Genomic DNA, 72089 nt, shown 5'->3' with positions numbered 1-72089 from the left:
GTTGATATGTTGAATAAATTACGAGACTTCAGTCGTAAACTTACACTTTTCGTAAGTCAGTTTCGGGAAAGTTATATAGCTCACTTTCCAACGATAGAAACTGCTCGTGATGAAGCAATGTTAAACGATTATGTGCAAATATTAATTGAAATTCAAAATGAATTTAATTCTAGATTCCAAGATCTTGTCTTAATTGGAAAGAAGTTTAAAGTTATAATAAATTCCTTCAACACCAGTTGAAACAGTGTCATACGATTTACAGCTTGAACTTATTGATCTGCAATGTGACCTAAGGGCTAAAGACCGTTTGAATAATACTATTACCCTCGTTGAGTTTTACAAGACTAAAAACCTCAGCAATAATATCCAAGACTACACAAGCTGGCTGTGAAAATGATTGCTATGTTTGGCTCAACACTTATATTTGTGAGCAACTGTTTTCTGTTATCAACTTTAATAAAGGCAGACATCGAACATCTGTAACTGATGTTTCATTAGGATCAGTACTGTTCCTTTCAGCTGTCAACAGCATAAAACCCCGTTTTGATCTACTGATAAATAAAAATATAACAAAATGATATTGTACATTTAAGTAGCCATATAGTTTCCATTCTTTCTGTAAAATAAATATTTCTTTATTAATTAATAATCGTCCAAGATAGTTTTGTAAACACTGAATGGAAATTCATTTCATGAACACTCGTACTAGTAGGCCTACTTCCTTTAGTGTACATTTTGTACGAGATCACCCCTTCTTCCAGTCCACCCTTATACAGAGCGCAGCCAATATCTGCATTCCGCTCACGAGCTGTGAGCCGACTCGGAGAGCGCAAACCTTGTGCAGGCCTGTACTAGCGCTTTGGTCTGCCATCCAGGGGACTCTGGTTCTGTCCCCAGCCTAGTCATAGTGGAATTTTTTAACAAAGCAGATGTTTCAGGGGTTTTTTTGGCGTACTCACGTTTCCCTCTCCATCTTCCCCTAATTCCATCTATCTTCTGCAATAGTAAAAATAGGTTGATGTGAAATCTTGGGGGTAGTACGGTTCACCGATGCTGATCTAGGAAAGGCTTGGGGCTCCGGACCCCTGGAGCTTATCAGCCTATCCGTCTACGAAATGAGACCTGACTCTATCAGGAACTGAGGCAGAATGGTTAACCCGTCAGCATCGGGTTCACTAATACCACCCAGACCACCTGTCGGACATGGACAGTCGTCACATAGGGGCAGGAAAAAATTGCACACTCTTGATATTTACTTCCTAATAAGCAGTAACTCTAAACTGAACACTTTATAGCTTCAACACTATGACTAAAAAGAGCACACTTAGATGGGATAACAAGATAAAGAAAATATAGGATACAATACTTACTTACTGAAGCCTGTAACCGACGAGTTTTAAAAACTTAAAGAAATTTCTTTCTGCTTGCAGGAAGCATACGTCTGCATAACAATTCTTATTCCTTCCTTTCCGCAGGCTTCGACACAATATTCCTCCCTCGACAGAAAATCTCTATTTTAACTTCTGTTTCAGTCGGTTTTGTTTCAAAATATCTCTTACTAGAAACACGGAAGGAGACGCTGTTTAAAAGTGAGAGTTCAAGCTTTCTGCACTGTTTGTAGTTCTACAGTATGTGGCTTCCCTGGTGGCTGAATCCATATTGATGGAGGAAACGGAGAACTTTCATCATTTATTTACAGTAGTTATCTACTCGTACAATGTAGTCACTAAAAGTTAAAAATATCTGATGGGCATATAGATACGTGCTCTGTAAAATGCTAAGCCGAAAAACATTTTCAGCCAACTTTCAATTTCAATGTCAGTTTCAATGTAAGCCCTTCCTAAAAACGGCTGCTCTTATGTGTTTCACTGTGCTAAGTGAAATCTACTCTCTTCGATTTTTGTGGCTGGAGAAACTTTGCGAACGGTGTAATGTGCTACACTTCAGAAATCTAGACTAATAACAAGAGATTAAATACTTCACTTGATTATTTTTCACACAAAAGTTTAATTATACTTCACATTGTAACATAGCAGATACTAATCTTAGAAGGCAAGAAACAAGAAATAAGTGAAACAATTTTGATGGGTAAGTAAAAGTTCTATTCGCTAAAATCTTGTCGCAACCTGAACATAAAGAATTAAGATTTGTTTTGCATATCACAATAATATAATAACAATAATAATAATAATAATAATAATAATAATAATAATAATAATAATAATAATAATAATAGTGACAAAAATAATAACAATGGTGGTGGTAGTGGTACCTACTTTTGCAGTTTTTGGTTATGTAAATGGATAATGTAAGCGGATTTAGGTTTAAAATAATGGCACTTATACCCTTACTGCTTGTACAGTCCGGATCAGCTTACTTAATACCCTAAGGGTGAAACCTAACCAATTTCCCTATTACTACATTTACGCTAGTGGATTATAATGATTTTCTAGATGTTTCGAATTTCGAGTACTGACAAATACAACTGACAGTTATTTTCTGTTATGTTGGAAGCAATAATTTTGGTTTGCAGTAAAGGAATTTATGAAAATGAAGAAAAACTAAGTTTGTGAAATTTGAACTTAATTAATAATTAATTAGTAATAACTGTATTAATATTAATATCAATACATAATTCAGTCGGCCTCGGTAGCGTAAACGATATAGCGCTAGCCGTCTGTGCTCGACGTTGCGGCTTCGATCCTGGCCCAGATCGATGACATTTAGTGTGCTTAAATGCGACAGGATCATGTCAGTAGATTTACTGGCATGTAAAAACTCCTGCGGTACAAAATTCCGGCACACTGGTGACGCTGATGTAACCTCTGCAGTTGAGAGCGTCGTTAAATAAACCATTAATTTTTTACGTAAGTCGGTTGCATTCAACACTATATTCAGATAAGTGTAATTAAGTAAGGTATAACTTATAGACCTAGTTGACTAATGCACAGGTTTTAATAATGTCCAAAGGAGGAAATAGTATGGTAGCGACTTAACAGTATGTATTTTAAGTAGAGTATACATTTTGAAGTGATATTCTGTTTTAGGAATTCATACAATCTTTTCACGTGATCAAACACAGTACATTTTTAGGTTGTCTCGTGAATCGTAAACTGTTCAGTCAACGCAATGAATTTCATGTTGTCAGACAAATACATTTTAATATTAGATCATACTAATCTAGTAATTACCAACATAATGTGCGAGAGGTCCAGGAGGAAAATGTAGCCTACTCCTTCACAAATTAAGCCACTGGCGGGCGTGGCTCAGTCGGTTAAGGCGCTTGCCTCCCGGTCTGAAATTACGCTTGGGCGCGGGTTCGATCCGCGCTTGGGCTGATTACCTGGTTGGGTTTTTCCGAGATTTTCCCCAACCGTAAGGTGAATGCCAGGTATTCTATGGCGAATCCTCGGCCTTATATCGCCAAATACCATCTCGCTATCACCAATTCACCGACGCTAAATAACCTAGTAGTTGGTACAGCGTCGTTAAATAACCAAATAATAATAATAACCTTCGCAATTTATTGAACCATTTAGAAAACACCTCCCAACGTAAAGATGAAATGTGGCAAATAAGTAAATAAGCCATTGCTATTGTTAATAGTACATTATTATTATTATTATTATTATTATTATTATTATTATTATTATTATGATTATTATTATTATTATTATTATTATTATTATTATTATTATTATTATTTCAGTACATGGCATTATGACTTTATCCTCTTTGGTGATATCTGGTATTTGTTGGCAATACTGAAGAGACGTTCAAATTAGCCTTTCAGGAAATACTCTCACGTGATCTTCACTATAAATGTGTCGGATCTAATAAGTTTATACTGTATAATTAATGTAAATATGCTCATAATCATGATAGTGTTTTCGTTGCCATCGTTATAGTCCACCATATTGTGTTCATCATTAACGTTATTATTGTTATCATTAGAGACAGGATTTTCATGCACTATCAAATCGTAAAATATGCATGGATGCATGCATATCAAATGGCCAAATATGCACAATGAAGGAAAAAGACACTGAAAATATGCACTATCAAAATTGAAACTTACATCTTATTTTCGAATAGCACAAGTACTACTACTGTCCGCGCAACTTATCTAGGCAGCTGGGTCCCCTAGTGCTCTCTCGCTGCCCCGTAGCCAACTTCTAGCTACCTGACCGTCGATGCTGCAGTTGTACGTACAGTTACAAAAACATCGTTCGGTATTTATTTTCAGTGGATTCCATTGGATATGGTAGGTGAAGGTGTATGGATCCACAAAAATATAAATAAATCGCATTCTTCTTCGTATGTGTACATCCATTCATAGTGTTCTGTCCAAGGGCAGGTGTTTCACTGTAAACCCAGCATCCTCCAGTCTTTCCTATTTTCTGTCTTCCTGTTTGTCTCCTCATATGATCCATATATCTTAATGTCTTCTATCATCTGATATCTTCTTTGTCCCGAACTCTTCTCCAGTGCATCTTTCAGAAGGCAGTTTCTTCTGAATCAGTGACCCAGCCAATTCTTTTTCCTCTTTCTAATCAGTTTCAGCATCATTCTTTCTTCATCCACTCTTTCCAACACAGCTTCGTTTTTTACTCTGTCTGCTTCACACACCGTCCTTTTAAAAGCTTCCTTTGTCATTGCTATTCTCCTTTTGATTACCAGCCAGCAGCTCATGTTACTGCTTATAGTACACTTCCCAAGTATTTGAAGCTGTCCACTTGCTCTACTGCTTCATTTAAAATTCACAAGTTTACCTTCTTTATTTTTCTTCCTATGACCATGATGTTCGTCTTGGTGGCATTTAGTCGGCGGAGTTAGTATAGCGCTGACCTTCTATACCCGAGGTTGCGAGTTCGATCCCGGGCCAGGTCGATGGCATTTAAGTGTGCTTAAATGCGATAGGCTCATGTCAGTAGATTTACTGGCATGTAAAAGAATTCCTGCGGAACAAAATTCCGGCACACCAGCTGATATAACCTCGGCAGTTGCGAGCGTCGTTAAATAAAACATAACATTAACATTAACATTGTTGGCATTTATCTTCATTCCATACTGCTCACATCTGTCATTTAGCTCCAGTAGCATATCCTTTAGCATCGTCTCTGAAAATAGTTCTTCACTAAATTATCCAAGTAGATGTTGAACAGGGTAAGTGATAAAGGACATCCTTGTACTCTCTATTTCACTTCCTTCTGACATTTCTTCTCATAGCCTGACTTTGACTTGTTTCATACAAAGGTTACTGAACAGCCTCCTCTGTTTCCAATTCACGCCAATTTTCTTTAGGATCCCCCATCAGTTTATTTCAATCCACTCTGTGAAACGCCTTTTCTAGGTCCACAAATACTGTATACACTTCTTTATTCTTGCCTAGGTATCTTCAGCAGTAAGCAAGCAAATGTATTTTACCTGTCTCGTAGATTGTCCTCCCCTCTCCTGCCTCGCTACCGCTAGAAGCTACTTCTCTGCTCCCCAAGCCCTTCTCTTTTAGCTGCCTAGATAAGTTTCGCGGACAGTAACAGTCTTTCCAAATTTTCAGCATTTTCAATGTTTATCTGTCAAAATGTTTTTGTACATAGAAAATTACTTTTGTACGTCACAAAAAGTGACAGGTGCAAATTTAAATAATGAAATTTGAGACAAAGTGAGACCAAATTCTGTGCCTACAACATTTTCACCACAAATAAGTCTCTTTACTGAACACACAACTTCATAATCGGGATTTCCACTGATGACTTTGTCCAGTTTGTCTTTAGCTGACGTACCTACATCCCCATAGGCAGATCCTAAAGACTTTTGAATGTCTTCAAGAATTCCAAGGGAATCGACGAGTTGTTGGACCTGAGTCTCCAACTTTGTTATTGCAGTGTGCAATTTTTAAAAGTTTGTTTTAATGTAAATTAAATCAAATTGGATATTCTTATGCTTAAATGCAGCTTGAGCATCTTTAATGCAAACTGTATCCTCGATGGCAAAACTCTCAACAACCTAAAATCGGAAAATATGTAAATTAATTACCCGGTAACATTGAATAATATATACTTGCACATATAACAATATCATGTCTCTAAATATTGGTGTTTTTTTTACCGATTTAACTGCATCAAAATTGTTACAATAAAACATTGCAGCATTTAGCCAGGTACCCCATCTCGTTAGTGTAGGCTGTGGTGGCAAAGCTAGATCTGGTAGGTGTTCTTTATACTCAGCAACACGAGCAAGTGCATTAAAGAAGACCTTTAATAAAAGTTAATGTTTATGTAAATGTAATTAATTCTATTCAGAAATTTGAAAAGAGGAAAATGTATTCTATATTATCTATGCGTTTATTTACCTTCTTTGTGAACGATATCAATGCATTTACACTATCATATTTTGAGCGAACTGTTTCCGCAACACGATGCAATGCATGGGCAAGGCAGGTAACATGCTTCAAATTTGGTTAAAATATCTTTATTGCTTTCCCAGCCTCTACCATATAAGTGGCAGCATGGCTTAGCAGCAAGAGTACACTCCTCTTATTTAGGTTATCTGGCCACAAAGTTCCTATAATATGAACAGAGAATATACCAACATGATTTGATTTCTAAACTTGAAATAATTACGTGTGTTTGAATCAATAAATCATTATTTCATTAATAAAACTACTTACCTAATACATCTTCAAAGAAATTTGCAATTGTAGAGTGATTAGTTTCCCCCTCCCCCCAAAAAAAACTCGCACCGTACAAAATGAAGATGGCCATGTCCATCCTCACACAATTTTTCAACAACTAAATTTGCTACATATCGATCGACCCATCAAATCCGTCGTTTCATCTACAGAAGTTCATACGTCCGAGTTTCCCAGTTCCTCTCGAAGCAATAATTATACAGTTTCATTATATAGACTAGCGATAATACATATTTATTATTTAGACTATCTACTGAAATAGTTTTAGCTCCTTAAATTACTATTACATTATTATTTACTTGTTCTCTGATAACAATAGACATGTAAAATGAGATAATATATTGTTTAAATTTTCTATACCTTTGCATACGTGGACCTTGATTCCAAAAGGTACCATACCAAATCCACTTTCAGAGTTTTTTTTTTCAGGAAACAATATAAACTAGCTGCTACTACCATAACTATATTTTTTCTAACAGTGATGCAAACCGGTTCTATACTCATTCCGTAGCTCCAACACCAAATATTTTTGTTTAGTGACGATTACTTTGTCTGTTTTGAGTAAATTTCTAACGGATTTGGTACTTTTTGGCATAAAATAAGGATAACATAGTTAATACCGTATATTCTTGGTTTCTTTTTCTCAAAACATTTTATTTATATTCTCTGGTTCATGTTATTTTAACAAACTTAAGATAGGATTTTATTTCAAGAGAAACTTGTCCTTAACAATATCTTAAGATTGCAGGACATTTCTATAAAAAAAGCAAATCCTGCTCATTGTATTTCACTGCAAGGAGCAAAGCTTCAAAATATTTTTTTCTTTGTTTCCTGCACGTGGCTGATGCATGGAACCTCTTTTAATTAAGATAAAATTATACTGAAAGAGTGCCAATATACACATGTAGCAGTACTATAAAATTTCTAAACTATCGTTCGGTGTATGTACAAAATAAATGTTACGTGCAGGATGTAGAGATTGATATTGAACTGGCAAGGCTCTACTTCTGAGACACCGGAATAACTCTGGAAAATTGTCTAAGAAGCATGGGAATAGATACTGAACGACCCACCTAGTGACTGCGCTATTTTCATCCATTTCTCGACGATTTAGATTGACAATAGACACGAGTGGTTTCTCAATACGATATTAAATCTTGCCTGTTAAAATTATCATTTCAAGTGCATCATACATCGTACTTGAAATTATTAATTTCTTTACACATTAAAAACAAACATAGCCTACGACAATTTTTCCAGGTTTTAACCGACGAAACTTCGGATTGTATAGTTGAAAAGCAAACTATTAAAACATGAGTAATTTGTTTCTTCTTTCTCAGGATGCTCATTTCGGAAGGTATTGGACATGAAGAGTCCACTGCGAGAATGATGGATGTCATTTGGAATACATTTTTCAGGAGAAGCAATTGAAAGTTTGAAATGCTTAGCGCTCAAAGCTTAACTGTGACTTTCCGATCATTACTGGACAATGACTGTCAGTGTTAATGCCATATAACTTCTAAGTACATTCTATATATCTTAAGCTATGCATTGACAGTCTTGGTTCATTTTCGACAAGAAAGTGACATTCACCATTCTTGCAGTGGACTCTTCACATGTTATTTGCTTTTAATTTAATTTAAACGTATAGTAAGAATAGTGCAACGAGAGAGGAGATATAATAGCTGACGCAAACCACTTCTGAGTTTTTTATTTATTGGTTTAGATTTTCGAATTCTATTTTATATTTTTACTATTTTGTTAGTAACTTCAATCGTTTTAGTATAAGTAGTGTGTTATATCAATTAGCTATTTACCTACAGTTGTAAATATTTGGTGACTGTTGTACTGTTCACCAGGCGTTTTGAACAAATGGCCACATTGATCTTTTTATTTTTTTACGGAAGTGTACAAGAAAACGTCTGCTGTACACTTTGAACTTATGAAGTATGATTGTGTCAAAGATATTGTAAATATGTATAATTGAAATAACTTTTATTCACAATGTAGGCTAGAGGGATGAATTCATGTAACACCGTGTATAGCGTGTTACAGAGTCTTAGACTTACTTCTTGTAAGACTATGTACAAACAATTGAAACGGAGTTGTTTAATCCTGCCATTGTCCACGAGAAAGGCAAAAGGATTTGACCGAGTGTTTGAGAAATTGCAAGTCGGCCGGCCGGGCCCTAATATCCTTGAGCCCTGAGGGAGCGCTTTACAAAATTGGAGCCGCCTCCCGCCGGACCTCTGCACAAAGAGAACATTTCATTCTGCAATTGTATTGGAGTGCCTGCCGCGATCAAGTCAGCAACTCGAAGATTGCCGGTTGGAAGCCGGGGAGGGCCAGAATGGGAATCTGCATTGAAGCGAGGCAACAAGCACCGTAAGGAGACTACGATGAATGGGAGAGAAGGAAAAGGATAACGACAGGAAACAAAGGAAAGGAATGAGTGCAGGAAGCACAAAAAGTCCAGAATACACATTTATTTATTTATTTTTTCATTTGTTGATGAACATAACAGGCAAAGCCTAATTACAATGTTCACGACTAACAAATTAATTGATAAAAACATAAACAAGGAAAAGGAAACATAACCTTATTAAAAACTGAAACATAATAGAAAAAAGGGAAAGAAAAAAGATAAATGAAATTTAAAGGGAAACGTAAACGATAAAATAATAAAAAATGAGAGGAAAGAAGAAGTAAAAGAATAAATAAGAGGAAAGAATAGAATGAAGTAAAGAAGAAAATAAAAATGGGAAAGGAGGCCGCAATTAAAGGAATAATAAGAATGCAAGAAAAGACAGAAGGAAATAAAGAAATTACGGATGTACGTACACCTCAAAACAGGTTACATATAGTACGGCGTTGTTCGAAAAGTGGCATGGGTAAATAATAGCGCCCTTATCGGTGATTTAGCGCGTCAGCAGCTTTCGGCAATAAGATCTTGCAACTTAAACGTTACATTTCAGATGTAATTTATTGGCTTACCCTATAACAAGTGCTGGAATTGTCGACCACCCTCTCTAATCCATTTTTCACATATTTTGAACACAGTCCTATATTTAGGCTGTATTTCGTCTTTATCGAAACAGGGTCCGTTTCCTTCATTATATGAACGACTGTAGTGCTACAAGGCTTTAGTTTAGGGTGAGGTCTTGGATACACCTGTCTTTCGACCTAACTTCCGTAACGATTTTATGGGAAACTGTTATAGCCTGTAGTCTATGTATCGAGCTTTTCTTCAGTTAGAAGGCGATTTATGCACCTTCTTGTTTAAACTTAAAATGAGCCGATTCCTCTTGCTTTTTCCACTAAATTTTGGATTTTTGAACCAGATGGTTCTTGAGCATCGGGATATTTCTGTAGAAATCGAGCACGACACTTTTGTACGAGTTCTTTATAATGTGCGTATTAGAAACTAACCATAACCGTGCGCTTCGCTGCACTTACTACAAATAAATATAATTGACTTAAATCTATTAAAATGACTTGGTGAATAATAGCTTACTATAAATGATGTAACACATTTGCTATTGAATTATTTTCAAATCTGTGTTTAAAACTATGAATTTAACTGTTGTTGTCAAGCAATACATTCTGGAGTTCTTCAATCAATTTTACTTTTAAGCTTGATTAGACCTAAAAGACCATTAGTCAGCGTCTGAAACAAAACAGACTTGTAAGAATTGAGGGGTATTTCAGCTCGAAGAATATTGCCAGCTAAAAGATAAGTCTGCTGTATGCTTGAACTTCAAGGGCCGTATTCATGGACATTTTTAACGCGGGCTTCCCGTGGATGATCAGCGTTTTTCGTATTCATAAACCAGTGTTAGCGATAGGATATGATTTGAATTCTGTACTAGTAACCAGTGGATAGCCGGGGCTAGCTTAGTACGCTCGTAGCGCATGCTGCGAAATGTCTATGAATAGCACCCCAAATGTTGGCATAAAGTTGACTTCACGTATTTATTTTCCACCAAAAGGTGCCACTTGGAGTAAGGTGTTGTACTGTCTTATATTATTTATAAGTATGTTGATAAATGATGTACTCCTATAAGTAAGTTTTTAATTGGTTCTCGGGACTCTTGAATCTCAAGAGGAACAACTTTTGCAACAGCGCAACATAATCCGTTTGACTCATTACCTCATTTTGTTTATGAATTGAATTTATTGCATAGTTTATTCAATTTTACCTATCTGAACATAATTCAAACAAGCATAATCAATATTCTGATCATAATGGTATGCTAAGCTAACATACAATTACTGCATACTAAGTCAATACATTCTCGTTGTTTCTTAATTTTCTGAGACCTTTTAGCGCTGTTTCCCCTTTCTCGAGCCTGATGAGTTCGAACTCTGTTATCGGCAAGTATATCAAAGCGTTCGATGCTAGTTTCCCTTCGTTGAGCGTCTGAAATGATATGCATTGTTAGTTCGTAAACAAATCTACTTCTTCCTCACTCTTACAAAATCATCGAATTTTGTTTTGTCTTAAGTCAGAAGTGTTCCGGTATAACTGAGACTTTTGATTTGGCATCTTGAAGTACGGCACGTATTAGGCCTATATGAAAAGCAATAGGCCTGTCTACCGAACGTTAACGTATATCACCTTATTCAGAGAATACTACACGAAATTATTAATGTCCAATTTATACTTATCCACTAAAATGAACGAAGCACAAATCTAATTCAAAGCCCCACACGCACTACCGCTCCTCAAGGAGCTAGCGGAGCCTGGATGCTGTCTGCCATGATTCTCTGTCCAACCTACACTACAAAATAAGGTACAACTTCGATATCCTCCCACACCACACACGGGAGAAAAAAAGTGCTAAAATAATTGAAAATAATCTCAAAATTATAACACACCACTCTAGAGACACACTGTGGCCTCTGAGAAAGTTATATACTTAATAGGTAACAGTTCTCTATAGTGCATAACACTCCATACTGGATAATTAGCAAAGTAACATATTTAGCAAAACTTTTGGCTTGTAAGCCATCCCAAACCCAGACCTTCATCTCACTGTGTGCAAGTCCTTGCATTGTCGATCATTAATGGTTTACATTAACAATACGTATTTCAGGCATAACAACCTCATACAATACCAGATGAAATTTAAAAATAATTACATAATTAAAGTACATTTGGTACAGGGAGATAACAATAAGGATGTGTTTCAATCCTACCTTTTTGCTCATTTGTACTCAGTCCTCGAGTCTCTCGGGAGTTACCATAATGGCATTGTAGCCTATGTCCATTTATAGAAACTACACTTTCCAATGATGAAAGAATTATCCAAATCGGTTAAATAGGTTGTGAGATTACGTCATACAAACACATAAACACTTTCTCTTTATATAGTATACTAATATTTATAAACATTTATACTCGTATCTGCCTATCATAGAATACAATAAGTTATATCCGTATAGAAATTGTATTACACGAATATTTTCAGTTTGTTATGCAAGGCCACCTTAAATGAAGCAGTCATTTGTTTTCACTTCATTATATTTGTCTGATTGAAGCGGCACTGATATAAAACGCATTGTTATTTTAAAACTCATATCTCGTTAAATATTAACGCTATAGAAATTCTGTATAGACTAAAACTTGTCGGAGATATTTTGCATAGCACCTTGTGTAATATAACATTGGTCTAAAAAATTAATAATAAGCGAGATATTTCGATTTATTGACTTCGAACCCCCTTATAAACAATTTTTTAAAGAAAGTATTTTGAATGCTATGTAGCCTAAAATATAAATGGGAAGTAACTTATCTTGTATACAAATTTCCATAGAAATCGGTTCAGCCATTATCGCCTGAAAAGGTAACAAACAAACATACAGACTGACATACATACTGAACAGTAGTGGCAAAAGAAACCGGACCGACCCTTGTAGCTGATTTCAGAGCCTTGCTCATTCCAGAGCACGATAGACTGGTAACTAAGACTTTCATGGTTCGAATCCTTCCTGGGAAGAAAACTTTTTTTTGTTCCTTATTCAAATTTATTCCCAATACTTTTCGATTGCTGGTAAAATTTATGTTCTGTGGAATAATAAGTTAATTAAGTAGTAAAATATTGCTGCAATCGAAAATTATTGGGAATAGATTTGAATAAGGAACAAAAAAAAGTTTCCTTCCCTGGCAGATTTCGAACCACGAAAGTCTTACTTACCAATCTATCGTACTCTGGAGTTAACAAGGCTCTAAAAAAGGCTACAAGGGTCGGTCCGATTTTTTTTGCCACTACTATACATACAAACAAAAATGTCAAAAATGCGATTTTGGGTCTCAGGATAGTTAATTATACATGTTAACATCAATTATTTTTGCAAAATCGAAAATTACTAGAAAAGTTTGGTTACAATTTTATTATTAGTATGGATAAATATTCATTCCTCTAATGTGTGTTGCATTTTAACATACTGTACTTAATGAACTGCACTGAATGGAAGTCAACCTGTATGGTCTGTCCATTACTACGCACCAAAAAAGCTTCCCACGCTCGATCTAGGGGAAATATACACACTATTTTCTCGTCATTTGCGTAAAAGGTCGACGGCACTTACCTTAGCGAAATACGTTTCCTGACGAATGCTCTGTAGTAAAGAATTGAAGGGAAGAAGGAAGTACAGTGAATAACTTAATAATAAAAATAAAAAAATATGAACTAAATAAATAAAAAATGGAAAGAAACAAAGAAATAAATTAATGATGGAAAATAGGTAAGGAAAGGGTAAATGAAGTAATAGTAAAAGTAATAGGAAAGAAGTAAACGAATAAGTACTGTAAATAATATGTGATAACATCGTACAACCTGCAGAACAAGTATAAATAAAAGATAAAAATGGAAAGGAAGAAGTGGATAAACTGACAACAAAACTGAAGAGGAATTAGGAAGTGAATAAATAAATAAATAACAAAAATGAAAGGAAAAAGAGAAGTTAATAAAGTAACCAGAGGCGGGAAATTAGAAATAAAGTATTAATAAAAAAGAAAGGAAAAAATCATAAAATAAATGGAAGGGATGATGGAAGTTGATGAGTTAATAACAAGGATGGAATGAGAATAGAAAGTGAATGAATAAATAAATAATAAAAGCAGAACTGAAAAGAATAAAGAAGTAACAAAAACGTAATGAGAGATTGAAGTGGAAAAGTAGTGTAGGCCTAAAACAAGGAAATACGAAAATGAATAAATAAATATTACAAATGGAAAGCAGTAATTTATTGCATAAATAATAAAAATGGAAGGAAAGTAAGAAGAGATTAAGTAATTAATAAATAAATGTATCTGAATTAGGTAGTAAATAAATGAAAAATGGGACTAAAATTAGAAGTGAGTAAATAAACAGTGAAAATGGGTGGAAGTAGGACGTAAATAAGAATTAATAAACATGGAATGAAAGTAGCAATTTTATAATAAATAATATAAATGGAAAGAAAGTAGATAGCGAATAAATATCTAATTAATAAATGTTTTTGAATTAGGAAGTGAATAAATAAAAGTTGGAACTAAAATAGAAAACGAATAAATAAAAAAAAAATGGAAACTAAAATGGGAAGTGAACAAATAAACACTAAACATGAAACGAAAGTAGGAAGCGAATAAATAAATAATAAAAATGGGAGGAAAGAGAAAGTCAACGAGGTAATAAGAAAGAAAAAGGAAAGAAGGGGAGAAAAAATATAAAAAATGGAAGTACTACTACAATAAAGAATATATAAAAATGGAAGGAAAGAAATAAGAAGTAGTAGAAATCAAAGGAGAAACGAAATTTGATAAAAAGGATAGCGAATTAATTAATGAAAAGCAGAAAATACAATACTAAATGGAAGAAAAGAAGAGGGTAAAGATAATAATGAAAGATGGAATTTAAAAGCACATGAATAAGGAAATAATAAATAAAGATGGATTTCAGGAATAAAATAAATGAAGAATACATTAAAAATGGTAGGGCTGAGCAGAAGAATGAGAAAACACTGAAATAAAGAATAAATGAAATAAATAATCAAACTTTAGAGAAAAATTGATGTAAATAAACAAATTATTTAAATGAAACAAAAATGGAAGTAAATAATCAAATAATGAATATAAGAAAGAAGCAAATGAAACAATAATGAAGTATGTATAGATAGTAAATAAGGATAAGAAGAAGGAATAAAAAAGAACATAAGAACAGTAAGTGATAAAAATGAAGAAGAATAAGAAATAAAATAAAGAAATGATTAGTTTCATGTAATAAGTGAAGGAAAGGGTAATAGAGATGTAAAATGACTACAGAAAATAAATAAGAAAATATGTTGAGGTATGAGAGGGAAGAAAGGCCAAAGAAGGAATGAAAGCTATGACAAGATATGAAATTGTGAAAGAAGAATTAGGAAATAAAATTAATATAATATAAATATAAAAAGAGAGAAAGAGAACCAAAGGAGAAAAGAGAAGAACAAAGAATAGAAAAATCTTAAGAAAGAAATAATTAAGAGAAGAATAGTACTATAATTTTCAATGATACCGATCCGGTTTCCTTATTCAACATGTTGTGCATAGTGAAGCATTAATTAAAACACCCTGTAACTCCTGTTGAACGTCTGGCACTTTCTCAGCCTTGACCAGGAAATTGAACAAATGCCTGCTGCTTCCCATAACACAAGTACGACAGGCGTTTCTTTCCACCATTACGTCCTCCCGGTGCCATCTTGTGGTTGTTAGTTTTTATTGCGACCTTCCGTTGGTCATTTATAAGCACAGGGAATGCGCAGGAGAGTCTCTATTGTCTTCTTAAATTTCAGAGTATTATGTGAGCATAAAAAAGCGTAGGTAAAGATCCGTTGCTATAGTAACGGAAATTACGGAAAACATGTGAAAAGCAAACAGATCAGATTGCAGGTGACGTCGCTTGTCTTTTTACATTGTCATAAGAAAAACAATTTTATTCTACACTCGTTAGAAGCTACCAAGAAGTCTGTCTCCTTTCATCGACATACACCTTGTTCTACCCATAGCATTCATCTACGTACTGTATGTACTATTCTTACTTGCGTGTCTAAGGTTGTTTTTGACTTGGTAATTTATTTTTTTGCTCATCTGTGTGTTGATTCATTTACCAAATTCATTTTCTATTTAACTATAATTATTCATTTTCATTCATTGATTACTTCTTCTGTTATTTATACCTCCAATTACAACTTGCATAATCTCCTTACATATTGAAGTATTTATTTATGCCTATACAGAGTGATTCACGAGGATTTACCGTCCCTTACGGAGCTTATTTCCGAAGACATTCTGAGCAAAAAATATCATATAAACATTTGTCCTAATCTCAGTATTTTCAGAGTTACATTAATTTGAAGTTGTTTGTAAAATACCATTATTCTTGAGTTTTAAAGGTAAAAGAATATTACAGATAAAGAATGAACTATTCAGGAGTATCATTTCTTTAATTAGCTAGTATTCTGAAGCTAAAAATGTGTTGTGAATTCTATGGCTGCTTCGTACAGATTCTTTTTTTTTTTTTCGAGTTTTAATTACAAAATTACATTTTCTTACGCATTTATCACAACAATTGTTACAAATCACGCCACTCTTGTAAATTCTTTAAGACTGTACACTAGGATGCATAATTAAACTAAAGAATCAAGTTTCTAAAGTCGTATGATTTGTAACAATTTTTTGTGACAAGTGTATAAGAATTTAATTTTTAGTTAAAAATTGAAAAATAAAATCTGTACAAAACAACTAACATATTTTTTTTTGCTTTAGAACACTAGCCAATTAAAGAAATGACACTTCTGAATAGTTAATTCTTTATTTGTACTATTTTTTTTACCCGTAAAACTAAAGAAAAAGGTGTTTTTTTGCAACTTCAAATTAATGTAACTTTGAAAATATTGCGATTAGGACAAATGTTCCTGACATTTTTTTCTCAAAATGACTTCGAAAATAAGCTCCTTAAGTGACGGTAAATCCTCGTGAATCACTCCGTATATGCAATATATAAATATATAAGTTTATGTATAATTATGTCTATTTACTCGATCACTCACCTCTGATTGGGTTCTGGCTGATAAGTACATCAATTATCAGGCAGTACATTTCACTTGACGATATGTGTCAGAGGAAGAACAATTGTTTTTATGCATCTGAAGTCTGATTCGTGTAATATGTAGCTAATTGGCGATCTATACAATGGAGGGGGAAAAGAATTGGTCAACTTATCCCATTATCTCCTGGCGTAGTTGTCTCATTGGTGTCATTTGTGGGGTCCAGACCTGTCTTCGGAAAGTTGACTATAGAGGATTGCACGTTAAGAAAAAGCATTAGTTTTATGGGCCTTGCCTAATACATTGTACAAGCTATGTGATAAGTTGGCGTTTCTATGGCAACTGGTCATTTCATGGAATAGCCCCATATGCTCAATGCTTTTTTCTTAACATGAAATCATCTATATAATATGATGACTTTTGTAAACAACAACTCTATTACTTTGTTTTATATACAGAGTGGAAGTAATGTAAATGTGCATATTTTAACAGCTTATTGCTTGGATGCAATACAACAAAAAAATTCTAATACCATATTAGTGTCAAATGATTACTTTTCCCAGAAAAAAAAATAATTTTCTCCTAAATGTTAAAACTGTTTTACTCGATAAGTGCAATTTGTACAATTCTTATCATTAGAGAAATTGATATGGAATTATTTATCTCTTTACTTTTTAAGTAAAATGAACGGTTTTCTTGCAAGTAAAATAAATGGGTTAACACGTATCGTTATTTCCTGCTATTATGAAATCTAACTCTACTGCAGTGACTAAGAACAGAATATGCTAATCAGACTGAGTTTGTGTGTGTGTTCGTAAGTAAGCCGACGATGCTCTGATGTTGCGAAACTTTAAGCCTAATTTTCTAATTTAACAAGCATTTAATTACAAAACGCATAGTAGATATTTAATTTATTTTAATGTGTTCTATTTCCACCTCCAGTCTGCACAGTCATATCATTTCCACTCTATATATCACCTTATTGTCCCGCGCCGTGGAGCATCCCGCCTAGGACTTGCGTTACGGAATGCGCGCTGGTTCGAGTCCTCATGGGGGAAGAAATTTTCTCATGAAATTTCGGCCAATGTATGGGACCGGTGCCCACCCAGCATCGTGATGTACTTGGGGAGCTACGATGGGTAGCAAAATCCGGTTGCGAATACCAGCTATAACGGCTGGGGGGATCATCGTGCTAACCACATGATACCTCCATTCTGGTTGGATGATCGTCCACCTCTACTTCGGCATGTGGGCGTGAGGTCAGCAGCTGGCTGGTCGGTCTAGGCTCTTCACGGGCTATAGAGCCACGGATTTTATTATTATTATTATTATTATTATTATTATTATTGTTATAATAATAATAATAATAATAATAATAATATCACCTTGTTATTTACTCTGCATGGTATCTTTAAAGGTCTTGTCGTCTTTTCATTGGTTGTCCCTGACGTCTTCATAGTTTCGGTTGATAGTCCATTCCTTTTCTGGAGAAGTCTAGTCATCCATTCTATACACATGCTGTCTCCAATCCTCTCTGGAGACTTCTGTTTTATTATTGAGGGAATATATCTAGTTATTCTCTAAGTCTTCGTTCCGAATTTTATTCATTCTCGTACACCCTTATATATTGCGCAGAAATCTCATCTCAGCAACATGCATTTTACAAGAATTGTATCTTTTGTGTAATAACTCAATTTTTGCAACCATACAAAATGGCTGGGGCGGCCATAATTTTATCAAATTTTAGTCTAGTATCTTTTAGATTTATTCTATTTTTAGGACTGTATTAGATTTACCACATATTGCCTAGAATTACTGTAATTTTTTATATTGTTAAGCATATTTATGAAATATTATATCACACTCAATACACTTACAAGTGGGTTACAATCTATATGTTTTAATTATGTATTATCATGATAATATATGTTTTATTTTCTTACTCTGCTTAACCTCCTCTTACATTTGACTTACACACCATTGCGAGTAAGGGGAGAAGTTCATTTGATCTTACACCAAACATCTCACACGGGCTTCCCTGGTAAAGAGATTGGCATGACACAGGGCCGCCGCTAATATATCGCAGTGCAATCACAAGCCAACCAACAAACAACCATTTCCATGGGCGGAAGATAAATTTCTTTCATTTCCCATGCCGAGAATCGAACCTCGGAACGCTTGGTTGTAAAGCGCATGAGCTATTCATACAAAACATACACATATATACCGGTGAACTGTAAGTAACTTACTTATAGCTTTTAAGGATCCCGGAGGTTCATTGCCGCCCTCGCATAAGCCCGCCATTGGTCCCTATCCTGTACAAGATTAATCCAGTCTCTATCATCATATCCCACCTCACTCAAATCCATTTTAATATTATCTTCCCATCTACGTCTCGGCCTTCCCAAAGGTCTTTTCCCTCCGGCCTCCCAACTAACACTCTATATGCATTTCTGGATTCGTCCATACGTGCTACATTCCCTGCCCATCTCAAACGTCTGGATTTAATGTTTTTAATTATGTCGGGTGAAGAATACAATGCGTGCAGTGCAGTTCTGTGTTGTGTAACTTCTCCATTCTCCTCTAACTTCATCCCTCTTAGCCCCAAATATTTTACTAAGCACCTTATTCTCAAAATGTCATTAAAATAGGGGTTATTCTTTAAGATATTTCCCAGAAAATGTTAAGTACAATTTTGCTCCTTTTCGAAATAAAAATTGCTTTATATGAAACATTTCATAGCGTGTTTTAGGAAAGCTATTCCTAATATGCTCAAGTCTGTTTAAGAAAGCAGTGTATCATGATAATAAATTATTGAAAGAATTTTAGTTTTGTCCTTTAAATGTGCAGAAATTTGATCCAAACAGATTTAACATTATAAACTTCTTTTGCAGAACGAAAAGTTGCATTTTTTCGGTTAAAATTTCTACACATTTAAAGGGCAAAAATAGAATACTTTAAATAATTTATTATCATAATACACTGCTCTCTTAAATTGACTGAGCATATTGAGAATTAAATCAATGGCATTTCCCACACTTAAATGCCATTAACCGGGGCCAGGATCGAACCCGCAACGTCGGGCACAGAAGGCAGACATGTATATATGTATGTATGTATGTATGTATGTATGTATGTATGTATGTATGTATGTATGTATGTATGTCTGTATACAGAGTGGAAATGGATGTAACACTAAAGATTTAATGGGACAGTAAAATAAAATAAATAAAAAGCATATTATGCGTTTTGTAATTATGTGCATGCTTAATTAGAAAATTAGGCTGAAAGTCCGCATAGTTTGGCAACAGTGCATCGCCGGCTCACCTACGAACACACACACACACACACACACACACACACACACACACACACACACACACACACACACACACTGAATAGCAGCGTTCCGAACTTTATACTGGAGTAGGATTGCCAGAGTTCCTAATGGCAATAAATAATTAATATACGTTAATCATTTATTTAAATTTCAAGAAAATCATCATTTCTTGTCAGTTTATTTAATGATAAGAGTAAAAATCAGAATCGTACGGATAGGACTTATCGAGTGAAACAGTGTTAACATTGGGGAAAAATATTTTTCTGAGGAAAGAAGTCATTTGTGACTAATATATCAGTATTTTTTGTTATACTCTATCCAAGAGCTCCAGCGATGTCATCACGTTCTATTTCATGCTGTGCTTCAGCAACAGCCTTACCTCCCCTGCTACCCTCTTCTTACCTGCAATTCTTATGCTAGACTTGATAGGGGAGTACAAATTTAATACAGTGTATCACTTGACCTCATGCTAAAGAGTAAAGAGCATTGAAGTCAATACAATATCCTCAATTACTTCAATGTTTACTTTTTATTTTAAATAATAAAATAAAAGTTTGTTTCAGAAATAACATCAATATTCGGCAATACGCGTAGATATCGCACATCACTAACGTCACACATCACATATCACTAACATCACACATCACATAGCCTTGAAAAATTAAAAGTAAATAGTAAAATAAATATAACAATACGTAATTGTGACCTAATTGCTCATCCAACGCATTAAATATATCCACACAAGTTAAATAGGCCTATTTAGATATTATTAATGGCAAACATTTAAAATGGGATAATCAAACCTTTTCTTTGTAATACAGGATCTTTCGTAAGTAACGAGTCTATCGAAAAATTAACTATTTTGGATAATTTTTTGAAATGATGTTCATCCTCACGAGAAAGAACCCTTCCCGGTGCCGTACAGTCGGTTTGGAAACGAACATTCCCTCCTCTCGCCGCCAGAGCTATTAAATGAAAGGATGGTTAGTGTGTTAAACCTTTACTAAAATACACAAATGTAAAAACAGTTTCAATTGTTGACAAATTATGGTGTACAATTTTCAAAATGTCTTCCGTTCTGCTGAATGCATAAATGTAAGCGACGTATCAACTCTTCATGGACTCTGGTGAGCTGCGTTGCATTTTATCATTCCAGTCAGTCACATTTATATACATGGCCGTGTGGCGTTATCCTTGGCGTATAGAAGGTCATGCTCCAGGTCATTTTAAATTGGCATCACATGCACATTACACGTGGATAAGTATAGGTCTCGCAAGTACGGATTACCGACGGAAGGAATGCGAATCAAACACTGCGATCAGGAAGAGCGGACGAGAGGAAAGGTCACGAGATAACTTGAATGCTATTCAAGAGTACAGTCGGAAGAGAAATAACATCGATAGAATCAGTCTTGCGTTGTGATAGTTACATTACGACTTTAGTTTGTTCCATTGCATGTGAATACGTGTAGGCCTATTGTATCGCACGGTATTATTATTTCATTCGTAAACATGTTGCGCGTTTAATTAGCTTCGAATTTTTCTCTTGCTACGTTCTTTATTTCCACAGCGACGTCCTCATTTGTTCATCTTCCTCGAAGAGATAGTACTTCCATCGGCTCTCTCCTCTCCCCCCTCGGCGTGCCTACATACACACGTCAAAACAGACAGCAACGCCACCATTGGTTTTCGGTAATCGTTTCTTGCGTGAGCTATAGCTTCCTCTGACGGTGGGGGGAGGGGGTGTTTGTTTTCAAATCGACTGTGAGGCACCGGGAAGGGTTCTTTTTTGTGAAGATGAACATCATTTCAAAAAATTATGCAAAATAATTTATTTGTTGATAGACTCGTTACTTATGAAAGACTCTGTATATTGCGTAAAACAACCCACAAATTTTCCATTCTACGCTCTTACTTACCTATTTATGTCCTACGTATGGTGTACTTAGCTATGTTTCAATGTACAATACAGTAAGGTATATTAGATTGGAGAGAAATAATAAAATCTGTACTCTACGTTTCAACTTTGCTCCAAAAAGAATTATCAAAGTTTGTCCTTATAAACCTTTAGAATATCCAATAATTTTATTCTAGGATTCGATATATGAGATAGAATTATCCTTTTTTCTAAATAAATCCAAATATTACACAACTGCTGGATTAAAACACAGCAGAAATATTGAACCCAGACCATAAAACTTGTTAATTAAAGCTAATACCGAGCTAAGTACACTTGACATACACTTAAGGAACAGTTCATTTAATATTTTACTTTTCCTTTTCTTTACTAATTAAGTTTAACTTCGAAGTTTAATAGACGAATAGTTTTGTAGATTCTGTTATTTTGCATAGAGCACGAGCTGCTGCTCTTTCGGGCTGCAATGTCTAATGTACTGGTGACCTAATCTATTAAATAAGTAATTTTGAATTTGAATATTAACAATGGATCAGGGTTTAAAAATAAATTCGATTTGAAATGTCTATTTATTTATTTATTTATTTATTTATTTATTTATTTATTTATTTATTTATTTACGTAGTTTCATTTAATTTACTGTTTTATGTATCCTTTTTTAATGTACAGCAGCTTTATAATCCATATGCTGGATTCCCAGCTTGTGTGTTGTACCCGTTTGGTGTTAATATTACAGCTGTGAGTGTATGCAACCCAGCAGCGCACGGCAGAGCTTGTTGCCAAGTAACGCGTAAAAAAGAGACTGTGAATGTGTTGGACTAAACAAGTGACTGATGAGGCGCGGTTGTTAGCGACGTCATTGTATAGCAAGCGAACCGCAATATTATTCATCTCTGAATCCATTTTGCTGGTGTCTGTCTGTCTGTGCGCGGACAAAGATTACGCCGATGTACGGGTCTTATGCAAATGTTTGCCTACATATGCTATAAATTGTCAGCCAAGAGTATGGTAATCAGACTAGTAAATAACTGCTTTTTTATTTTTGGCCTCTTTTACACTTTTTTTTTTTCGCAATTTGTGGGGTGAGGGCTAAATGGAAATGAAAAATAGCGCTCTCTAGAGGTTTTGGCATGATGTGGAGGGTTCAACAAATTAAAGCCTGCTCCATGCTGTGCCTACGCTGTGTTTGGATGAGGCAAGAACCGTGAAAGCTTGTCTTACACTGCCGGTGTTGCCGTCTTCCAAACTGGGCAAACAAAATTTGATCATCCACACCAGCATTTCTTAAATTGGATACGCTTTGAGGTGCGCGAAAAGGAAAGTGCGTTGCCAACTTCACAAATTTTCCCTCCGGTAACTCAGTGCTTGCAGTATTTCAGAGCCTGACATCTCACAGCATACATCCGAATGTTTGACCATTGTCATTCAATATCACGTATAGCAAAATCGTTCAATTAATATTCTAGCGCCAGGTTTTATGTTGGATATATATTTTTGTACGAATCAATACTTGCAATGTCAAGCGGTGTTGTCACATTTTCGTTGTAAAGATTATCTCTAGTTGCAGTTACTTCATACCGACATTGATTTCTACCGCAACCGTGAATAAAATTTAAGCTACAAGATGATTTTTTATCGTCCTTTTGTCTAGATATGACAAAATTGTTATATATCCATGTGGAATTGATATCGGCATGTCAATTACAAATGCTAACGCATCATTGATAGACATATCGATGGCCTAGATATCGTGTGAGGTTTCTTCAAAATTTTCAGGAGAGACAAACTGAATTTTTTGGAAAAAAAGAAATCACATACGTGATATTAGATCTAGGCCATCGATATGTTACTGCTCCTTGTGGTTTGAGCGGCATCCGAGAAGGCCTAATTAATAAACTCTTGTCTCTTCAAAGGAAAGCATAGTCTTTGATACCAGCTCGGTATTAATTGAACACTGGGATTATACATACGCTCTTACTACACCTTATACAATAGGCCTATATAGCCTAATTATTTAATGAATGAAATGTTGTAAGTTGAGAGAAACAGGGAGAACTTGTAACACAACACTCATCCTCCGAACTTGTCCCCCACAAACAGAGGAGAGGATCAAACCAATCCGAGCAATGTTAAACCTGCGCTCTATATATCATAGCTACATTGTAAACGATACGCTTCCGAAAATATAATTGATGGTGTGAGCGTAAGCAGTATTATTACTATTTATTATAAAAACAAAATTTCCGTTTTCAGTCGGTGTTATTTCTTTTCTTTCATACTTGACTTGCACATTCACTAATCATATGCCATTAAATACATTGTATTTACATAAAAGCACAGGAATAATGCCTATGTTATTTGTGAATAATTTACCCACTATTTTGAAACATGTTATTACCGGCGTAGCTCAGAAGTAGGTGCATTTGCCTGTTGATCCAGAACTGCGATCGGCGTAGTTTCGATTTTCACTTAGACTGATTAATAGCTTGGGTTTTTTTGCGAAGGTTTTCCTAATTGTGAATCGAATTTTAGGTAATCACCTGGCGAATCCATTCTGTTATTTCGCCTTATTTCATAATGCCATCACCAGTTTCATCGACTGAAAATAATCTACAGGGTGATTTATATAGAACTAACACATTTCTTGTTGCGAGACATGAACGCATTATAATTTAACTATGAATTAAATACAAATAAATACAACATAACGCCTATAATTTCCTTCTATCTTTTTGCCAGTTTTATAGTTTGTCTTGTTGAAAGACAAGAAATTTTCTATACATCTTGATTACACAACTTTTAACACTATATCACCTCGGAATATGTATTATAATGTCTTTCTCGTGTTAAATTCTATCGTACCTGGTTAACATGTTTCGGCCTTGTATGGGCTTTCTTTAGAACTGGTTGTTGCTGGTCTTGGCGCCTTTTGTTTTGTTTCCTGTAGGGATGTGTTTGTCTAGCGTAATGTGGAGTCAAAGAGTGTGTTTGTTCTGAAATTGAGTTGTGTGTTGAGAATTTCATTTGGATGTGTTTTTGTGTCTGTATATTTCGTATTGTTCTAATGTGTTCAGTTTCTGGCTTTTTGGTTGGATGTGTAGAATTTCCATATCTGTGTTGATGTCTTTTTAGGTATGATTAGCATTTGTGATGTGTTCTGCATATGTGGAATTGTTTTGTAATTTTGTTATGGCTGTGATGTGTTCCTTGTAACGTGTTTGAAATGATCTGCCTGTCTGTCCTATGTAGAAGTTGTTGCAGGTGTTACATTTGAGTTTGTATACGCCTGTGTGTTTGTTTGTTTGTTTGTTTGTTTGTTTGTATGTTGAGATGTTTTTGTAGAGTATTATTTGTTCTGTATGCGATGGTGTAATTTAATTTCTTGAATGAGGTTGCAATCTTGTGTGTGTTTTTGTTTTCGTATGTTAGTGCGATGTATTTTTTGTGTTCTTGTGTTTGCATTGTATTATGTTTTTTGTGATTACGTTTTGTCTTTCGTATTATGTTGTCTATTATGTTGGGGTTGTATCCGTTTTCTTGTGCTATGTATTTGATTGTGTTTAGCTCTTCTTTGTAATCATGTTGGTTCATTGGTATGTTGAATAGTCTGTGTACCATTGTTCGGAATGCAGCTTGTTTGTGTTGTGTTGGGTGGTTGGATGTGTTGTATATGTGTTGTTGTTGTTGTTGTGGGTTTTCTGTAGACTTTGAATGTGTGTTTGTTGTCGACTTTTGTTATTGTGATGTCTAGAAAATGTATGGATTTGTTGTTTTCAATTTCTAATGTGTAGTGTAGTTTTGGGTGTATTTTGTTTATGTTTTGATGCAGGTTTTGGATCTGTCTTTTGTTTCCTTTGTATAGTATTAGTATGTCATCTACGTATCTGTGCCAATATATGATGTTGTTTGCGTGTTTGTTGTTGTCGTACATACATACATACATACATACATACATACATACATACATACATACATACATACATACATACATACATACATACATACATACATACATACTAAACAAAGATCGCCAGATGGCCGTCCCGACAAACGTTTTTCTGACAGGTTAAAATCACCTTAATTGAAACATTTAAACGAAATTAGTGCATTATTTTAATACACTTGCTCTCTCCTTTGAATTTAAAAATAATTTCCTCAGCAGCTGCTTTTGAACGCAAGTCTTTCCTCCATTAATGACGGAAGTAATGGAATGAGTGCTTTTTCGTCACACATTTTCCACTTACAGACATGCACATACCACTTTATAACAAAAGAAACATTATGATTATTGGTGGTGGTGGTGGTGGTAGGTTAATTCATATTTAGAACTTTAGGAATATTTCAGAAATAAAACGTTTAAAATGTTGAAATTATGTCTGAGAACTTATGCACCAACTTCAGAAATTTCAGAAATTTTGTTCCACAACCTTAATAGTCGAAGGTCACACTTGTAAAACTACAATGCTGAAGTCTACAGCAGTGTATAATTCAGTAAACTGAGACAAACGTCGTTAATGCAGTCTTTCTCCGCATGTTTTTGTTTTTGCTTTAACAATTTAACTTAAACATTGTACTTTTCTGTAGTGAACAATAACTCTCTATTGTTTATAGTATTAAAGATATAATTTACATACACTTTCAAATGTTTCAACATATATAAAACTACCATATTGTACAGCTGAGAATAGAATTTGCAATTATTCCTTCCTGAAAGGAGGTCGAGCAGGAAGCAATGTCTTTACAAAGTGTTGTTAATACAAAACGCAGTGTATTTTACGCACGCATATTCTCGGATTAGAGTCAGACGTATCAGTTTGCTGCAACTAAGGAGAGAACGGGAATGTAACAGCCCCACGGGGTACGAAACCCGCACGCCGCCATTGCTTCGCTAATATCGCCCAAGTAATTCCAGCTGATCTCCTTGCAACCTCGAAAGCAGTCTGTATCCAACATGAGCTCAGTTTTTATCCACTAAACAAGCAACAGTTTCGGTTTCCTAGGCAACGAAATCAAATGCAACTTGCAGGCTCTGTTTTATTAATTAAGTGGATAGAAGAAAGGAGTTGCTTCAAGGTTTTAAACAGAAAGTTAAGATGGGAAGCAAGGGAAATGGAGCAAGAAGGCAAAGATGAAGAAAAGAGGAAGATAAAGAGAGAAACAAGAAGAACGTACAGATGAGGAATTAATTAAGTATAAATAAATTAAAACATAAGTAACTGGAAAGGGAAATCGAGAACAGGAATACGTAAGAAAATCAATTAATTATGTCTTCAGATGGCGCTTCCTTAAAATGCATACCAGACATAAATTGAAATAAACACAAAATAAGTCAGATTTGTCAAATAAGTAAACTGCTATTACTTCCTTCCGGACATCTTTGGTTAAAATTTAAAAAAAAATCCAGCTGCCTGTGTAATCCTCTCTGTCTTTGGCAGTCAATTTACACATGACCTAAGATATAAAATAGCAGCGAAAAGTACTAGCCTCACACATTTAACAAAAATGTAACCTATGTTGAGTTACTCTCTTCTGCAATCCCGTAATCAATAAAGTGATTACGAAACTCGGAGTGTTGAAAAGTATTGTATAATTACTTACAGGCTTATATAGACGTTAAAAATAAAAAAATAAACTTTCGTTAAATAAACAGAATCCTGATCTCTCTCGTAAACGGCTAGTTTAACATTAGTATTTGCAAGTAAATAATTTAACATTTTATGGGTAAACATTTTAAATCTTCAAACTTTTTAGTTCATATTTGCTCAAAATCTTGAAAATAGTTATGGGAATAAAAATTAATTAGGTTTTTAAAGCTCAGTTTAAATAGAGAGACAAATAAATGTTCAAACTCAATGAATTTACCATTACAGCATATTAAATTTAATCTAAGTGCAATATGAATATTCCCCGAAGGAAATTAATATTTCGTACAAATGCTAATTAAATGTTATTTATCAACATTTAATTGACCTCTGTGAGAAGTTTCAGACCTTTATGACAATAACTGTTGCTCAAAGAGCTTTTTTATACAATAAATTGCTTAAAATTTTAAAGTCGTGAAAACAGCATAAAAAACATTTCCCTCAATTCACGCACCGTATGTTTGGCAACATTTCAATATATGGTTAGATCATATAATTACGATCATAAAAAAAACATGGATTTTCTTAAATTTTCTGCATTATTTCATTGCAGTGTCCCCTTAAATGATAGTTGCACCTGTGTTGTCTTGTCTAAAATCAATTTCTCTCTTATCTAGAATAATGTCTATACCTGTGTTTGTGTTGTTTCTTACTGATGTTTGGCATTTTTTTTACAAATTATATATATACTTATTAAACACTGTACTTAAATGCCATGTTCAAATGTATAAAAACTGAACCTTCTACTTATCATTAAAAGAAATATTTATTGTAATCTCGCTTCCGATCTGACATAGTCTGCAACGTTGTATATGCTGTATACCCTTTCTTACTGCTGTATTAGCAATGTGCCTCAGAGAGAAAAGCGCCGCGCCTTTAGAGAGACCTTAAAAAAGCTCGCGCTCGGAACTACTAGTAAGCACCGCATCACTGGCCTACATGAAAGGCCGAAGATCTAGAAGACACTGAGCTACCCCAAGGACAAGTGATCTTAAATCAATTGATCAGTTAGAAATAATTATGACGATAGAAAACATGGAATAATAATAATAATAATAATAATAATAATAATAATAATAATAATAATAATAATAATAATAATAATAATAATGATAATGGGAAAAAAGTGATCTGTGTTGACACGATATTTTAATAAACATAGCCTATTTTGAGTGTTCATGATAACTAGAGTTTGGCGTTTGGCCTCGCAACAGTGTAGATATGTATGTATGTATTGTATGTATGTATAGTATGTATGTATGTAGTATAGCTTGAAGTCATCCAACGCTACTTAGTTCAGGTCTGCTGTTCAGTGAACATACGAAAACAAAACAAAGCCAGGAGTTAGAAATCAGTGCTACAATAGAGTACGTCATTAAGAAAGAAGAAAATGTATTTTATCAGAAAGAAGGAAAAGTTGTTCATTTGAAACACTTAAAATGTTTAGTCAATGGTTGTAATTTGTAGAGACTCGTAAAGTACGAACTCATAATGTGTTTAATCTTACGTTTGTGCTGAAATTTATATATTTTTTATCTTTTAATTCCAAAGTTTAATTAGATCTGATGTATCTAAATGAGATTCACTTAGGTTCTACTATAAAAATCAAGGGGTAGACAAATTCAGGACGCCAGGTAGCCATGGTGACTAAAAAGTCTGTAACGCCTGAATTGTTTATTGAGTCCAAAATTTTTTAAGACTTCGATTTCTTTTAAATGTTATGTTTTATTTGACGACGCTGCGATTTCTTTTATGTCACTACGACTAATACATAATGTTAACAAAAGCGATCGTTGGAAGAAACTCGAATGTGCCTTTTAAAAATTAATATCGTTACATTTGTCACGCACACCAAAATATTGTCCTACATACGCGTAACTTCAGACAGTCTCCGAGAGCGTATGTTTTCATTGCATAGATATTTAATATTTCAGTAAATTTACCTTTATCTTAGCTCGAATGGTTTCCTCAATGCATGTCTGGGTGAAATGTGGTGGCTCCTGAAAATAGAGGGGCTGGCTCTCGATTTTTTTTTCGTTTCGTCTATTCCTAATAAAAAAATATATTTTATCGCATATAAGCTGTCTTTAAATATATACTTCATCATTGTTGTTATTATTATATCCAAGTGGTATTCCTGTAGTTCACAGACTTACACACACAGACATACGAATAAATAATGTAGACACAAAGTACCGGTGCATAGGAAAGACTGCTTGGTTCACTGAAGCGTGAACTGTTGACTCGCAACTTGTCTCCGTACGAAGCTAATATCATCTATATACACCTAACATGTATTCAAGTAACCAAACGCAGGACTCTAATGATAACATGAAGTGGTTTCTAATATGTCGTTACCCTTTCCACTTGTCTGTAAATCTTTTCTTATATTTCTTAGTAACTGTAGGACCTACGTCGTCCCTGCGGTGACGTAGACGAATCTTTGCTAGGCTTGTTTTTTTATATTTTTTTTAATTTTAATAGATTAACCGTTTAAGGACACTTGATAGAGTTTGCTAGCTGTTCCGTAAGCTTTACCTGACCTCAGAAGGAATTGAATTTTCTCCAGAACTATAGCAGATAGAGAGCCACCGGCGTGGCTCAGTCTGTTAAGGCGCTTGCCTGTCGGTCTGAAGTTGCACTCGGGAGCGGGTTCGATCCCCGCTTCGGCTGATTACCTGGTTGGGTTTTTTCCGAGGTTTTCTCCAACCGTAAGGTCAATGCCATGTAATCTATGGCGAGTCCTCGGCCTCATCTCGCCAAATACCATCTCGCTATCACCAATCTCATCGACGCTAAATAACCTTGTAGTTGATACAACGTCGTTAAATAACCAACTAAAAAAATAGCAGATAGACTAATTTTCATCAGTCATAAAACAGACTCTGCGGAGTTGATTGATATCACAAACTGTAAATAACCCCTAGTTTATACAGCGTTGTTAAATAACCAACTTAAAAAAAGAAAATTCTAGTTACATATTAGAATGATATTGATAATGCAAATTGTTTATTCAACGTGGGGTTTTAATTTGGTAATCCATTCAGAGACGATGGCATGATGAATAGCGATCATGTAGTAATTGCGAAATGAGAATGACTATAGAAATAGAAGTATTCCAAGAAAACCTGCTTCTTAATCTCACTGCCTATCACAAACTTTTAAAGGATCGATTCAGAAATGAAATGTCGAATTTTTATATAAAACCGTCCCCTTGCTGGCTGACGTATATTCGAGGCATAAAGTTTTTGGTCAAGTTATCGCTTCCAAAACATTTAATCACGCAGTTATAGGGTCTATATAGAGACGTGGTTATGTATATAGCACATGCACTTCCCAACAAAACGGTCCGAGGTTCAATTTTTTTAGTAGGTTATTTTACGACGCTTTATCAACATCTAGGTTATTTAGCGTCTGAATGAGATGAAGGTGATAATGTCGGTGAAATGAGTCCTGGGTCCAACACCGAAAGTTACCCAGCATTTTCTCATATTGGGTTGAGGGAAAACCCCGGAAAAAACCTCAACCAGGTAACTTGCCCCGACCTGGAATCGAACCCGGGCCACCTGGTTTCGCGGCTAGACGTGCTAACCGTTACTCCACTGGTGTGGACCCGAGGTTCAATTCCCAGCGTGGACAATAGAAGAAATTTACCCCAATTTACCTCACCTGGGGTACCTGAAGTAACCGTTGTCTTGTGATTGTCCTGTGATGACTCAGTAGTGGCCCTGAGTGATGCCACACCCATGACCAGCGAGACCTGCATTTATGAGATATCTAGTGTGCGATCAAATTAATCGCCATCCCCTACCCGCAGTGGTGTGTAAGTTGAATGAAAGGGGAAGTGAAGCAGGATAAGGAAGAAAGAAGGGACGAAGGAAATAAAGAAAGAGAAAAAAAGAAAGATTAGCTTTCGCGACTTACGAGAAAAGAAAGAGAAGTCCCGAAATCAGCCTTACAATTTAATCTGGGGAAGTTTTCAATTAGACGTAGGCCTACTATTATCATTATGATTATTATTATTATTATTATCATCATCATCATTATATATACGATTATTTTAATATTTTAGAGGAAACTTAAGTAAGATTTTTGTCCTAATTCTGTAGACACATAGAGGATACAATTACATTAATTTCGACAAACACTTTTTTATTTAAAAAATTTTTAATAATTAACCCTTTTGGCATGGACATTTTTGGAGGTATAGACATTACAAGACTTTAAATTAATATTTCATCCTATGTGAATTAATTCAAAGAAACCGATTTCGACTAAATTGCCATTGTGTGCTCTTGGTTTTAAGTACAGACCCAATTAACGTCTTCTTAAGAATGATTATACCTCACGTCCATAATTAATTTTGAATTAACAGATACTGAATACTAATAATATCTTCCGAATAGTTTAGAAAAAATTGCTGTCTACAGATAGATGGACATGCGGACACTATTCTGATATTAATTTTTTGGGTTTTTAGAAATGCTGAAAACTTTCACATCCGAGGAAATTTTGAACTCGATTTTTTTTTGCAACAACACAATACGTTCTCTGATATCATTGTTATGGAATCATAATAATTTCTCTTGTAAGAAAAAATAAATAAATCATTGAATTAACCAAATCAAACAACTTGACTATAAAAAATTATATAATGAACTAAATCAGCCAATTGACATCAAACAAATAAACCATTAAATATGAATAGCAAACAACAAAACCAAAACAAACAAAATCTAAAGAACGAAACCAAATAACATCCGAACTAAATAATATATTCAACTAAAGTATTAAATCAAATCAATACAATTCAACTTAATTCAAATCAACAAAAATAAACAACTAAACCTGCAACTATCTAACGCAGCTAACAAATAAATCAAACACTTAACCATCTACAGGTACTTCTACCAACCAGCAAGCGAGGCATCAAACAAACCAGTCAACAATACAGCTAATCAACCCCTCCAAAAATACAATTTAACCAATAAACCCAACCATCCAATCCAACAATTCCATTATTAAATCTCACTCACTCAACCAACCAACCAACCAACGCAACCAATCCAATCAAACCAGCCCAACAAATCCAGCCCAACCAACCCACTCAACCCAATCAAACCATACCAATCTAATCAAGTCAACCAAACCGACCGGCCGTTTAATCAACAACCCAAGTACTTCAACCATTCATCCATCCATCCACCCACATGTTGTTTACAATGGATTGTGTTGAAAATAAAATTAGGGAGAGAACATTCGGTGACACACGCTCAAAAAAAGAGAGTGGGATTCTGATAATAAAGAAGGGAGGTCACAGCCTTACAAAAAACTTGAGATAGAAAGAAGTCTTGTGGGAATATATCAAACGCCTTGTGGAGCGGCAACCGAGATACGCGGTCTTTGCATGTAGCAATACGGGCCGGCGTCAAGGCGATGATTAATGCGTTGCTGGTGCGCGGATCAACGCACAGCGTCTTCTCTTATAACGCGAGGGTCTCTTCGCAACTACAAACCAGATGGAAATTTGCTATCAATAGCACAAAGTAAGAGGTCTCCGGTTCGATAACCGAGAATGTGAGAATTGATCGCCTTCCCGCAGGAGTGGGTGCGGACGCAGTGAGAGAAATTTGAAACATGATCTACTGGAAAGTAAGGAACTACATCGATGATGTTCGAGTAAAGGGAGATGAATGTGTGAGAAATGGCTACGAACAGCAATCCGAAATGGTACAAACTGAAGTAAAGTCATTCCAGTGAGATTGTTATGCTGGCGTAGGGCACTGTGTTCCAATTTAATTCAATTTAATTTAATTAACTAGCTAGTTAGTGAGTAGGCCTACAAATTAAAATTATGAAACAAAAATGTTTCTAGCAACTAGCGTAAGAGCCAGGCTCGTATACGGTGTGGTCTTAGCCAATAATATAACATTAAATTTACAAGGACAGTTTACTAAATACAGTAATTAACTTAATTCAAGCCAATAAATAACACACGAGCAAAATAAGAAGAAGAAAGAGAAAAAGAGAGAAAACCACATTTAATATAAATTGACAATCAGACAGAAGCCAGTGATATTCAATAAAAACGTGAATATACTCGATAGAAATAAAAGGTAAAAAAATACACACATTTGTTAATATTATATATCATGAATAATTTTATAAATTTCTTTTTTAAAAGCTTCAATTTTAAAATATTTCAAATTTGGAAAATGGTTTGCAATTTTATTACAAAGTCTTGGGCCGAAACTAGCACCATGTTTAAGAGCTGCACTTGTATGAGTCATAACGGAAGAAGAGGGGATATATCATCAGATCACAGTGAGAGCTTAATTTGGTCCATCTTGTCTGACGGTATTTTGGTGGCTGACCAACTTCTGAGACAAAAACACCCTCAGTTTCCTCTGCAATAGGTTTATTGTATCATCGTTGATCTAACCCAATATAATCAATGAAATTTAAATCTACAGATCGCACGTTTTCTTCATTTGCCTATATTTTACCTGAATTTTGTAAGAAATGGCATAAAGATTGTTAGTAACAATATCTGACAACGTTTTGAGTGTGTTAAGTACTTGTGAATGCTGGACATCATTTTGGCCACGTAAAACACTAGCATATGCTGAATCAATGTATTGGCTATAAGCTCGTAATGAATTGTTAGTGGAGGAAGATCAGAGACGTAAATTGTTTATGTATTATCCGAGGTATTTTCAGCAATATAGGCTGTTGTGAGAAATTTATTACTGAGATACGGAAAATGAGGCGAATTCTTTAGCAGAGATGTAGAATCTTACATACGTCCTAAATAAAATTGTTCATCGTAAATACGAGTAATTAGCAGTTTCAGTGTTTCATTTGTTGCTGGTTGCGGGAAATAAACTAACTCATCATGGCAACAAGAAGTGAAATGGCCTGCTATTCCCCATACAACAAAATGATACGCTTGGCAGCGATCACTGATCTAATCGATTAAGCCGAATGAATATGAAATTAATTTTTATGTATTTTAAAGATGCAGCTAAAATAGGAAGCATGACTCAAATACTAATGCGTTTTCCATAGTACTACACAAGAACTTAGGAAAATTAGAGAATCACATATAAATGAGTTTATAAAAAAATTTTGTTGCACAGGCACTTTATAAGTACCAGAAAGGAGGCAGTGCTTATGATCAGGAGACGAGCGACCGGGTTCATAAGAGAAAGACTAGTTGAGGTAATAAATTTTGTTTCGTTGTATGTCTGATCATGCGCACTGCTTTCTTTATGGGACTTACAACGTATCTGTGCGACAAAACGTTTTTCTAAGACTGTACACCGCACCGTCATTAATATCTGAAAAAGATCCACACCAGTTGATTAATGACTATAAAAATAACTCAGTTTTAATAACAATATTGTTATCTTAAGTAAATTTTGTAGTTTTCAATTATATATCCGTTACTCAGTAAATTATAGAAATAAAGATCTAGCTAATTTAAGATATTCTCTACGTCTACGTACATAGCCCCAAAAGATTTCACAGTCATATCATCAATAATAGCATTAATTTGTATCATAGTGACAAATACTCGAATCATGTCATTAACATAATATTTCGTTTTTAATGGTAATGTCATAAAACCTTCTTGAGTTTTGTAGTTTTTAATATCCAATAGACAGCTGTACTCAGAAAAACGCACACTAGAGAATTATACCTATAAATTCTTTTTAGTAAGTCTTGAAGTATTTTAATAATCAATATAGAACCGTTCTAAAAAAATACACAAATGAAGATCGACATATTGGCATTATAATGCCAGAGAATCTGAGCTCTAAATATGTCGGCAATCCTGCAGATCATGGCCTTCATGTGGTAATGTCTATTGTAGTGTGTGTTTTGTCTTTTTCTGAAAAGCTATTACTTCTCAAAACTGACGACAGATGGATTTTGTAAAATAGGAAAATTATGAAGGAAAATTGACATTTCACTGAAAACTTCTTTTTTCCGCTTATCCTTGGATGCCGAGCTTCAAAATGAGGGATCATGAATGAAAATCCGTTCAGCCGTTTTCCCGTAATTTTCTTCACCAGTTTAAATTATATACAGTATATATAGGGACATCATTTTATTTTTACCTCAATTTTTATTGTACCTGAGTTTTTGAGTGTACTTCACTCCCATCCCTTCTACTAAGGAAGTTCCAACTCCACACAGAACCAAGACCGCAGATAGTAAGCAGTACTGAGTTACTGAGTATAGTACGTTCCAGAAATATGTTCGCGTTTTCCAGTGACGAAAGAGCTTTCAATATTGAATCATATTTTCGCACAGGTACTGTCCGTTTGCCTACGTCGCATCCCGATTTCCCCCACCTGCTTCTGCTCGCCCCTCTGTAAAAGCTGGGTTGTCTTAGCTCTTTTCTGAAAACATTAATTTCTCTTAGGAATTGGACGTTTACGTAATATTATACAGCTGTTTAATTTAACTTAAATAAAAGGGCCTCGTTAAGTAATTAACTGTCACGTGATTTCCTCCCTTTCTACAATCCTGCGGCTTAACCACTTGGACGGACAGTAAATAGCATGTCTGAGTAATTTTATATTTTCGGGTCGGGCAGAAGTGAAGATTGAATTCACAGTACGTAGAGTAGGTACAGAATTATTTCAACATCAGTTACTAGTACGAAGGACGAAACTGGCAATTGGAATTAGATGCAATAGTCTATAGTGCGATAATATGCACAAAAGAACTGAAGCCTGTATCGAAATGAACGGCCACCATTTTCAAAATTGTGTTTAAATATTCATATTATGATTATTTTTCAATTTAACTTCATTCTCTATATTGTACGCTAATGTACTGTAGACAGCATAATATACACTGCATAATGAATAAGTTCGCATGGATAACTCACTTCGTGAGTAAAAACACTTATTCTTAATACAATACTGTACTTTGATTAAAGAAAAACCTAATGAAAATTATCAAACTCAAAATCGCGATATTTCCTAGTTTACGTAAATGGATGAACTACTTTTCTTCCATCCTATACCTAGTACAGTGATTTGTGTTTTACGCCAGTATCATCGAACTCCAGTCTTGGAGGGGGGAGCAAGCGGTGTTTCCGGTTCTCTAAAGGTATAGACAGGTTAATATTAAAAATGTTAGTAAAAATAAAATGATGTCCCTGTAGAATAAGATGTAACGATAGAATGTCCCATATAGGGACTACGCCTTTATAAACCACTAACGACTTTACACTATCACACTAAAGAAACCACTTTTCTTCATTAGCTAAATCGTAAATAATGTCCAACACAACGTAAATATCATATAATTAGTCTTCGATTGTTCGCAATCTTTCTTTCATACACATATGAGCTGCAAAATCTCCCCGTAGAATTCGTCCTAATAGGTGTAATAGTTGTAATGGAAATATAAAAATTGAAAATTTATCTTTTGAAGAGGTGGAGAAGTTCAAATATCTTGGAGGAACAGTAACAAACATAAATGATACTCGGGAGGAAATTAAACACAGAATAAATATGGAAAATGCCTGTTATTAATCGGTTGAGAAGCTTTTATCATCCAGTCTGCTGTCAAAAAATTTGAAAGTTACAGTTCATAAAACAGTTATATTACCGGTTGTTCTGTATGGTTGTGAAACATGGACTCTCACTTTGAGAGAGGAGCATAGGTTAAGGGTGTTTGAGAATAAGGTTCTTAGGAAAATGTTTGGAGCTAAGACGGATGAAGTTACAGGAGAATGGAGAAATTAACACAACACAGAACTGCACGCATTGTATTCTTCACCTGATATAATTAGGAATATTAAATCCAGACGTTTGAGATGGGCAGGGCATGTAGCACGTATGGGCGAATCCAGAAATGCATATAGAGTGTTAGTTGGGAGGCCGGAGGGAAAAAGACCTTCAGGGAGGCCGAGACGTAGATGGGAAGATAATATTAAAATGGATTTGAGGGAGGTGGGATATGATGATAGAGAATGGATTAATCTTGCTCAGGATAGGGACCAATGGCGGGCTTATGTGAGGGCGACAATGAACCTCCGGGTTCCTTAAAAGCCAGTAAGTAAATAAGTAAGTAAGGTGTAATAGTTGTGGGAAAATCTCGAAGACGAAAAGAATGAATGAAAAACTAGTAGAAAAATGTAAAAGGACATTGGGCCTCTAGTGTTATTTCTGATAGCAATACGCGTAGATTTATAACAAGGTTAGAGAGGATTTGATGAGAGACTAGTAACAGGCCTAAAGCTGTGACGCGTAGCCCCGAGGTCTGTAAAGAGTAGTAGGTTTATTCACTTAAAATAACCCTGACCCAGGAAAAATTATTGATCGGCAATCTTGAGTTCCCCTACCTCGTATCTGAGGACTAAAACTTTTATTATTTCTCTGATGTAGCGTCTGTTGAGGTATATAACGGGCAATATAAGAAGCAGTAGGCCTAAGTCTTCAAATGCTGCAGAGTTTCAAGGACCTGAACTGGAGAGTACCGGTACCATTACAAATGTTAAATTTAACTGGACTGTACCTCTCGTCCTCTACCGCGTCCGTGGGTGGGCGGACACTTAAACAAGCAGTATACTGGACACCTCGACATGTATGATGGCACAACAGTCCAGTTCATACGTTTCTCTTTATAACTGTCAACGCAAGCGGCTTTCCGTGCGCCGCCACAAGTTTCATGACCCCTCCCAGCCCCTATATTATGGAACCAAAAGTCAGTGATTCCAACAAACACAGGTTTTTATAAGAGGTCGTCATCCATTAGTGTAAATCCCTGTTGTTCACGTCATCCAGCGATCCACTGGAAAAGCCTCAAAAGGATTGCGAGGGGAATAAAATGAGGACAAAAATTTCATAGAAAAAAGGCATACGCATGTGTTATATCTCTCTCAAAACTACCCTCTAATTATACACCATCCACCGAGTTCCTACTTGAAAACAATTGAATTAGCACAGCATAAATAAATAGCAAATAGGTTTATTTTATTTTTATGAATCTATTCCTTTCTGAATAGCTCTGTTTCTTTCCTTCATTTAATGTAATTGATGTATCTTTCATTTTTATTGTGCATGTTTCTTTGCTCTTTTCCGTTCGTATTTCTCCTTTTCCTTATTTTAATTTCTTCTTTCTTTCCGTTATTACAGTATGCGCCAAAACAAACAATACTGAATTATCGCTCATCCGCTGTCTACGTTTCCCTAGAAACAAAATATTTATTTCTTTTATATGTTAGTTCAACATATCGTATATTCAATGTTGGGGTTAGTGGTGCAAATTATTGTTCTCACAACAGAGAAGAAGCCACCGGCGTGACTCAGTCGGTTAAGGCGCTTGCCTGCCCGTCTCAAGTTGCGCTCGGGCACGGGTTCGATCTCCGCTTGGGCTGATTACCTGGTTGGGTTTTTTCTGATGTTTTCCCCAACCGTAAGATAAATACCAGGTAATCTATGGCAAATCCTCGGCCTCATCTCGCCAAATAACATCTCGCTATCACCAATCTCATCGACGCTAAATAACCTCGTAGTTATATAGAGTCGTTAAATAACCAAGTAAAAAAATTAAAAAAACAACAGAGGAGAAGGTGTTTATCGTCGACCATTATTTCCGGTCGTTCGAAGTGGGGCGTCAGAATTGGCCGAGCTTGCGCCACATTAAAGAGCAGTACCAGGAGCGATTTAACAATGCGGCACCAAATAACAAAACAATGTTAGCTGTCGTCGAGATGTTCTGTCGTACGCGATCAGTCTTATGTCGCCTTGCATGCTATAATGACTTACCTTGATTTTCAAAGTATGTTTGTCAATTCAGTACTCATTATGACCAGAAATAATGCTCGACAATAAACACCTTCTCCTCTGTTGTGAGAATCATAATTATTGCAGAAATCAACACAACACTGAATTCACAATTTATCAACAGTAATCTCACTAGAGGTTTTGATTTATCTAGAGAAAATCAAAACTCGAGTGGGATTTAATTGAATATTACACGATTAGAAGAAATTATATAAAGATTAGAAGTAACGAAGTACTCCAATACACCAAAATATTAATTGACTTAGGAAAATACAACTGTCTTCAAATGTATTATTGTACCATATCAACATTATAAATATTACGCTAGATGGCAGTAGTGTGTTATGATTAGCTGTTTTCTTGTTATCAATTGTGCCAACTATGGAATCTTCATTGAACTCTGTGGACGGTTACTAGTCAAGAAGACTTTGTTGATTCAGTTTCATTTTTATTAAAACAGTTGCATTCCACTTCAATTATCCGGATCTCAGTAATCAACGTCACTTGACAGATGATTTTCAATAAATCTTAATATTAAACAATCTCTGATACGTCACTATCCACAGTATCATATAGCAGAAGCTATAACATAACGTAAATAATATAAACAAGTGTTAGAAAAGTTTTAATTAGGGATGATGAAAATAAACAAAAGTTTTAATTAAGGACTATGAAATAAAAATAAACATTAATAATTTTAAAAGGAACAGTTATTGAAAGTACAATTTTTAAATTTGAATATTTTAGTGGTTGGTGGTTCAGTTGATGTTAAGCTATATTGGACGTGTGCGTAAAAGAAGTGGAATTCGTTGATGTACATGGTTTATTCCTCAACTTATTCAGGATTTCCGAATGGTCCTCTTCATTTATTTGTAAATAGGGTTTCAGGTAATATGCATAGCTATGACCAGTGATCCTTATTAATTCTTGTTCTTGAATGCCAGTGCGAGTCATATTTGAAACTGCTGTGCATCGACTGGAGTGGTTTGTAATTTTCTGTTTTTTGACGTCCAGACCAGTGCAGTTTGACATGTTGGCAAACAAAGAAACAAATGCTAGGGTAGTGATAAAAACAAACAAATGCTAGGGAAGCGATAAAATTAAACAAATGCTAGGGATGTAATAAAATTGTGCGAAAAGCAGCTATGATTGGTTCAAAGACATCCTTTCGTACCGTTTTATTGGTCAAAAGTAGTATGATGTAGTAAAAGTGTAATAGTCAAAGTATTATACATATACAATAAACAGATACTTCGTTGCTAGGTAAACGTGAACAACAGATGAGCGATAATTTCAGTACTGTTTGTTTTGGCGCATACTGCACTTTTCTGGGAACTATAGCAGATCTAATCTGGAATTACGAATATTTGAACTAATGGATATAATAAAGCGATATCGACAAAATTTCGTGGAACATTTAAATATAATTGAGACAATCGGATACAGAACAAGCAGTTACATGTAAAATATAGATGGATCGAAGAAAATATGTAGTAATGTTATAATTCATGAGATCTCATTGAGATTTGTGAGTTCGATATGCATAATATCCTGTAAAAGTAACCCTAAAATGAAGTCTTTGGTCCTGAGTGGTGTATTAAATTATTTTGTAGGAATCAAATGTTTCATTAGATTTTCCATAAAATCTTAATCTTCTGTCCAAGTTCGCAATCTCTGGTTGATTCAAATGGGAAAAAGTTGAATTTCTCTTTAACAAGTTAAAACCATAAGCTAAAGGAGAAAATAACTGGGTTCGAAGATTAAAAATTTTATTACAGATAGAAATTCCATACAGGTAAATAGAAAAGGAATGTTTGAAACTCAGTCAGCAATCTCAAATAAATTGCCAGTTACATACCGAAACAAATATTCAATTACAAAACATATGTGAATTAATATAACGACTTGTCATTCACGAAATCGACCAATTATGCCTTTGCAATTAATTATCCTGATTAAAGGTACTTAAAATTATCGAATTTACCAATATCAATTTAGCATTGTGACACTAGAAATTTTAATTACAAGTTTTGACAAATGTTAAATTACGTATCTTAACAGAACTAAAAATATAACAACACAATATTCATTTGAAACAATAGAATGTGTGAAACGCAACAAAAAGGAATATTTTATTTTAAAATAGCAGTGAGCATTATTAAGTTAACGTATGGGATATACATCTGTACACTAACGCAGACAAGAACAAAATTATAATCAATATATCGTCGCTGAACATCCAAAATCCGCTATGTGTATTTAAACAGATTTTTTAATGGAAGAAAAAAAAACATATCACTTTTAATTCCTTTGATTTTTAAAACTTCTTTCGGTACAATTTCATCATTTTCCTTGTAATTATTGAAATTATATCGAAAGTAACTTTGTAAATCAAGGGAATTAAAGGCGATAATAATTCTTTCTTTCTCCTGAAAAATCTGTTAAAATGAACATAGTAGATTTTGGAGGCGCAGCGATGATATGGTATTGATATTCATATTAAATTAATAAACGATATAAAGAACCCAGAAGACCCGTATGAGCAAAGTTCATGTTCTGATGTAGTTTCACCTACATACAAGAAATACGAAAGTTGATACACAGACATACAAAAAACATAAAAAAAAAGAATATTAAAAAACACTTTATACTTATAATCTATTTAAACATATATAAACAGATGTTTAATTTTTTATTGAGCTTAATAAGGAATTGAAAATTCAGAATATATTCTTGAACCTGCCGTTGTGGAAAAAAAACTATTGCTCTCTTATTGGTAAATCAACGTTCCATCCAGTATTGTAAACATAAGCAAATGGTATATTATAATTTTTGCTAATTTTGTGATCATACTTTACTAATGTATGGTTTGGTAGTAAATACCGAAAAGACAAAGTATGTGATTATGTCTCGTGACCAGAACATAGTACGAAATGGAGGTAAAAAAATTGGAAATTTTTCCTTTGAAGAAGTGGAAAAATTTAAATATATTGGAGCATCAGTAACAAATATAAATGACATTCGAGAGGAAATGGAACGTTATTATTCGGTTGAGATGTTTTCATCATCTAGTCTGCTCTCAAAAAAGCTGAAAATTAGAATTTTATAAAACAGTTGTATTACCGGTTGTTCAATATGGTTGTGAAAATTGGAGTCTTACTTTGAGAGGAACAGAGGGTAAGGATGTTTGAGAATAAGGTGCTTACGAAAATATTTGGGGCTATTAGGGATGAAGTTACAGGGGAATGGAGAAAGTTACACAACGGAGAATTGCACGCATTGTATTCTTCACCTGATTTAATTAGGAACATTAAATCCAGACGTTTGAGATGGGCAGGGCATGTAGCACGTATGGGCGAATTCAGAAATGCATATTAGAGTGTTAGTTGAGAGGCCGGAGGGAATAACCACTAAATAGCACTGTTTTATCCCTTGCATTTGAATATATGAGCCATTACTGCTTTTCAAATCTTTATTAAAAATCTTTAACATTGTAATAAAAATAAAATAGGTCCTAAAGTCTTTCCTTGAGGAACTCTAATATCCACATTGCTTTTCTCACTAATATAATCATCAATATTAGTTATAATAGTTCTATTACTTAAATATAATTCAAATAATTTATAAACCACGCCCATAATTCCATATACATATAATATGTCTTTGAGTATATCATGATTAAACGTAACGGAAGCTTTCTGCAATTCTAAGAAAATTCCTCTTTATTTTTCTCCTATGTTCAATTCTGTAATCTTACCAGTAACGGTAATAACTGCATCTTCTGTAGATATATTATTTTGAAAACCAAACTTTTGTAATAGTTTAATAATCTATGTTTTATACTTTTTTTATATTATTTTGTGAAATTATTGAATTAAAGATATAGTAGGTCGTTCCCACCCATTTTCCCGAATCCGCATTCTCGAATGGACGTTTTCCCGAAGCTACTGTTTCCCGAATGCTACTTTCCTGAATCGACTTTCCCGAAACCAAGTTCCCGAAGCCACGGTCCCGAATGTCATTTACTATTCAGCTTTCCGAAATATTATGCGAGAAATTCCCGAACAGTAAAAGACATGAACTGACGATCACTACATTTTGCCAGGAAACCAAAAAAATTACAAGAAGTATATTTAGGCAAACAAATTTATTCAATTTATGTTATAAGAAACATGGCAGATAAAGCTACAATTATGAATTCAGAGCGAGGTGGTAAAAAGCTTTTGCTGGAAGGTTAAGTGTATTTAAAGAGCAAGAGTGCGGCTGGAGAAAAAATATACTGGGATTGTGCCAAAGTACGTTCCAAAGAATGTTCTGCGAGGGCGATTACTTTTGGATCGCCTAATAACCTGCTAGTACTGAAAGGGACAGCCGCAGAGAGAGTGGCTACAACTTCAAACACGAATGCAAATTATTGTGCAGGATTATCACAGCTATGCAGCCGATAACAGATACCTCGATTACCTGAGCACACTTGGACATTATTTCACTTTGTAAAGAGAAAGTGCAATTAATAATACCTGCCATAATTGTACTAAATACATTTGTGTAGTAATATACTCGTACACTACTCTAATATCGGGAAAATGGAAATCAAAGAAATCGGGAATGTGTATTCGGGGGAATTAAATTTCGAGAAAATGGAAATCAAAGAAATCGGGAATGTGTATTCGGGGGAATTAAATTTCGAGAAAATGGAAATCAAAGAAATCGGGAATGTGTATTCGGGGAAATTAAATTTCGAGAAAATGGAAATCAAAGAAATCGGGAATGTGTATTCGGGGGAATTAAATTTCGAGAAAATGGAAATCAAAGAAATCGGGAATGTGTATTCGGGGAAATTAAATTTCGGGAAAATAGAAATCAAAGAAATCGGGAAAATGTCTGTCGGGAATGTGGATTCGGGAAAATGGATGTACAGGAATGCGGATTCGGGAAAATTTCTGGGAATCATAGTAAGTCTATAATTATTTAAATAAGTTTTTACCAGGTCTATGAATAGGTATAAAACCGTATTTTTTTTCAAAACAAAAATAAAATAAAAAATATTTAATAATAATTTTCAAATTATCATTTTTATTCCATCAATACCTGAAAGAGATGCTTTTTAAAATGTTCAACAATTTTTATAATTTCCTCTTCAGTAATAGGATTAACAAACATAGAAGATACATAATTTAAATGAATATAACTGCAAAGGACTGATATATTCAATATGGTTGAAAAATTGAAAATACGTTATATTACATCGAAATGAAGGCGATTGTGTATCTCAAGTGCATGTAACATAATAGGCCTAGAACAGAAAACATGCAAGACCTGGGAAGTCAGAGAGTTGACCTTTCCTTTCTTCGTTCTGTTTTACCTCCTCCTTTAATTATAATTAATTATGTATAAATACAGAACGACTTACAAGCTAATACAGTGTAGAGAAGGGTTTATCATTGAACTAACACTGGATATATACTGTAGGCCTACACATTACGAGCTCTCTGATCCTGTAATCAGCACGGTGCAGGAAACGACACGCAAGGGGTAAACACAAAACACAAGGGATAAGCACAAATGATGAATGACAAAGAAATATGGCAAACGAATTACGGAGGGATTGAAAGGAAAGAGTGTACACTATCCACTAGGCCAAGACAGCGTACTAGATTCATAACAACGTATAATGTATTTAAATGGAATGGTGACGACTATGTAATGCTTACTTTTACTTGTGATTTCCACTAATAAAAAGAACTCTTCTTCTTTCAGTAAGGATTAGGCTCTGCGTTCTGTTTTGATCTTAAAAGAGTTCGTCTTTCTGGTATGATGAAGCTTCTTATACGATAGTAACAGAACGACAATTTTATAGAAACAAAATATTTTGCTAAATTAGATCTAACTCAAGAAATATTTCACCTTAGTAGATTAAATTTCACAGGTAAAAATTGCGTACTTGATAAATATGTGAATTCTCATTTGAAGGAAAGTAGATACAGATACTATTCTCAATTACTTATCCTGTTTCTCAATTTGTATTTGCATAAGATACAACGTACAATATTTGTTTAATATGGGCTCCCTATTGTTACGTGTGTTTTGTATTTTTTTCATTAGAAGCTTCCGCCGTCTCAGAAGTCAGTGTGCAGATACATTCCTTTCTAAATCAGGGACCTTCGTGGACGAGGAAAAGTTTGTAAAATTTGTATCTCTATTTCTTCAGTAGCAATGAATCTGTGTAATCACACAAGGTCTCTGGCTTTATTTCCCTTATAAAGGAAGAGGTTATAGGAATTTTTATCACTTTATTCACACGTCATTTCGGTTGAATTACACTAAATCGCGAATATCAGATCTAATGACTAACACAATAAGTGTAGTCCGAACTTCTTAGTTCTAATCTTCATTTTTATCATAGCCTGCATTAACTTTTTAAAACCATCATAATAAGTATTACACTAAATCGCGAATATCACATCTAATTACCAACATAATAAGTAGAGTCCGAATTTTTTGGTTGTAACTGCATTTTTCTCATATTTTTTTTTAAGTTAATGCAGGCTGTCCTAATAAATATTAGGCTAAACTAAACCCATTAATATCAGGTCTAATAGCTAGCATAATAGCGTTGGAATATTTTGGTTATAATCTGTGTTTTTTCCTGTTCTTAAAACGTTATGCATTTTCTATTTCACATTTTCAAATATGTGAATTACAGTGCTATGCTAAGTAGAACCTCAGAGTCTATGAAAAGATCAATTTGGTGCGCGTATCGATATTTGTCTGTAAGTCAAATTTGTTGTCTTCTGCTCACTTTTTGTTTGTCTGCTTGTTCCTTGGTTTCTTTCTTCGCTTGTTTCTTTCTTCGTCTGCTTGTTGCTTTATTTGTTTGGTGTTTCTTCCTTATTTTTAATGTCTGGTTGATTCTAAATTTGTTTGTTTTCTTGTTTCTTTATTTGTTAGCCTATTGTTTCATTATTTGCTTGTCCGTTTGTTTTTCTACATTTTTTCTTATATGTTTATCTGCTGGTTTCCTTACATGTCTGCTTATTTCTTTGTGTGTTTCTCCGCTTTTTCTTTATTTGTTTATCTGCTTGTTTTTTATTGTTGACTTGCTTTTTTTTCTATTGATGACCTGTTTTATTCTTTGTCTGTATTCCTGGTCTTCATTTGTTTGTCTGCTTCCTTCTTGACTGCTTTATCTGCATTTGCTAGTGTGCTTGTTTCTTCATTTGTTCGTGTGCTTGTTTCTTCATTTGTTCGTGCGCTTGTTTCTTCATTTGTTCGTGTGCTTGTTTCTTCATTTGTTCGTGTGCTTGTTTCTTCATTTGTTCGTGCGCTTGTTTCTTCATTTGTTCGTGTGCTTGTTTCTTCATTTGTTCGTGTGCTTGTTTCTTCATTTGTTCGTGTGCTTGTTTCTTCATTTGTTCGTGTGCTTGTTTCTTCATTTGTTCGTGTGCTTGTTTCTTCATTTGTTCGTGTGCTTGTTTCTTCATTTGTTCGTGCGCTTGTTTCTTCATTTGTTCGTGCGCTTGTTTCTTCATTTGTTCGTGTGCTTGTTTCTTCATTTGTTCGTGTGCTTGTTTCTTCATTTGTTCGTGTGCTTGTTTCTTCATTTGTTCGTGTGCTTGTTTCTTCATTTGTTCGTGTGCTTGTTTCTTCATTTGTTCGTGTGCTTGTTTCTTCATTTGTTCGTGTGCTTGTTTCTTCATTTGTTCGTGCGCTTGTTTCTTCATTTGTTCGTGCGCTTGTTTCTTCATTTGTTTTTGTGCTTATTCGTTTTGTTCTTTGTTTTCTCTTCTTTACTTATTTGACTGCATGTAACTTTTATTCTTCGTTTACCTACTTTTCTCTTTGTTTGTCCGCTTTATTTTTTACTTTATTGTCTGATTCGTTCATTGCTTTATTGTTCCTTTCCATCTTGACTTTCTGCACTACGTGGTTCTTTTCTATATTGTCTTCCTGTTTCTTTGATTTTGTCTGCCTTTTTTACTTTCTGTCTACCTTATTCTTAACTATCTTGTCTGCCTTGTTCTTAATTTTCTTGTCTATCTTCTTCTTAACTTTCTTGTCTGTCTTGTTTTTAACTATCTTGTCTGTCTTGGTCTTTACTTTCTTGTCTGCTAGTTCTTTATTTTTCTGTCTGCTTGGTCTCTTTACTCTTCTGTCTGCTAGGTTCCTTACTTTCTTGTTTGCCTGGTTCTTTACATTGTTGTCCACTCGCTTAGTTGCTTTGTGTCTGCTTAGTTCTTAGTTTTCTGATTGCATGCTTCATTCTTTCTTGTCCTCTACAGTCTATACTTTGCTGTCTGCTTGGTTCTTTACTTTGTTACCAGCTTAGTTATTTACTTTGTTGTTAGCCTGGTTTTTTACTGTCTTGTCTGCTTGTTTCTTAATTTTTTCTTTACTTGGTTCTTTACTTTTTTTGTCTGCTTGATTTCTTTTAATATTTTGTCTCTTTTCTTATTTAATCTTAGGCCGTTTCTTTTTTATGTTATTTGTGTTTGCAGGGATTTATTAATTGTTATTTATTTAATTATTCATTGAATTATTTCTTTGTTTCCTAGTTTGCTTGTGTGAAACTTTGCTCGTTTGCTGGTTTGTTAGTTTCCTTCTTTGCTTCTTTATTTCTTTGTTTGTTTGCTTGTTCGCCTTTTTACTTGTTTGCAGGTTCACTCGTGTGCTTGATTGCCTGCTCGCTCGTTCGCTCACTTTTCCGTTTGGCCCTTCGCCCTTTCGTCCTTCCGCCTGTTCGCTCGTTCGCTCGTTCGCTTCTTTGCTTCTCTGTCTGTCTCTCTAGTCTATCTATTTATTTACTTGTTTATTTATTTATTTACTTATTTATGCATTTATTTAGTTCTTTGTTTGCTTGCTTGCTCGCTTACCTGTTTCTTATTTTCCATTTGTTTTCTTATTTTGGCTACGGTACGTTTTTTAATTTTTATTTGCTCTCTTTTTTATCCGTTTCTTATTTTTTATCCGTTTTCTTGTTTTTATCCGTTTTCTTGTTTTTACCCGTTTTCTTGTTTTTATCCGTTTTGTTGTTTTTTATCCAATTTCTTGTTTTTTATCCAATTTCTTGTTTTTTCATCAGACTTCTTATTTTTATCCATTTTCTTGTTTCCATGTTTTGCTTGCTTGCTTGTTTTTATGTTTAGATTGCTTTTTTTGCTCGTTTCTTGGTTTTGCTTGCTTACTTGTTTTGCTTGCTTGTTCCTTTGTTTTGCTTCCTTCTTTGTGTTGCTTGTTTCATATTTACCTGTTTATACTTTCGTAAATAATAGTGGAAGAAAAATGGAAACATTAAGTATGAAATAAATATTGTTTTATATAACAATTCATTAGCCTACTCTTAAAAAGTAATTTTGCACACTGCAGGAACTGTTCCATTTCATTACATTGTTTATTTGACAGAATCAAAAAAATAACGAAGAAGGCCATCCGATTTTAATTTGGATTGAACTTCGGCGTAGTTCAGTGGTTATAGCGCTTGGTACGTAGAACCAAAGACCCGGGTTCGATCCCGGGCGCCGGAGCCAATTTTTGTCCTCTAATAATCATTGTTACCATAATAAATATATTCTGTAGGACCAAAAATTAGTCTTTACGTAGAATCTTCTCCCAACATTGCATATTACTGTGGACTCCTGGCCAACAAATCACTCAATTGAGTGCGCTCCTTGTATAATGGCAGTTGACTTAATTTATGTCAACATATATGTCGAACTTGGAGCCAGGCCACAAAGGGAAAAACATTAGAGGAGAGGGATTCGATCCGGTGCTGTGGATTGAATTTCGGCGTAGCTCAGTGGTTGGAGCACTTGGTACATAGAACCAAGGATCCGGGTTCGATCCCCGGCGCCGAAGCCAATTTTTCTCCTCTAATAATTATTGCTAATAAATAAAGCTTTTAATTGTTTTCATCTGCAATTTTTTGAACCTGCAATTCCTGTCTGTAATTTAGTATTTTAAGCACTTTGAAATTTTGTCCTTGTTTGTAGTTCTGATAGTTGGATACCATCACCATCGTGGGTGATGACTGTGATTTTCAACTTTGAAAATTTGAATTTCTCCATCCCAATCAGACCCAGTTATGCACGTTGCATTGCATACTTCCCTTTGACTCCATCTCCAGTAAATACTTCTCCCATCCTTACTTTTGAGTCTAAAGTGCTTATCGCTCTTAATTATGTACCGACACTCTTTCACCCTTGTTAGACCTAACTATATAAGTTGCAATGATGTGCGTTTTCACTGGAATATCAGTATCATTACCTAGGAAATGCTTGTCATTATCTCACCACCGTCATTAGACCAGCTTTCATTAGACATTTTTATTATACATGTTTGGTATTAGGCTTCATTAATTTTATCTTTCGAAGCTTTTGACCTTTATCTATTGTTGGTCAGAAATATTAATAAAACATTTTTCCATTACACTTATTATTATTATTATTATTATTATTATTATTATTATTATTATTATTATTATTATTATTATTATTAGATTATCTTCTCATTATATTCTTTTCTTTGGATCCTAATTTGGAACTTTTCCATGGACATTTTTAAATCTAAATCTATCTTTTGCAGAAGCAAAATACCATTTTTTCATAACGAGAAGGTAAAATAAAAAGCGAAAGAGAATCGAAATGTCTTCTAAAGTAAACATTCTTTAAAAATAACCTACCTGACATTTACGTCCACACTCTGCTGTAGGTGTTTTGGAATATACTCTCTAAACTCTACTCGTGTATACAAATTACATTAAAACAACGCGTTTCCAGTTCGCACCCCGCCCCAGTGAGCCATGTCTCGTTCTGAGGAGAGTAGTGTTGGCACGGACGCATGTGGCGCTGCGGTCGCACTTCTTCGCCATGTCGCTGCAGCCGGCGCGGCGCTGGTGAGCCGCAAACCCCCGATCAGGCCGCGACGCATGCTTTATAGCTCGCGCGACACAAAACAGGCGCCCGCGCTGGAATTCATCACGTCACGTCGCCTCCGCACAAAAAACTAGAGCCCAGGACCTGCACGCGCTGCTTCCTGAACAGTGACGCTCTGTGACAAAGGTCTGGCCTCCCTGATGCTCTGAAATAGAGGGGCATTGTAAGTTATGAAACTTTGACACCAGATAACATTTTCTAAATTATATCACATTATGGATAGAATTTGTATATTATATACGATATCTTATTTATTTATATCATTTCTTACTTTATATTTGAATACGACATTATTATCAATTTCAAAGTTATTATTTATTAGCCTATTATTATTATTATTATTATTATTAGGCTATTATTATGCTATTATTATTATTATTATCATTGTTATTATTAGGCTATTATCATTATTATTATTATTATTATTATTATTATTATTATTATTATTATTATTATTTTTATTCCTCTTTCAAATTATGTTCAAGGTGGTTACTTGAATCTCTATTCTGTTCTCTACAATTATGATTGGAATTGCATAGCTATATCAGAGTACTGATGTTAACGTTGCTACTAATTCTGTCTCATATTATAATTAATACCATATCCCGTGCTGTTCCTGACACCTTCATAATATCATTCAGATGCTAGATAACAGCAGTTAGCCGCCGGTGTAGCTCAGTCAGCTAAGGCGCTTACCTGCTGATTCAAAGTTGCAATTGGGCACGGGTTCGATTTCCGCTTGGGCTGATTACCTTGTTGGGTTTTTCTGAGGTTTTCCACAAACGTAAGGCAAATGCCAGATAACATGGCAAATCCTCGGCCTCATCTCGAAAAACATCATAGCGCCATTATCAATCCTATCGACGCTAAATAACTTCGTAGTTGATACAGAATCGTTAAATAACAAAGTAAAAGCAGCAGTTGATAAAGCGTCGTAAAATAACCCACTAAAATGGAAGAACTTAACGTCCATCAAAGATCAAGAAAATATAACTAATTCAAATTATATTCATGTTTAATGTTGAAGTTTATATGTTCATTTTCATGTTTCCTGTATAGAATGTATTAGTAATTTTTTATATTTACTGAGTTTCCTTTATGTGTATTTTTAAATTGTATTTCCTCAGAATTTTAACTCTCGTTTTACGTCAGGTTTCCAATTATAAATTATACGTCTACAGGGTGTTTCCGAGGTGGTGTTACAAACTTTCAGGAATGATGGCGAAGGGCACATGTATCAATTTGAGATAAGGAACCATGGTCCGGAAATGACCGAGTCGAAAGTTATAAGCAAAAATAGTTGTGTGGGAATGTAATTGTAATTTGGCACCACGTGCCCTCCTTCTCTTAACCTTTGGAATAGTCGTGGAAAGATGGTATGGGCCGAATGTCTCCTACGTGGGTACTTAGCCCAATGCAATCTGTGAGCTTGTCTACTATTCCCATTGGCTCATTCGTATTCGAAAATCAGGTCTGCTTATTCCGCTCTCGTGTACTCCTCCATTTCACTAGGACTGATCGACTGGACACTGCAACTTGTACACATACACTGCTGTCTACAGACGTGCATATCAGGACCGACCATGTCCGTTACACATTACGCCATCTGCATTGGTTTAGTGTAGTTTCCTGTCCCCACCCCTCAGACAGCGCACTGAATGGAATACTGTAAGTAGACAACGTAAACAACGTCAGATGAATACAGTATGTGTAATATGTACAGATAAATACACATAAATAAGGTGTACAGAGGAATAAAATTATTTCATTTGCACACAACTATTTTTGTTTGTAACTTTCGACTCGGTCATTTCCGGACCAGAGTTCCTTATCTCAAATTGACACATGTGCCCTTCGCCATCATCCCTGAAAGTCTGTAACACCACCTCGGAAATACTCTGTATGTGTGTCTACATGTAAATTTCTTAACTGTCACAAATTCTGTCTGTTATCTTTACTTACAACTATATAGACAGAAAGTAAGCGAGGTGAGAGTGCATTTTATTTAGCGACTTCGGCAACAATTTTCTCAATTATTTTCTTCTAAATATATGAGCCAAAAAAACACAACAAAAACCAAAGGTTTTCTAAGTCAGTGTTTAGAAATATTATCCTAGGACCATTGCTAAGCAGGTCTTCATCTTAAAAGGAATAATCTTAAAGATTGTGACAGACTTACAGAATGACCACCTGAACCTTAGAAGAAGTCTGCACAAGATGGAATTCTTATGAAGGAATCATGAGTGCAGGCTCTATGGGCTAAGTGAAACGACTGCGTGGCAAGTGATCTACGAATATGTTTCAATAAATCTTACAAGATAGCATCGTTCGCTACCATAAATCCGACACGAGGGTGCCAACTCAAAGACTGATTTCGGCAATCTCATTGCACATTGTAACTACCGGTAATGTTGCTTTTTGTGGTGTTTTATTTTAAGCCTGTTTCAACTGCATATAGATAATATTTTAATCCTTGAATTCAACGTGAATGAGAAATGGCAGACAAATTTTGCCCTCAGCACTCTACCAGGAACATGATTATTTTACGTGCAAGGGAGCAGCAAATTGACTTCCCTTTACTTCCCTCATGGAGGAAGGATTTAAGGGTTTATCGCCTTTTAAAATCCATCACGCTACCCTGGGACGTGAGTTCGATTCCCGCTTGGGCTGACTACCTGGTTAGGTTTTTGCAGAGTTTTTTCCGGACTGTAAGCCGAATGTCAGGTAATTTCCGGCGAAGCTCAAGTCTTATCTCTCCAAATATCATCTCCCTATCACTAATTCCACCTAAGCTAAACAACCAAGTATTTGATACAGCGTCTTTAAATAAACGAATAAAAAATCGACAACTGCATAGCTATACTGAGCTGCATAACTTTACGTAGAACTAATATGAGTGCGATCACTTGTCGACAAGGAAAGCAAGGGGAATGTAATGAGAACAAAGTGAACAAAAGAAGAAGGGAATACAAGGAGAGAACAAGGGAAAAACGAGAAGAGAACAAGGAAAAGGCGAGGAGAGAACAGGGAAAAGACGAGATGAAGGGGTTGCATTTTATGTGACCGTCAATTCTCAAGTTACTCCACTATACACTGCTCGTATCCAACATCCATAAGGCTACCGAGGGTAATAATAATATACTCTTAGCAACTGCATTCGATAGTGGACACCTCCCAAGTAGAGATTATACTGGCTTGAAGAGATTCCCTGCTATATAATTAGGAAGTACAATTTGTTACCATTAACTTGAGACAGAGAATACCATGGGAGGGATTATGAGTTAACTTCTGTAACCGGTAAAGACAGTTGAATAAACTCCTAGCTTTTATATAATATGCATACAATGTACTCTTGTATTGAAGTGTTCAGTACTGTGAGATTTCAGACTTCCAAGGCGTTCTTTTCTTGAGAAAAAGTTTCGTAACCATGTGTTAAAATGTAATTTCTGCAACATTTCGAAATAAGTTACTAGTCCCTCTTCAGAGAGCAGTTTATCGAGAGGAGGAAAGTTCCCTAACTGAATTGGACTTGTAGTCTTTGAGTTAAGGTTATATATATTTTTGTATAAAGCTCGTCCAATGTTATGCGTGCAAGCTTACTTTAATTTATTAAACGTCATTTATACTGTAACACACAGACTATAATACCGATATTTTTAGCAAGAAAAGAGTCGAGTATCCTTTCACTGTTACTCAAATCGTAATGAAAATAATGATTTTCGAGCCCGGATATTTTCATAACGAGTAATGGCTTGCAACCCCACTGCAAGATAGTCCATAAGGACAGCAAGATAAAGATGTTCTGATTTTAACCAATGAAGTTTCGCTTGTTAACAATGCTGCCCTTAGACCAGGGTGGAGAACTGGGCGACAATTGTGGCGTTGCGTCACTCATCGGACACGTTACTCACCCCTACCTTCTATCCTTGCTTCATTGACTTTGTAGAGAAGGGGATTTGTATTCAGTGCCTGTCTTATGTGATTGCGTACGAGTCACAGGTACGTCATTCAACGCCGATGGAATGTGAACAGGGAACCAACGCTTTCCCCATGCTTTCCACCCCTCTCTCGCCAGTTCTGTATTCCTGACATATACCTGATTCACACGGGGATAGTTTACAGGAGTCAAGTGCTTGAAACATCTAAACTTGACACCGTATTTGTGATCACACGGAGACACTAAACTTGAAATCATGTTTCACAATTCACACGTAAAGAACGCGCGCTGAATGTTGTATGCTTGGACGTACACTGTTTTTAAGTTTTTTTCCTACATTTTGCGAACCACTTCTACATTAATGTTATGGACACCTTATTATTTAAGTTTCGTAACAGGTTTCTGAAATAATTCCCTCTTGTTTAATTTTAATTTTTATTATTATTGAAATATTTCTCGTGCTGTATATATTCCACAGAAGTTCGTACATCGCATGCAATTCTAAAAATGTTACAATAATGTGTATATATACTGTATATTTTTTATTTATTTATTATGACATGGAAAAGTACACAGGCTAGATGCCCATCAAAGCACCTTCTTCACATAAATATACATGAACAATTTAACTTACCCTTATAAAATAGGTATATGCAACTCATTAGCAATAGAAATAAAATAAATAAAAACATGAAAGAGTTTTAGCTTATAATTATTCAGTATTGACAAAAAAAATTCAATAGGGCCAAAACAAGGGAAAAGTTGTGATATTTTTTCGATCTAGAGCTATTAAATGCCGAATTTATTCCATATATATTTGGAGGGATATAAACTGGAATTAGTTTGAGTATTTCAGCAGAATCGGCATTATTTATGTTCATAATTTTCTGAGAAATGTCATCGAGTAAGTCGTTCTTCTGTCATTGAAAGTATGGAAACCAAAAATTCATCTCAATGATCTAAGTAGTTGGAATCTGGAATGGACAAGGTATTTTGAATATCTTATAATATAGGAACAAAAGGAATTTATTTTGTATCAACTCGATAGAATGAACGTTGTGTTTGTAACGAGGATTCCAAATTATTGTAGCACATTCTATTTGCTTCTAACCAGGTTAGACCTAACCTAAAAACACGTGATTGCTTGAATAATTTCGAATTATAAATCCAAGTGATTTGTAAGCAGAATTAGTAATTGTTAAAAATGTGGGGTTTGAAAGTTACGTTAATCTCAAATTCGATACCAAAATTAATTAGCTATTAATTTAAACAATCACACACTATCACAATATCTGTTTGTAAGTTGCTACTTGCTACAAGTTAGCATTCACACGAGGAAAATGGTGAAGTGAAGTTGCTCACGTGACGGGAAAGTGGACACAAAAGTTGACGAGTCGTCAATTCAAATTCTGCTTGACCGCCACGTCAAACTTGATGTTTCGACCATATCACACGGGGAAAGCCGAAGGAAAGTCTAGTTGCTTCAAACACTTGACTCCTGTAAACTATCCCCGTGTGAATTGGCCTTTAGATAGTCACGTTGTATTTTGACGACGAGGGTGGTAGAGCGACATAAACAAATTAATCACTAGTTTCGAAACGTCTGAACAGAATGGGAGAGTTAGGTGGCTATTCCTTCAATGAGCTGACCGATATGGTGCTTAGTTATGGAGAAGCTGGTTACAACCAAGGCAAAAGCGGTTCATCTGTACCAGATGCACTTCCTGTTGCGGCGACAATCAAACCCAAGAATGTTTGCCACTGCTGTCCAACACCTTAGAGTTTAGACAGATAGGAAAGAAAATGGCGAAGACATTGCGTTGAATGTAGAAGAAGAGGTCTTGAATCCCGTTTACGAAGAGCCATGAGTCAGCACGTAGCCAGGTGATTGTGTCACAATCACTAGTTCATAGACCTTTGCGTGAACAGTTGCTGTTAACTATCAGTATGACCAGCATTTGCTACCAGTTTACTATAACTGCAAAATGCAGTTTAGTTAGAAATTCATATCCATGCACATAAATATCGAGGATTTCGCATTCAAGGCTCTGGTGACTGACAAAACTAGTTTACGCGAGATGTTTGTTCAGTTTCCATAACTCCAACACTCAGATTAATAAAAACTCCCATAACATTCGAGAAAACCATTTTGAGCATAGATTTTCCATCAGTCTATGGTGTGAAATTTTCTGTATTAAAATTATTCGCTCACAAGTGTAGCCTCTCAGCTTTACAAGTCGTTTGTTCTAAAATGTCTTCAAGAAACATTGCTGGAATTATTGAAAGACTTTCCACCGTAATAAGACGCGACATGTAATATCTTCATGACATGACGTTGGGCGACATAACCACGTCTCTCGCTCAGTGCTGAACTTCCTTCATCACCAATATCCTGTGAGGTGGATTGTGTTAAATGATCTTGTGAGATGGTCAGCATGCGACCCAGATTTCAACCCTCTCGACTTTACTGCTAGAGTCGCATGAAATAACTGATGTACTCCAGTGAAGTCGATACTTTCGAGAGCACTGAGCAGCGAATTGAAGCTTCCGCGATATGAAGCTTGTGTTCGTTCAAATGGCGGCCATATTTAAGGTCTTTTGTAACTTTTATTGTGTCTGTTTTTATATGTTTGCATTAATTTATTGAACCTATAACGAGTGGTATTTCTTTACTTCTATTTTAAAGCATATTAAGAAATAAGCACAAATATCTCTATCAGATAAATAATTCCCACCACTCGCCGAAATGGATATGGACTTAAAAAATAAATACATTATGTTGTTCTTTTTCATGGGAACTATTTATTTTGATAGACTAAGTTTTTACCTTTCATAAAACACAGGCAAAAACCATGAACACAAAGACATTCCGAAAGGCGTGTTAAAATAATTAAAATCTCGTTGCTTGAGACAAATTACCTTGTGGCATCATACTTATTTACTTACTTACAAATTGCTTTTAAGGAACCCGCAGGTTTATTTCCGCCCTCACATAAGCCCGCCATCGGTCCCTATCCTGTGCAAGATTAATCCATTCTCTATAATCATATCCCACTTCCCTCAAATCCATTTTAATATTATCCTCCCATCTATGTCTCGGCCTCCCCAAAGGTCTTTTTCCCTCCGGTCTCCCAACTAACATTCTATATGCATTTCTGGATTCGCCCATACGTGCTACATGCCCTGCCCATCTCAAACGTCTGGATTTAATGTTCCTAATTATGTCAGGTGAAGAATACAATGTGTGCAGTTCTGCGTTGTTTAACTTTCTCCATTCTCCTGTAACTTAATCCCTCTTAGCCTCAAATATTTTCCTAAGAACCTTATTCTCAAACACCCTTAATCTCTGTTCCTCTCTCAAAGTGAGAGTCCAAGTTCCACAATCATACAGAACAAGTAATATAACTGTTTTATAAATTCTAACTTTCAGATTTTTTACACCAGACTAGATGACAAAAGCTTCTCAACCGAATAATAACAGGCGTTTTCCATGTCTATTCTGCGTTCAATTTCCTCTCGAATGTCATTTATATTTTTACTGTTGCTCCAAGATATATGAATTTTTCCACCTCTTCGAAGGATAAATCTCCCATTTTTATGTTTTCATTTCGTACACTATTCTGGTCACGAGACATAATCATATACTTTGACCTTGTGGCATGTTCCATGTAATAAATTAATATCAGGAAAGGTTATATTTTATTTTTAAGTGATGTTTATCTCCAACAGAAAGCTGCGTAGTACTACCAGCGGCCACTCCATCTCTCTGTAAGTGAAGGAAATACAGAAAGAATTTTCATGGCAAAAGTCAAGAAACTGTAAGACAGAAATTTATTTAAAAAGTGTTTTATTGCACAATTTATAAACCACACTACAAAGACAAATATCTTATTCTAACATGTAATACTAGGGCGAACTTTTGTAGTCAGATATACATTTACATAAGATACAAAAGTACAGTAACACTTTTTGACGCAGGACTACTTTTAAAAAAAGACAACTTATTACATAGAATGTCATTTTCCAAATTTAAGAAGTTAATTAATTATTATATCAAGTAAAATAACGACTTCCATAATCATATTAGATTCCTTACAATTAACTCGAGGAGAAAACTATATTTCACAAATAAAACCCTTTCTTCTTGTAGAAATGGAAACCCTATTTTACTATCTTCAGCCGGTCACACTATTATCTAACATATTTACGCAGTTACATCAGATGAAACTTTATATCAAAGTGTTAAATTACTATTATACATATTTCTAGCAAACTGAATATTAATCAATTTTATAATGCTTCAAACTTTCGTGATTTTCATCCATTATTCTGAACAAAAGATGAACTCTACGTACAAGAACACTTAACATACATTAAAAATCACACGTTGTAGTGAATGGTGTGCTTCATATAACGTAAAAGTGCGTCAAAAGAAGAACTATTTTCTTCTAATTGTGCATTGCGTTAAACAATAAGAAAATGGGAACGTGACTCAATATAGTTTCACATAATTCAAAATTCGTAGAAATATTTATTTCAGAACAGATGGACACCAGTTTAATCTGTATAAGGGGACACTCAACTTAAAAATTGGAGAAAAAGTGTCATAGAAATGAAAAATTAAATTTCTACACTAATTTACGTGACAGAACTAAATAAATACGCAGAATTCTTCCCCTATTCATTGAGAAGTCACAGTCAAATGCACAAAGCCAAAAAATAAAAAAAATAATTAAAAGTGATATTTCAATTAATGATTGATTAAAAATTGAAATATGTTTTATTTTGAAAAGTATTGGATCTAATGAGCTGAGATTTTGCATGTTACTTTCCATGTGTATATTTAACTTTTTCTCCAAATTTGAAAAAGTTTGATCAAATAGGAAAAAATTTCCAAAATATAGTCCCCTTAAGAAACCAAAATGTGACGAGCAGGAGATATTTTTAAATTATTATAAGCTACTTCCAAGAAACAGGACTGAAGATTTTTACAAAATGCATTCTGGATAAATGTGGTACATACGCAGAAAATAAGCAGAGTTATTTTATGAGATTCAAGAATGGTTATGTTTCTTCTGCATATTTATTTGTCTCACCGTATATTTGTTTGTGATCCTCCTGCACTTTTACTTTCGGAAAGTACTACATTGTCGTACGAATAATTTTAATAAAAATCGTTGCAATTTGGTGGTAAAATGTCAAACAAGAGAAGAATCTGATCTATTTCGAATGTTGTCATAATTGCTTTTTAATTATGATCTTATCGTTAAAGCATGATTACTGGTGGTTCCTCTGTCACAAAATATGATATTGCTCTATAATGTACCGCCCTGTATAATAATGCATGGTGGCATTTTGAATTGTGCCTCTCGTACATTTATTTTGTTCTTGTGTAATGAATTTCATAATGCCGTAATATACTCTGAAGTTTTATATTGTATTGTACTCCTTGATTTAATTTTTGAGTACTGTGTTATATTGCATTGTGCTATATTCTCTTGTATTGTATTTCACTTTACTTTTTTGCTCCTATCGTAGTATTATTTTATATTGTATTATGTCGTACTGTATTGTATTGTGCAATATTTTATTGGACTTTGCATTACTGTTTTACAATGTGCTGTACTATATACTGCGTTGTACACTACTATATTGTACTTTACCACACTGCATTATATAATGTTGTAATGTATTTTGTAATGAATTTTATTGTGTCTTATTGTATTTTAGTATGTTGTGTTATATCGTGTTGTAGTATATTGCATTGTGTTGAGTTGTATTGTATTATGCCTTAATATATTGCATTATGTTGTATTGCGTTGTCTCTTACTGTATTTTATTATATTGTGCTGTATCATGCAGATTGCATTGCATTATGTTGTATTCTGCCATATTATACTGCATTATGTTGTATTTTTCATTTTGCCTTTCTATATTGCATAATGTTGTATTGTATTGTACCGTACTATATTGTATTGTTCCGCAGTGTAGTGTAATTGTTCTGTAACGAATTGTGTTCTATCGTAACGTACAGAATACTCTAATGTATTTTTTCTTAAAGTACTCTTTTATTTCGTTTCGAATTGCAAGGTGTCGTACTATATTACATTATGCTGTGCCGTATTATGTATTGTGCCGTAATGCATCCTATTGTTATTGTATAATGAATTTTATTTCATTTTTTCATATTTTATGATATTCTGTCACAATGCACTGAGTAATATTGTATTATCTCATATTATTATACAAATTTTTTACATTGTGGCTTATGATATTTTTATAAACTTGCATCGTTATCATTTACTTTCAGGTTTTCCAACATGTAGTGCCTCATGTTACTGAGACTCATGGTATAATAATATCCGATCCAATTCTCAGCCATACATAGTCTACAGTCAAGGAACAATTATTCGTCTCATAAATTGGTGAGTAAACCTTGTCTTCTTCTATTTAATTAAGCAGCACTGATTAAAGATTCCTTGGAGGCGTCCCTTAACCGTGGCTCTCATATCTGAAATTTCAGATAAAATAATGTTGCCGATTCGATAAGAGAATTTAATAATTTAATCTAAAAAGTTATAGGCTAAGTTAGAGACATTTCTTAAAAAAACTCTTCGGGCCGTATTCATAGACATTTTTAGCGCGGGCTTTCGGTGGATGATCACCGTTTTTCGTATTCATAAACCAGTGTTGCGATAGGATATGATTTGAATTCTGTACAAGTAACCAATGGATAGCCGGGGCTAGCTTAGTACTCTCGTAGCGCGTGCTGCGAAATGTCTATGAATAGCACCCTTTGTTTTATTTCTTATCTATTATAAAATATTGAACGAATGCCCAAACTAAACATTAAGAGTACAAACAAAATTTTTAATGTAATACGTGACTAAAATTACTGATACTTGCTATATATTTCTTCTACGATCCCATTATTAACAATATAAAATTGTTACAATATGAATTAGCAGACATATCAATGGACAGCATGGGCAAATCCATAATACCAGTAGTATTTAATACAACCTACCGGATATAAATATGAGAAACATGCGGACTAAGATAAAATAGAGTTGATGCGATACTGTTGGTACTACTATGGTATTGCGGTGCTGCTGTACATTTACTCTAAAATACATTGTGCGCAAATTAGTGCCATTTAAATATAGTTTATAAAAACAAGCGGGTTTCTACAAGCGGGTATACTGTACAAGAATAACGCTATCTTATATTAAGCATATGGCAGCGTTATTGATTAATTTCAGGTGCCTAGAGCGTAAATGCAATTTTGTTAAAAACTAAGAAAGAGTACGTAACTGAAATCTAATTCTTCAACAGATTTATATCGAAGCAGCCTTGAATTCTGTTGTACTGTTCAAGTAATACAAATATTTCACATATATGGTTAGCCAACTGTTCCACTATCAGCTATTGGTCAATTACGAAAAACTTTTTCGGGACCATTTCCCAACATTTGCGCTAAAGCAAGTAGAAGCGCCAACATAGCTGTGAGTTGGGAGATAACTTTTTATGTTCATAGTAGCCGTAGTCCACGAAATTAATGACTGTACCATGTAAATTTTAAAAACAAATAGTATTTAACAATGAATTCCTTGAAATATTCTCAAGATAACTTCGGTAACTTTACTTCTGAGCATTCTATAGTAATATTGCCTCAAAAAATTTATCCAAATCCCAATCCCCCATAACCTGAGCCCATATAAGTGGTACTATAGATACCGCCGCCTCCTCCAAAACCATAATATGGGGAATATCCGAATCCCCAAGGAAATTGCCTCTTTACTCTGGAGTGTTGCTTGACCTCAGCCTCAGAGACACCCTCTCTCTGAAGGTTGTCAGTCCTAGGAACACCGTCAGGTTGTTCACCGACATCTCTCTTGGTCCTTGTGTGCTCCGTGCCTTCGGGAACCTGCGGAGCGCGTATCCTATCCACGGGATAGATGTCGTACGGTGGGCGCAGAGGATAGGTCAGGGTATTCCACATAGGCTCCGCAAACTGTCTACACATACAGGGGACCACTTGTTGAGGTCTCGGGTAGATTTCTTGTGGTCTCGGGTAGATAGTCCATACATCGGCATCTGTTGGATAACCAGAGACATCTAAACGTCACATTTTATTCCACTTCTGTTTCCTCTGAAATTTTAATGTAGGCCTAGAATTTAACTCAAGATATTGTCACTTTTAATGTCTAAGGAAAATTTGTAAATTCCAAAAATGTTAAACTATCGGCAAAAGAAACATAAAAGGTCCACATAAATGTTAGATTGAGCTATGAAATTAATGTATAATGAATGCAAGATGAAGGTAGCATCATTTGCATGTTTTCATCCACACTCCACCTTCGCTCACATTATCTCATACAGATAAATCAAATTTGGTTATACTCTACAATTTAAATATGGAACTTAAAATTACCTTTAACGTATGTGCTTATACTTAATTTCTTATAGATATGTTTTATACCTTTGTATACTATACATCGTTACTTTTTATTACGTTCCTCTACTCATTAATCTGTTACCTTGATTCAGTTTTGTTAAATTGTTTACGTACATTAGTTATTTTATATTATCATTATCATTTGTCTGCATTTATCGCTTAACAAAGGAAGCCTTCGGAATAATACTGAAGGCAGCACTATGCATTGAGTACGGAGTGAGAGACATGGATGTAGTATTACTAAATACACATACAGGACAATGGACAAAACGAATCATTAGGCAATCAGACTTTGAACTTTTAATTTATCTCTATTAGGCCTACACGTAACGGAAAGAGACAACTTATATAAAATAAAGACTAAATAATAAACACATAATATTTAAAATTTAATAAACTGGATATATAAAATGTATAGGCTAATTAAATATCGTTTGTCCGCATGTTTATAACTGTTCGCTTCTTCATAACTTATTTCTGTGATAACGTGTTTCTTGGCCTATTTCTTTGTTTCTTTGTTAAATGACTTTTATATACTATACTTTAGTTTGTCTCTTATCTGTTCGTTTGTCTCTTATCTGTTCGTTTGTCTCTTATCTGTTCGTTTGTCTCTTATCTGTTCGTTTGTCTCTTATCTGTTCGTTTGTCTCTTATCTGTTCGTTTGTCTCTTATCTGTTCGTTTGTCTCTTATCTGTTCGTTTCTCTTTTATCTGTTCGTTTGTCTCTTATCTCTTTGTTTGCCCGTTATCTCTTTGTTTGCCTGTTACCTCTTTGTTTGCCTGTTATCTCTTTGTTTGCCTGTTATCTCTTTGTTTGCTGTTATCTCTTTGTTTGCCTGTTATCTCTTTGTTTGCCTGTTATCCCTTTGTTTGCCTGTTATCTCTTCGTTTGCCTGTTATCTCTTCGTTTGTATATTTATGAAACAAAGGGACCAAGTAAAAAATTGTTTGTAACTTTGCAAACGAGAATCTTGATACAGACCAAAATACAGAACGAAGAGACCGCAAAGCGAATTAATTTATAGGAATGGTTTGTAAGAAAAAACAATTTTGTACTAATGTTAGTTATTTCCTTCTATGATTAATTTCACAAGTGCATTGATAACTGAAGTACTAAATTGATAGGTTTTAAATTTAAAGCCTAGTTCAGGCGGTAGCGCGTTTGCCTGCTGATCCAGAGCTCCGCTCGGGTGTGGGTTCGATTTCGGTTTAGACTGATTACTTGGTTGGAATTTTTCCGGGGTTTTCTTAGACTATGAAATGAGTGTCAGGAAATTTCATGGTGATTCCTCAGGTACATCTCACCATATATCATCTCAATATCACCAATTCCACCGACACTAAATAACCCAGTAGTTGATAAAGTTTAGTGAAACAACTGATTTTAAAAAACGTTGAAAAGAATAAAGATATAATTTCTGTTTAGAGCAACTTGAGGAATTTTTTTTAACACATTGTTAGAGTAATTTGTAATTATTTAAAATACTTTGGGCAATTTTTTATTTTATTATACTTTTACCTATGCATTTTAAATGGCAGTTCTGTCTTAAAATCTTTATATTATGGAAACAGCTTTCCTCATACTGTTCATGGTTTTCGTTTGTGGTTACTTTAATACATAACTGATTTATTTCCTTTCATTAGTCCCCGAATTAAAAGAGTTTGCATTATTAACTGACCATTTCACATGTTATTGCCTTTTGACATGTAGAATTAGAGTGTTTAATTAAATACTTACTGAATTTAGGTTACGAAGAAAACTAAAACAAACAGTACTCTACTTAGTGCACAGTTTGTTTACTGTCTATTCAGGCTACTGTTTTCTTAAATTTCAATGTATTTTGTCTGCCTAATTTCAATATTTTGGTCTCTATCAAATCAAAATCTTACCATCATCCACTTAGAACGAAGTTCTGGTTCATATATCTCTAGAAGAACAACGACGATTATGATCTCCTCGCCGAACGTTTATCGTGGGTGGAAACAATACTCTGTATGTGTTGTTACAAATAACCTTGAAAATATGAGTGGAATAAAACGGGCCATTATATCATTGTTTATGAAGTTAATTATGTTTTACAGTATTAAAATTTTTTTTAGGTAAATATAAATTCCAGACATTTTAGACATTTTCCGCAAGGCGATAATTTAAATTCGGTTACGTACACAATAATAGTGACAGTGGCAGCTCGGTAACGCCTTGAGCTTATGCAGCCTACACAACAGACCAGTCGAAGAAGTTGACGCCCGAGCAAGGCAATTTGCAATTTGCAGCCTATGTTTACTTCAGTATCATTTCCCACAAATAGTTTGGCCTACTATTGAAATGCATCTTACTTATATTGTAAGCATGATTTATTTTTAATATAAACTAGTTCCAGGGTGAAATATGAAATTTGATAAGAAGTCTCATATCCTAAAATAGGCTCAAAGAAGATAATTAGGAGCCAGTTTTTACGAATAACATTAAGCATATTAGGATTTGCGACCTTCATGTTGTCCATCGGAGTACGAGGTTTTTGGGTATTTGCACCGTGTCATAGATGCAGAGGTATTCAGCGTTTCGGAGTTGCATATCTCAGCCATCGTCAGAGACACCCTCCAGTCTGGAGAGCAAACGTTGATAACGCATACATAGACTATCTAATTTATTATTGTTACGTATTTTCAGAAATGTACATTTGAAAAAAAATGGAACCAAAAGAATGATATTTCGGGAATACGTGTTTCCGGACAATTGTCTTCGGAAAAATGGATTCGCAGAAATTATTTGGAAAAAGACACAATAGAAATTTTGAATTTCTGAAAATTGGCTTCGGACAAATTGGCGCGATCATTGTTATAAATAGAAACGAAAGCCATTACTAAGGGAAGGAGTATGTTGTTTCATTAAAGTTAAACAGATCGTATATTGTTAATTTTTAAAGATATTGCGTCAAATAAAATTTAGATTTTGATCAAATTGAGTGTTGGTATATGATACAGTATCTATTTTTGAAAGGGCTGTCCGGCAAGGAAATTTATGTGGTTATTGTGGATAGGCACTATATTAAGAAATTATTGTCCTTGGTATATCACCGTAAAAGATTGGGTTGAGTAATGTAAGAGAGGAAGAAAATGCATCGAATTTGAACACGGTATTGAAAGACTTGTTTTTGTGACCACCCCAGAAGATAATGACGATGTTGTGGGTGACATAATTTTGAAGGATCGGCGAATTGAGCTCAGATGTATATCAGAGACTTCGAAAATTTCCTATAAACGTGTCTTTTAGATGGTACATCATGATTTGGGTGTGAGAAAATGATCTGCTAAATTGATCCCTTATGAGCCCTGATCAGAAACTACACAGGGTGACTCTTTCAAAGTCGCTTTTCCGTCATTTTAAGAAAGTTTTTCTAACTTTTTATCCCTAAGGTAATTTAATCTTATAATTATTAGACCACGGATTTTTATGCACTTGAAAACTAACTTTTAAGCACCTAAAATAAGCCCTGAATTTATCAAAATAGGCACTAAAACATAGATTTAGGCACCTAAATATACAATTTCAAGCAGCTAAAAATACTATTTTATGTAGCTGAAATGTAATTTCTATCCACACAAACTACAATAACTATAAAAATTCAATTAATTACTGCAGTTTTTAGCATTACTGTATACAGTGCAAAAACAGTAAAAATATATTGCGGCTAGAAACTTTATTTTTGTTAAGTCTTAAATTATGAATACCGGTATATAACTTTAATGAATTCAGCGGCCTCATTGCTCTAAGGTTGCTAGAACACATTTTCTCATATTACAATCAAATTAATTAATTTACCAATGAATTTACAATTAACACATTATTCATAATTGGCATTGCAATACATAACAACATTTTTTCTTCAATTATATATTGTGAAATTTTACCTTTTCTTAGATAGAATAATTTTTTAAGCGAGACAAATTATTTCTAATGATACCGAAGTAATTTATGCATATTTAAATCTAGCAATATTTGCCATGCTGATTTCTCCAGGGAGAACTACATCCTCCCGATTCATTACATTCCTATTGCCTGTTCAAGTGCTCAACAAAACCAGACACCTTCCAGGAATTTCTTCATTCCTACAAGCAAACTATTTCAGGATATTTGAACCAAACCCACCTCATGACATTCAAAACTTTCTTTTTCACTGCTACACGAAAATTAAAAAATATGTATGTAATAAATGTAAATGGGCAATTTTAGGCTCTAAAGCCTTAAAGATAGGTCTCAAGGGGCAAAATACGCATTTTATGAACCATTAAACAGCTTTCAGATGTTCATATTTTATATAAAATGGAAAAAAAAAAAAATTAACTACTTATAGTCTGTCCCTACAGAAAAAATAGGCCTTTAACCTAAAATCTGAGGTCTGCTTATAATCAACAAAAGTGAATCAACTTTACACGAATAAACGTATAAATAATAAAAAGGAGTTAATTAAATGTTCCCAAAATATTAACTTGTTAATATAATTATTTATCTTATTTTTACAAACTTTTTGATTAGAAGTCAGATATACTATATTATATATTTTAACTGTTGATTAAACATGAAACAATGATTTCTATCCAGAAACAAAATAATTGTCTCCCCTCCAAAAGAAATTTTGCGATAAAAAAATCGGCATGGAAAGTCCTCGCATCAGTTTTTGCGATAATTTTGGACTAAGTATAATAATTATGACAAACTACTTAGAATAGGGCTGGGCACATTACGTGATTCTGAGAAATGAGCGCTGTGTGCTTTAAAGAGCGGGTCTCGCGAGCGGTGTGACGTATGCATACTGTACGTCATTCAGTGTCGGTGCAGTGGTGACTCTGCTGTATGATGGCGAACTTTGAAGACGGAGCTTCCGCTCATACATTAAAGCGTCCCTCTATACCCAATGCTTTTAATGTATCATGGGAGGAGGAGTTCTTTTTCGTAGAGAGAAGTGGATTAGCAAAGTGTTTAATTTGTCTTAAAACACTCCAACTGATTAAGAAGTTCAATATCCAACGACATTATTCTTTACAACCTGCTACTGAATATGACAAATATGTTGGTAATGAACGCCATAAATTAATACAACTTAAAGAAAATGTTTCTCTGGTAAATTATATTAGAGTATCTATTTGATATTTACATTGCATTATAAGTTATACATTTAGTAATATATAATTTTAAATTATACAAGTATTATGATATATAATGTATCATATTATATATCATGAACTGTAATGTACTATACTATGATATATCATAACATTTATATAATTTAAAATTATATATTTTAAATGTACTATAATAACTTATATTGCAATATAAATATCGAATAGATACTCTAATGTAATGTACCTGAGAAACATTTTCTTTAAGTTGTATTAATTTATGGTCATATCATATATCATACCATATCATATCATATATCGCGTCGCATCGCAACATTGTATATTATATTATATTATATTATATTATATTATATTATATTATATTATATTATATTATATTATATTATATTATATTATATTATATTATATTATATTATATTATATTATATTATATTATATTATATTATATTATATTATATTATATATTAACAGGATGACAATAATGCACTTAGTGAATCGGCTATGAGAATTAGCTACAAAATTTGCCACGAAATTGCAAAGGAATTGAAAACATTCAACGAAAGCGAATTCATCAAGCGATGTTTAATTATATTGACAGATGAACTCTGTCCACAGCAAGTAGGGGAAGTGGGATCCATACGTCTGTGTCGTAGAACCGTGGTGAGGAGGTTGCAGTATGTGCGTATGGGTTATGTAAATAAGCCTAATGATTTGTGTGTGTGCATAGAGCGAACTTTATTTCATTAAATTAATACGAGTGTTATAAATTCTGTAATGTACAATGGATTGATGTAATATCCTTACAAACTATTATGTACTGGCAGACTTAATGACTAGAACAACCGTGACTCTTGTTATATTAATGCAGGGAAGGTAGCTGTAATGCGAGTCCGCCACTGCGTGAGCGTTCTGCTCTGGCTTCGAATTAAAGTGCCTTGCGGAGCGAGAGCAGCTCTGGCGGACTAGACTGAGCCACTCTCATGCCCGGCCCTGACTTAGAACGTAGCAAAGCCGTGATCAGAATGTATTTTTCTTTTTTATTATCTAAGCTTCGGGAAAAAATTGTGAGGAAGAGTAGTGGTAAAGTTCCCAAGAGTGTGCAATTCTTGCAAGACAAAGTATCTGCTCACAAGTCTCTAATTTCGTTGCAAAAAAATTAAGTTGGCTTTGAATTGATTGACCACCCCTCATATTCGCTATATTTAGCCCCCCATTAGACTATCACGTATTTCCGAAACCAAAAATGTAAAATAATATTTCGAAATGAAACAACTTATCATCGAATGAAGCAGTATAGTATTTTAGAAAAGTGATTCGCAGACCAAGAGAAACATTTTTTTTAAGCTTTAGAATTGCTTCATGACCATTGTGTCAAGTGTATAGTGTTAAAAGGTAATTATCTTGAATAAATACAAATTTATCTTGAGATACAATTACTTTTTCATATTAAGCTAAAAATATATTATCGTATAATTTACATAGCAATAACTATGTTATGCAGTAAGAACGACCGAAGTTGAGAATTAAGGTGACTATTTTACTAGTCGGACTCCCATGACATTTCCTTTCAATTATACCGTTATAAAAGTCAAACGTCCTCGGAATTCGATTACAGTCTGTTCTAAGCTTCTATTATAGCTGTTAGTGTACATATGTGCACGATGCCTGATTTATAAATGGGCCCCCTAGATCCAGGTCCAGGGTGCAAAATTTTGGGGAGCGTAACTGGCACCGTTTTTTATTAATTACTACAGTGCGTATACTAACTGGCTCCGCAGGAGAAGTGGCAAGCAGAACGCGTAGACTCAAGGAGTGTGTTGGTATCATGCAGGTAGAGTCAATGACCTTGGCCGCATTGAATGGTGGAGGGTGGGAGGGAGGGGAGAGGAATGTAATATTCCTACGTTCAAACCAGGCGCTACAACTACACTAGCCGCCTGGAATCTGAAAGCATAGCGGCCGTTATCTTCGTCTGTAAAACAGTGTGCGCATGCTTGAGCATATGCTACCTGTATTGCTTCTACTCACCGCGTGACGTCACTCATGCTTGCAGATCCCAGGCGGGAAGTGTACCAACTTTACATCGCTGCCGGGTCGAATACTGCGGCTTGCTTCACTGCGGAGCCTGTTAGTATACGCACTGTACTAGGCATTACGGGAAAATTTCCCGTACACTCAGGATCTTAAAATCAAGCTAATGGAGTAAAAAAACTGCTTTTCTGTCTCCGTTCTGAAATGACGCACTGGGAAGGATTGATGAAACTAATAAAATTCTTCAGAAGAAAACTTTTATTTATTTTTTTTTAATAACCAAAATAAATCATACGCCCGTACTCTGCAGTTCTTTGCAAGAAAAAAGAGATGTCTTTGAATTGTTTCAGGAAGCAGCATTGAAACTTAGTGGCTATGAAACTTCATGGGATCCTAAACGCAAAATTTTTACTAATGAACACTATTAAATAGAAGTAACCCTTGATGACAGAATATTTCAGAATAAGCGTAGCGTGTTCTTTAGAACTAGGTATTGATTTACTTATTGCTAACTGAGGAAGAATGAAAGAGTCTTACGGAACACTGGCAAAATGTTTTAATATTTTGACAATGTTAGAATCACTCGACAGAGTAGCGAAGAATAATCTGTAGATTGAGGCAAACAAGTTTGTCAAATGGCATCCAGATTATATGTATGTTAGTTTTGCCGATGAGTGTCTTCTTTTCAAGGCTTATGTAAACTGGATAGTTTGAAAACTATACGAGAGCTCTACGCTTACATAAAAGTGAACAACCTCCAAAGTACGAGTAGACCTATAAATTATATTGAAAATGTTTAATTCTTGCCAGTGAAAAATGGCACAGCAGAAAGACTGTGAAAAACATAATTTGATCATTTATGGGAAATAAAAAAAAACTGAAGTATCTGCTTCTGTTGAGTTTTGAAAGAGACATTACTTTGAAAATGGACATTTTAGAGATAATACAAAATTTATTCACGAGAAAGTTAGAAGTTTTTACTGTAAATGTGCACAAAGTACCTGGCAGATATCTAACTTAGTTTCTATTTGTTACCCATTCTAATAATGATTTGATGATCATTTTATTATTATTTTCACATCATATTTAATTTCATATTTCACCATATTAAACTTAACCAGTTTTGTAAAGGAATATATTTGTAAAAAGAATAATGCATAAGTAATAGTTATAAATTTCTGATATTATTATTATTATTATTATTGTTATTATTATTATTATTATTATTATTATTATTATTACTGTGGTATTTCACTTACAGTGGGGGCACACAATTATTGCGCCTAGAACCGTAAATCCGTGCCTACAGCAGAATACATACTGTACGAGTATTATGATGTTCGAAGTATGCTCACCTAGAAGTCCTGGCAACGGATACCCTCGGCATCGTATTGTTGCGACAGCCAGTACAGCGAAGATAATCCGAACGCACAGCATGGTGGCTTAAACTTGATGTCCAGACAAAACCCGGGCGATGTATATATACAGTGACAAGTGTTTTGTTTAAAGGTCCCCTTGGCTCGTGAGTCTTATCGCTGCATGAGTAGTACTACGATGAGTACATTGCTGGAAGTGATAACGCGAAGGCTGTGACCGTCACAACAAAGCAACGAGTCACCAGCTTTTGTTTCCCGTTTTCCTGTTGCAAGGAGTCAATGAACGAAAGTCTCAGGAATTCGTCAATAGAATTACGTGGCAGTTTATGCGTTATTTATTTATTTATTTATTTATTTATTTATTTATTTATTTATTTATTTATTTATTTATTTACTCATTTATTTATTTACTCATTTATTTATTTACTTACTCATTTATTTACGTATGTACTTGTTTACTTATTTATGTCTTTATTTACTTCCTCGTTCCGCGTTCGTTTAATTTCGCTTATATTCATTTCTTTGTTTATTTTCGTTTGTTCATTTAATGTTGTTTATTTTCTATTGTTCGTTTAATTTCGTTTGTTTTGTCGGCCTGGGTGAGTTCTGTGCCCGATGTTGCGGGTTCGATCCCGGCCCAGGTCGATGGCATATACATACGTGTGCTTAAATGCGACAGGCTCATGTCAGTAGACACTGACATGTAAAAGGACTCCTGCGGGACAAAATTCCGGCACACCAGCGATGT

The 72089-nt window shown here is 34.6% G+C and overlaps 1 long non-coding RNA gene across 1 annotated transcript; it reads right to left on the bottom strand.

Moving 5' to 3' along the window:
* Positions 1–58164: 58164 nt before the first annotated feature.
* LOC138694503 (uncharacterized) lies at positions 58165–71620 on the bottom strand. The gene is made up of 2 exons (XR_011330961.1): positions 71321–71620; positions 58165–62431 (listed from the first exon to the last, which is right to left on the bottom strand). It is a non-coding gene; the product is annotated as an uncharacterized lncRNA (long non-coding RNA).
* Between the last annotated feature and the right edge of the window lie 469 nt (positions 71621–72089).

Source organism: Periplaneta americana, chromosome 2 (genome assembly GCF_040183065.1).
Source record: "Periplaneta americana isolate PAMFEO1 chromosome 2, P.americana_PAMFEO1_priV1, whole genome shotgun sequence".
Lineage (NCBI taxonomy): Eukaryota > Metazoa > Arthropoda > Insecta > Blattodea > Blattidae > Periplaneta > Periplaneta americana.
Note: the sequence above shows the minus strand (reverse complement) of the source record. Positions and strands in the feature narration are given on the sequence as shown.